We start from the raw sequence: 68494 nt of genomic DNA, 5'->3' as shown, positions 1-68494 counted from the left end.
CCTTATGCCCACCCAAGGGATGAGGAGACTGGGGACCAGATGCTGAGGGATGCACCCAAACCCCAGCTCCCTGGGGCCTCAGAACAGGAGATCCGAGACCCGCCCCCCTGTGCAGGCAAGAATCTGCCCCCCACAAGGGCCGGGTCCCACTCTGCCTCCTTGCCTGGCTTCCAAGAAAGCACTTCCCCGCCTCCGGCTGCTTACGACTTCATGCTGATCCTTTCAACAAGCTCCAATCAAAACGGTCACTGCAGGACCCTCCTCCTTCCTGAATCGCTGGCCCAGGCCACAGTTGAGTCAGGTCAGGGAGAGAGGACGCTCTGGGGAGGAGGCGGGGCCTGAGAAGAGGCTGCTGGACGGGGCCAGGGCCAAGCGCGCGGCTCCTCATGCAAACCTGGCACCTCGCGAGGGCTCCGGGCCTGTCGTCCCATGTTACAGCCAGGACGAGCGAGGCCCACAGAGGTCAGCCAGCCTGGAGACCCAGAGGACACCAGTCAGCCCTCGGGCCCAGGTGCTGCCTCCTGGCTGCGGGCCCATGGCCAGGGGCCTCCATCTGCTGGGCACCCAGCTTCCATCCGTGAACCCTGCAGCTTCTGTGCTCCCATTTCCCAGATGTGGTGACTGAGGTTCGCAGAGGCAGCACCAGAGCTCGAGGCTCCTGACAGTGAAACACTTGTCCTTTGCAAAGGGCTCACTCCTGTGTGACTGTTCTATCTGCGCCTTGAACATTTGCCAGAGTAAGTCACGTCCACCAGCCGGTCTCCCCAGACAGCAGCTCTGTGGAGCCGGTGAGAGGGGAGGGGAGGGCTCTGGTAGGACTGGCTCCAGAGCAGGCATCCTTTCTGCCCCAATGAGGTTTAAAGGAAAACCCAAAACAGCAGTTGGTCAGAAGGAGGCCACGAGGTCCATGTGCCTCTAAATCATGGCCCCTGGAGCTCTGAAGTCCAGGGCTGGGGAAGGGAGCAGAGGGCTCTGAGGTCCATCCGAGTGCAGGACAACTTCTCCTACTCATGAGACATAGGGAGGACGCCAGCCTTCCCTAGGCCTCCAGCTTGGTGGTCTCCCTGGGCTTTCCCCGACGCCCCCTCCCTCCTTCCCACCCCAGCTCACCTGCATGAAGAGTGGAGAGTCTCACTAAGGCTTTATTGCTGGCCCTGGCAGGGACTTTGCCGGGCCACCACCCAGCCCACCCCATACTGTACCCGTCCCCAGCGCTCTCCCCACCCCTTCCTTGGCAGAGCCTCGCCCGGACACCGTTTTCCTCCCCAGTGACAGGCTTTCTGCCTGCTCTTTCCTCTCTAGCTTCCAGCCCCATAATCCTCACACCCTTGTCCTCATGAGCCATTTGCTCAGCTGTGCGTCCTGTACCCACTGCGGACTGTGAAGTGTCTTGCAAGCTACCAGGTGAGCCTGGCACCATTCCACAAATGCCGACAGACGCCATGAGGCTCCTGGGGCAGACACAAAGGACAGTTAATGACTCGTGACAGGAATCAAAACATGACCATTTTTGCACGTCAGTGTCCCAAGGGCAACACAACCAGGGCCAGGCGGGACCTCGTACTGCAGACAGGAGAGGAACCCTGAACTGAGGGAGCCTGAACTCTTACAGTAGGCAGCAAGAGTGCCTGCCATTTGCTGTGGAGGGAGAGTGGCTCTCAATTTCCAGGCTGTTCCATTGTAGCATACCGACTAGCACCCTCCAGAGCCTTCCATCTATCCGGAACCTATGAATGTTGCCTTTGTTTGGAAACCGAGTCTTTGCAGATATAACATCAAATCAAGATGCATGACGGGGCAGGGGCGGGGGGTTCCTTAATTCAATATGGCTGCCGCCATTATAAGAGGGGAAATGGACAGAGAAGAAAGAGGTCACGTGACAGTGGAGGCAGCGGTTGGAGTAACACTGCAGCACACCCAGGCAGCTCAAGGACTGCAGAGGCTGGAAGAGACCAGGACGGATCCTCCCCTGGGGCCATCAGAGCATGGCCCTGACCACTCCTCCACCTCAGACTTCTGGCCTCCAGAATCATGATGCGTTCCTGTTGTTTGAAGCCCCTGGTTTGTGGTCGTTTACTATTGCAGCCCTAGAAACAGAGTTCATCATTATACAAAATCCTTGAAAAGACAGTCTAGGTCAAAGGGCAACTGGGGCCTCGTTCACAACCGACACAGAAACCGGGAAGGCTGTGGAGCGTCCTCCCCAACACTCCCAGGGACCACACATCAGGACTGAAGCCTCAGCGGTGTGCTGTCCTCCCCCTCCCTGTCTATTATGACTTTATCTTGTCTTCTGGGGACCTCACCCTGGCTGCGAATGGCTCATCATGCCATCCCCACCCCCATAAGGGAGATTCTAATACGATCTATCATTGCCCCATAATGGACTTCCACCCAAGATGGTTTGGAAAAAGGGAAGCACATATTTAAAAACTTAAAAAGCTGGAATATCAGGCTGGGTAGTGGCTCCGTGGTGGAGCACTTACCTAGCACATGTGAAGCACTGGGTTCTATTCTTAGCACCACATAAAACGATGTATTTTTTAAAAAAAGGTGGAATATCTAGGCCCCACCCTACAGCTGACATTGGACAGCGGGTGAAGGGCTTGTCAAGGCCAAGAGCAAGTTGGAAGCAGTTGGTCAGTGCGAACTCCTGCCCCCCTGAGAGCTGCCTTCTGTGTAGGTCACCAGTTTCTACCAAAGTAGGGTCAGATCAGAAGACAGAGAGATCACAGGGTGGGCTCAGCTGTTGGACGCAGAGACCTGGAGCGTGGCTGAGGCCAACCAGGGGCACAGCCTACATGGTGGATGCACAGAGCACATGTTTAACAAGCAGCAGCCTCTGACCACCTCCACCCTTGTCCCCTCTCTGCCTGCAGAAAACTTCACCCCATCGTAGCTCCCAGGCCTCACGTCCACATCAGCGGGTTTCCATCATAGTCTCAAGTGCCATCAGGCCAACATGTGGTCTTAGAAAGCCCGCTGAAACGTGGCCCCCTACTCAACTGCCAGGGCAGGGCTTTCTCTGTTCTACTCCCCAGACCAGCAGGTGCAATACGACGTGTCGACAGGACACTTGTGCCAGGTCAGGGCCTGCTGTTCTGCTCAGCCAGCACGTTTATGCTCTATGCACCTGCCAAGGCTCTGTGGTCACGGCACAATTCAATCCTGGTGGCAAATGTTCAGAGGACATGACATTAGTTTATGTATATGTAAGGAGCCCAGAGCTCAGAGAGTCAGGTCTACGGCTGGAATGTGACCATGCAGGTAAAAAGAGGAAGGAAGGAAGGAAGGAAGGGGGGAAGGAAGGAAGGAAGGAAGGAAGGAGGGAGGGGAGGGGAGGGGAGGGGAGGGAAGGAAGGAGGGAAGGAAGACAGGCTTAGAACACTCTTTGAAAGGAGCAAAGGCACTCTAGCACATTAGCGGAGTCTGTAAGCGTTTATGCTTTTCATTGCCTTGAGCAATTCTACAACTTGGTAAGTTGCAGGAAACTCATAATTCAGCAAAGATTCTATCCATAGAGGCTCAAATGAATTTCCTCTAGTGGAAGGGAAAGGGCTCTCTCCTCCATGGAAAGAGGCAGTTTTGCATCTCTGAACAGGTTCATTTCAGCTTCCCTAGTTGCTTATATAAGTGTCTGTTCCTTGGCTCTTCCTTTTAAGGGACTGTAACATCTTACTGGTCCCCTCATCAATTGATGAATTTTAAAAGAAATCTTTGTTACAGATTCATTTTTTTGGCACTGGCGAGTCATGAGTTTATCCTTCAAAAACTGTATCATTTAACCTGGGAATGTGTCCTGTGTAGATCTGGCTGAGTTTAAGCCCAGATACTTCTCATACTCCAAGAGCACATCAGATCCACCCCCAACCTTCTGATAGAGGATCTACATGTGTACTAACGTCCTGGGTGAGGTGTATCGCTCTGTAAGCCCCTTCCCGGAGCTGACCTGCCTCGTCCTGCTCTCTTGTCTGAGATATAGCAGAGGCAGGGGTATTGCAAAAGAAAATGAAAATCTAAAGCAAAAAAGGGAACACTCAGGCTGCCCTTGCTCCTCACAGGGGCTGTTTACAGGTGAGTGTTGGGACCAACACATCCATCAATAAGCACAGAAGACGTGCTGAGAAGATTATCCTTGTCTCGAGTTTGATTTGGGGTTTGAGCTGGTTGTTGGCTTGATTTTGTTTTTGCACTCACTTATTCTTTTTTCAGAAAGTGCGCCTGGAATCCAATTTTCTGGGACAAGAGTCTGCAGCATCGACATACACCATAAACATGAAGACAACCAGAGCCCCCCACGATTGCAGGAGGAAACAGGTCACAGCATAATTCTGAGCCAGTTTGCCGCATGATGAAGAGAAATGTGGTTTCCTGTCCCACCAGTCCTTTTGCTCCTGACATGGGGTTGAGAAATCCCTGCAGGCAGCAGGAAGAGAGGACACAGAGGTGGGCGATGGCCTGAGGTAATACAGGACTGTCCTGGGGCTGGTGGTGGGATGGGACAGTCACCAAGGGATGCCAGCCAGGTACAAGGGGGCCTTACAGGCCAGTCACAGAGGCAGGCTTTATGCTGGGGGCAATGGAAGTGGCCGATAGACCTTGAGCTTGGGAGGGATGGCGCCCGGAGGAGTTGAGGTTGGAAAGAGAAGGGGCGTGAGGAGATAAGGAAGGTTCTGGAAAGAATGTGAACTGGACTGAGTCAAGGCAGAGGCCTGGGGCTGAGAGCTGGCCATGCTGTAAACGCTGGTGAGAAATGTCTCCCCCGGGTAGGACACAGAAGGAAAATATGGATAGGGATTAAATGGCAGGTTCCCAGGGCTGATCAGAGGAGTGGGCGTGAGGAAGCCGGGTCAGCGGGCTCCAGGGAGGGCTGAGCAGACAGCCCCAGCAGCTGCCATTTCTGGGGTACGTGCTGGGCCTGTGCAGGAGGCAGGAGCAGAGGGTGAAGAGGATTTGCAGGGCTGCTGCTGGAGGGCTGGGTGGGGGCCGTGGCCCAGGAGAGCCCCGAGGGTAAAGCCAAAGTGCTCAGCCCATGAGCCCCCCTTACCAACCTACCCCCAGCTTTTGCTGAAAAGCCACATGGGAATGGGGAGAGGAGGGTCCAGCACAGTTCAGGAGGTTCATGGTGCTTGGATTCCAGGAATCTGCTGAGCCGAGTCTGAAGGTGAATTGTGCTGACCTGAGCAGCCCGTGCTCGGTCCTCCCATCCCCCTGGACCCAGGGAAGAGCTCAGCCCCTGCCCTGGAAGTGGCCCTGGACGGGAGGGCCGGCTGGCTGGAGGGGAGCCCGATCCAAGGAGGCAGTGGCTGAAAGTGGGTGTTACACCCTTCCTTAATGAATAACAGGGACCCTGAGCGACGGCCACACTCCGCGTTTCCCTGGGAGTGCAGCCATGAGTTAGGAGCCGACAGAGAGCAGGGAACCGCGACCTCGACCAGGAGAAGAAACAGGCGATAGAAATAGACCCACACATGACCAGACCGAGATCATCCTACAGGGACCTTAAAATGACTCCTACAAACACACTGAACTCTTTACTGTACCCCCCAAATGACACTGTGGATAACAGTTGGAGGAATTTCATGAAAAAAAATAAAACCTCTAAATCTCTTCTCTGCAGAAGAGTGTGGCACAGGGAAGCAGCTCACATGGTGATCAGCAAGCAGAGACAGAGAGAGATTTAATTCCATTAAATCCCTTCCGTACCGTAGATAATAAAAACAAACATTATGGATGTAGGGACACGCGAGCCAGATGCAGGTTGGCTAACCTAGATTACTATGTTTGCCAAACCGACTATCGAAGCCACAAACAGTCACGGCTGTGTGGGGGAAAAAGTCGACTTCTTCTGTAAGTCATAGGGATGTGAGCATACAGGGGCTACCTGGTGGAACCCAAACCTCCGCCGGTTCTCAGACCATTGCCCCCTTGCTAAAATAACAGGTACTGAGGTACCCCTCCACCCATTCACTCCTCTCTTCTCCTGTCAGTGCCCACACTGGGTCCCACCAGGTCCTCTTACCAGCTAACCCAAAGCTCAAACCAGCTGAGGAGAGCCCTCAGACCCCTATCCAAGATGTAATAAAAATGGCCTTTAAAGTTACTTTGTCATCACTAAAAACAGGTTACTAAAAATTTAAAGTCCCTCACAGGCTTTTTAAGATACTCACTCCAGTCTTCCCCTCCGCTCTACCTCTTCTACTACTCAAGTTTTGGTTGCTAAAAAAATCCCAAAGCCCTTTCCCATTATTCTTTTACATCTCTCCTTCCTCATTCTCAGATCCACGGAGCTGCTCTCAGCACCGCCTTCCCCGTCTTCCCCCTCTGTACCAGGCCCACAGAAAAGTCTTAACTGACCTGCTCACTTAGACTCTAGGACCTTGGAGAAGGCCTATAGCCTACTTATCTAAAAAGCTGGACCCAATGGCTAATGGATGGCCCCATGGCCTAAAAACTATAACAGCGGCGGCCCTACTAATCAAGGATGCTGATAAGTTAACGCTGGGGCAGAAGCTAACCGTTATAGCCCCCCATGCCCTAGAGAGCATCATCCGCCAGCCACCAGACAGATGGCTATCAAACTCTAGAATAACACACTATCAGAGCCTGTTGCTTGACAAGGACAGAATAATACTGGGACCCCCCCCGCCCCGCTTAACCCGGCTACACTACTACCTGAACAATCATCAGAACCCGTCACTCATGACTGTCAACATATACTGGCAGAAGAAACCAGTATACGACGGGATTTCAAAGATCAGCCACTGCCCCACCCTAAGGTCATATGGATCACTGACGGCAGCAGCTTTCTCCAGGACGATACATTTTCAGGATGGATTGAAGCCTTCCCCACAAAACAAAAGAAACGACACAAATGGTGGTCAAAAAGATCCTAAAAGATATTTTTCCAAGATACGGCCTGCCTAAGGTAATAGGGTCTGATAATGGACCATCGTTCATGGCCCAAATAAGTCAGGGGTTAACCAGGACCCTGGGGATTAATTGAAAAGAGAGAGAGGGAGAGATCTCCACTTGCCCAATGTAAACATACACCCCAAAGCCCCACTCCTCCAGCCACACCCACCTGCCTTCAGTTATCCCTCACTTAATCCCATCAGGTGGTTGATTTGCTGATTGGGTTAAGGCCCTCGTAACCTGAATCTTCTTGCCTCATCTTGACACCCAAAGCCTGGGGCCAGGTCAGACTCCCACCTTCAGGACTGAGAGACAATAAATTTGTATTGCTTTGAGTTTCTTATAGCAAAGATAGGAAATGTCGTGGTCCATGACTAGACACTCAGGGTCACTCCAGGTCACTCCATGAAACAACCACACAGAGACAGAGAAATACCTTTTTCTTTGGGTCCTGTGATGGCTCCTCTGACCTTAGGGGTCTGTAGAAAGAGAGGGGGGCACATGCTGAACCCTTTTAATGGGAAGAAGCCATTCAAATGAGGCCAGGGGTAGGATTACAAGGGAACAGGTGAGTGCAGCACGACCTCTCTGGGTGCCGGCTACTCCCAGGGCCACCCCCAGGGCCACACCTGATTATCCAAACGAGGGAGAAGCCCCAGACTACAGTGATCCTTCAGATCCCTGTGATGCGTCAGGACTTAAAGGTGCGTGCATTTGCAGTGGCTCCCCACAAGGAAAATGATGTTTTAAAAAGGTCAACAAAACCAAGAGCTGGTTATTTGGTTCTTTGAAAAATTTAGCCAAATAGCTAATTCCCTAGTAAGACTAACCAGAGAGGGAGAAAAAGAGAGAGAACACAAATGACCAGTACCAGGCAAGAAAGACGGAACATCATTACAGGTCCTACAGACACTGAAACTCAAGGGGACGTTATGAAAAACTCCACACCAATGCACCCGACAATTTTCATGAAACTGATAAATTCCTTGAAAAACATTACTTACCAAATCTGACCGGGGGGGGGGGGGGAGAAAGAAAGAAACCCAGAAAATCTAAAGTGTCTCATACCTACTAAAGACGTTTGAATTTGTAATTAAAACTTCCACACAAAGAAAATCCCAGGTTCTGATGCCCTCGCTGGTGAATTCTACCAAACATTTAAGGAAGAAATAACACGGGTCTCATGGAAACCTCTTCAGAAAGTAAAAGGGGTGGGACACATCCCAATTTCTTGGCCAGAATCACCATGATATTGAAACTAAAGGAAAGAGTGGAAGGAGGGAGGGAGGGAGGGCGGGAGGAGGAAAGGGGACAGCGTTCCCCAAGAACGTGGCTGTGAGCGTCCACCCAACTGTAGCCTCTGGAATCCAGCAAGGTTGCCAGAAGGTGACAGATCCTGACCAGTGGCTTTCCCCAGGAACGCCAGTTTGGTTCAAATTCAGAACCAATTAGTGAGGTTCACTCCATTCATAGAATGAAGAATTCAAAAATATGATTTCAATAGATGCAAAAAATTGTTTTTAATCTTTCAGCAAATTAAGAACAGAAGGGGGGCTGGGAGGTAGCTCAGTGGGTAGGGTGCCTGCCTGGCAGGCACAAGGCCCTGGGTGCCATCCCCAGCACCACTGGTAAAGAAACCCCACGAAAATTCAAAGCTCACATCACAGTGAAGGTGGGACACCAAGACTCCCCCAGAGGGCGGGGAACAAGACCCGAACGTCAGCCTGCCCCACCTCCAATCAGCTGCCTCCTGGGGTCCCACCAGTCTCTGCGCCCACTGCACCACTGTCCATGTGGAAAACCCAAGGAATCTGCAAAACGCCACCCGGGGCCTGGCTCGGATTGGATGGAGGGAGGCCCTGGAAGCTGAAGTGGCTGGGGTTGCAGGACGTCCACCTGAGGACGTCCACCTGAGGACGCCCAGTTACTTTAAGGCAAGCTCCTGGTTTCCTGCAGAGGCCAGGCCTGTCCTAGGAGCAGTGCCTGGAGACAGCTGGTGGCGGCACTGCCAGGCTGCCGGCCTCAGGGTGATCCCGGTCCCTGGCTTGGGGGGTGTGGCTGAGGCAGGGGCTGCCTGCCAGGTTCTCAGGGTGCACACGGCGGGGGAGGGGTGCAGGCTGCGAGGGACAGGCCTCAGCCCAGGCTCCCAGGGTGGGGGAGGAGCGGTTGCCCAGCCAGAGCTGTTCCCATGGGGAGCGGTCCCAGGAAGCTGAATCTGGCCCACGTGGCCTGCAGGCTGGCTCCCGCCCAGGGCCCCCTCTCAGACTCCGCTGTGGTGGCCAAGGTCCTCGCAGGCAGCACCGTGCTCCCAGCACCGGACCAAAGACGGCCAGAGGAGCTGGGGAGTCCCACGCCTGGAAAGTGCTCTTTGTGGGGGCTTCTACTGAACCCCAGGAGGACAAGGGGGACCTATTCAGTATTATAGTCTTTGTCACTCCATGTGACCCCATTGACTCCCAGGCCTGGCAGCTCCCCGGGTGGCTCTGACCCCATCTGCCCCCAACCCCAAACTCAGCTTCTCTGGGGCAGATGAGGCATGTGGTCAGTGCCCCTCAGATTGTACCAGAAACTTCGTCCCCTGCGTCCCCTGGGCCCACGGCCTGGGCCAGCCCTGAAGACCGAGGAAGCGGGATTTCGGCCCGTCTGGGAGCCGGAGCAGAGGACTTGGCACTGGAGCCAGAGCAGGGTGCGGGCCGGAGGCTGGCGCTCTCTGCACGGCCCCCGCCCCTCCAGCCAGCCTGGAGGATAGTCTCTGCGTGGTGGGTCGCCTCCCCTGCCAGCTGGCTGGGCCGCGTCCTCAGGAAACCACAGAGACAGGGAGCCGTCAGCTGGCCGTATCAGCGGCCTCCTGCTTCTTTCCTGCTCTCTCCCTCTCAGTTTGAGAGTCTGACGGAGGAGGCTGCCACTTGGTGGCCTGGTACAGGCTGCCCATAGCCACAGCCCTTCCCCAGAGCCTGGCATGAGCAGCCCTGGGGTGGACAGGTCAGCTCACACGGCTGGCTGCAGCGAGATCCAGTGGTCAGAGGGAAGGCAGGGGCTGGCCAGTGTGGGGAAGGGCTTTCTGGAGGCTGGGCTCTTGTCAGGATGGGGCTCAGCTGTGGTGGGTGAAGCAGCTGGGGTCACTAGTGTCAGCCAGGTGTGGGGGACATTTGTGGCTTAGACAATGCTCATGTTGCTGTCTGACTGAAAATGTGGTTACGAATGGTCTCATTTGGTCCTGACCCTCCAGCGTCCCATGGTGGCCTCATCTGGGACAGCACAGGTGTGTGGGCTGGGCCATTCTGCACCGAGCTCCCAGGCTCTGGGGCCTGAGGGCTGGGGGCCGGGCAGAGGAGCAGCAGCTGGGGCAGCTGTCAGGAGCACAAGGAACCCTGAGGGCCGGGCACCTGCGGGGCGGGACCTTCCCAAGCTTCAAGGTTTGGTTGGGGTCAGAGGAAAGAGCCACTTGGTGTAAGCTCTTCAGGGGGTTCACTGTACAGTCCCCCATGTGGAGCTGGTACCTCCAGGGTCCAAGGTAGAAGCCCAGAACCTTCTAAGAGGCACAGCCCAGGAGGCAGCTCCCCCACCAGGCCCAGGCCTGGGAGAAACATAGGGTCCCCCGACCTGGCTGGAGCCCAGGTCCCTTCCAGCTCTACTTGCCCACCTGGGCCGGCACACAGGTGTGGAGCACAGGTGATATTTACACAACTCCACAAGGTCTGTCCATCCTTCATTAGAGGTTCCAAGCACCTGCTGTGTGTCCAGCCCTGCTGCACCCAGGGACACAGCTGAAAGCAAGCTCTCTGCTCTCAAGGATTTCCCCATGCCAGGAGGGAGGAGGGAGGAGAGAGAGGAGAGGAAGGAGGGGGAAGAGGAGGGGAGGAGAGGGAGGAGAGGGAGGAGAGGGAGGAGAGGGAGGAGGAGGAGAGGGAGGAGGAGAGGAAGGAGGGGGAAGTGGAGGGGGGAGAGGGAGGAGGAGAGGGAGGAGGAGAGGAGAGGGAGGAGGAGGAGGGTGAAGAGGGGAGGAGGAGGAGAGGGAGGAGGAGGGAGGAGGGGAGGAGGAGGGGGAGGGGAGGGAGGAGGGGAGGAGGAGGGGGGAGGGGGAGAGAGAGGAGAGGAGAGGGAGGAGGAGGACAGGGAGGAGGAGGAGAGGGAGGAGGAGGGAGGAGGGGAGGGGGAGGGAGGAGGGGAGGAGGAGGAGAGGGAGGAGAGGGAAGAAGAGGGAGGAGGGGAGGAGGAGGGAGGAGGAGGAGGAGAGGGAGGAGAGGGAGGAGAGGAAGGAGGAGGGAGGAGGGGAGGAGGAGGGAGGAGGAGGAGGGAGGAGGAGGGAGGAGGAGGAGGAGGGAGGAGGGGAGGAGGAGAGGGAGGAGAGGAAGGAGGAGGGGAGGAGGAGGGAGGAGGGGAGGAGGAGGGAGGAGGGAGGAGGGAGAGGGAGGTGCATGCCCAGCCGCTCCTGGTCTTTACGCTAATGGTTAACACAGGAGACAGAGTGGGGTAGGGGATGAGCCTGAGTGACCGTGAGGAATGGACAAGTCCAGGCAAAGGCCAAGAGCTGCTCCCTGTCCGTCTCTCACCAGAGACCCTTTTCTAGGTCATGTTTGCTTCCCCAGACGTGCTGTGGTGACAGCCCTGGAGGAATGGAGGGACCTCCGCCTGGGGAGGGCACGCAGGGCCTTCTGGTTCTTCTCTGGGTCCTGGGACTGGCCGGGTCAGCTGAGTTCCTAACACTGTGTGTGGGATATTTTCATGGTATTGTAAGTGCACCAGGGAAGGAAGCGGAATCTTCCAATGCCCGGGCACTCTCAGGGGCTGGGAGCCCTGGACGGTAGGTGTGGGCCAGGGAGCCAGTGGGGGCACAGCATGGCTGGGCACAGGACAGCCAGCTCCAGTCCTGGCCAGGCCGCTGGGTGGGTCCCACACACGGATTCTCTTCCTGGTCTGAGGCCGGGCCTTGGCAGCTGTGTCCCTCAGACGCCTGCATTCCTTGGCTTATGTCCCTGCGTCCACCTTCAGAGCCATGGTCAGTGTCTTCCAGTTTCTCTCTCTCCTCACGGGACCCCCTGCCCTCCTCTCACGAGGCCCCGTGTGGCCGCTTGGGGTGATCATTCCATCTCAGAATCCTATGCACGTCCGCAGGGTCCCTCTTGCCTTCGGGAAGAGGGGTCAGGGCACAGACAACCCTAGGGGTGGGACAGAGAACCCTAGGGGTGAGCCTGGGCACAGGGCCCTGGGCGGGTCCAGTAGGCAGGCTTTCTCCTGGCCCCGCAGCAGCACCAAAGGTCCTCTGGGCCAAGTGGGGTTTTAGAAGAAGCCCAGAAGGGGCCCAGGCTCTGCAGAGACGGGGGGTGGGTAGGAAGAACTGAATTTTGCACAGGGCTTTACTATTGGGGGGGGGTACCTCAGATTGAACTCAGGGGCACTTAACTACCAAACCACATCCCCAGAACTGTCTTATGTTTTATTTAGAGACAGGGTCTCACTGAGTGCTTAGGGCCTCACTAAGTTGCTGAGGCCGGCTTTGAACTCGCAATCCTCCTGCCTCAGCCTCCTGAGGACAGGCTGCCCGCTGCGTCCGGCTTGCACAGGGCCGAAGATGACACCTTTCCTCCCTCAGGCAATGAGCACTGTCTTTCAATGGCTCAACCAACCAAAGAGTAGACAAATGAAGGAAAAGACACACTTGTGGAATTAGCAGGTGTGGTCATCCGCATTGCAGGGCCAGAGAGCCTAAAGCTCAGGGTGGACAGGTCACCTGATGTGCCACCCTGGTCACCTAGCTGTGAAGATGGTGCTCTCTCCTTCTTGGGGGCTTCCACGGCACCCCATTGGCCCTGCGGTGTCAGGACAGTGCCCACATGGCAGACACTGGCCACGTCCGCTCATTCAGAGAGGAAGGGGAGAAGATGGAAGCTTCTGACGTCACAGGGCCAGGGCAGGGCCTCGCCTGGGCCTCGCCGTGGCTTCCCACAGCTTCCTGTGACCCACAGAGCAGCTCTGACTGGACAGACCGACACAAACCAGGTTTCCGGCTAGGCCGGGGCCCGCTCAGCTGTCACCTGTGGTGGGAGGAGGAGGTCACCCCTGAGCTGTGGCAGCCCCAGCACCCTCTCTAGTGGCTCCAGGGCCAGCTGCCTTCTGGCTCACCTTCAGGTGTGCCCTCCTCCTGGTTGCCCCAAGGAGAAGCGCCCAACCCCGTGGGCTGTGAGCCAGGGAGTCCTGGGTTCGAGCCTCGCTCTGGCACCCTGGCTGTAGCCCTGGCTGTGACTTAAAACCTTCCCGAGCCTCTGTTTCCAGGTCTGTAGGGGACTGGATGTCAGCAAGGGCTTACAGGGGTGTGGCCAGGTTAAGGAGCACCGGAGACGCTGCGTCACCTGGGCTGGAGCACGGGGAGGAAAGGTGCTTCCGGCAGAGGCCTGTAGGGGTAGGCCTGGAGGGGCCCCCGCTGGGCTGTGCTGCCCTGGCCTCTGCCGGGTCAGCACCTGGAGTGTGGGAGCACCACTGCTGTGGGTCATCCGCCCACTGCCCACACACTCTTCCAACCAATACCTGTTGGGCGCTTCCTAATGCTGTTCCAAGCACCAGAGATGCTTGTGGGGAGGAGAGGGACGAGTTTCCCTCCCAGGGAGCTTACGTCCTAGAGGTGACCCAAACCACAGAGAAACAGCTGGCCGCTGGATGCAGTGTCAAGGCCAAGTTACGGAGGTGGAAGAACACTGAGCAGAGCAGGGGCAGGCGCTGTCTCAGCGAGTCCATAGATGGCGCCTGGGGTGACCCAACACACTGAGGCAGCAGCTTCTCTGGAAAACAGGCACATTTGCTCAACCAGAGTCTTGGTTACTGGCAGTGCTTCCCAAAAATGAAGGAGGCGGAGAGGGAGAAGGGAAAGAGGAGGAGGGGGAGGAGGGGGAGGGAGAGGAAGAGGAGGAGGGGGAGGGAGAGGGAGAGAAGGAGGGGGGAGGAGGGGAGGAGGAGGGAGAGGAGGTGGAGGGGGAAAGGAGGAGGGAGGAGAGGAGGAGGAGGGGGGAGAGAGGAGGAGGAGGAGGGAGGAGGGGAGGAGGAGGGAGAGGAGGTGGAGGGGGAAAGGAGGAGGGAGGAGAGGAGGAGGAGGGGGGAGAGAGGAGGAGGAGAGGGAGAGGAGGAGGAGGAGGGGGAGGGAGAGGGAGAGAAGGAGGGGGGAGGAGGGGAGGAGGAGGGAGAGGAGGAGGAGGGGGAGAGGAGGAGGAAGGGGGAGAGAGGAGGAGGAGAGGGAGAGGAGGAGGAGGGGGGAGAGAGGAGGAGGAGGAGAGGGAGGGAGAGGAAGAGGAGGAGGGGAGAGGAGGAGGAGGGGGGAGAGAGGAGGAGGAGGAGAGGGAGGGAGAGGAAAAGGAGGAGGGGAGAGGAGGAGGGAGGAGAGGAGGAGGAAGAGGGAGAAGAGGAGGAGGAAGAGGGAGAAGAGGAGGAGGAGGGGGAGGAGGAGGAGGGGGGAGAGGAGGGGAGGGGGGGAGGAGGGAGGAGGGGGGGAGGAGGAGGGGGAGGAGGGGGGAGGGGGGGAGGAGGGGGAGGAGGGGAGGAGGAGGGGGGAAGAGGAGGAGGAGGGGAGAGAAGGAGGAGGAGGAAGGGGGAGAGAGGAGGAGGGGAGAGGAGGAGGAGGGGAGAGGAGGAGGAGGGGGAGAGGGGGAGGAGGGGGCGAGGAGGAGGAGGGGGGAGAGGAGGGGAAGGAGGAGGAGGAGGAGGAGGGGGAGGAATTAGCCAGGCCCAGTGATGCACCTCTGAATTCCCAGCAGCTCGGGAGGTTGAGGCAGGAGGACGTGGAGCCTGTGCAGTTTGGCAAGACTGTCTCGAAGTCAAATAACAAGGGCTGGGATGTGGCTCAGTGGTAGAGCAATCACCAAGCACATGGGAGGCCCGGGTTCAATCCCAAGAACTAAAAAGAAGAAGAATGTGTTCGTCTCCAAATTAAGATGTGAAAGTGGGTCCTGCATCCCTGGTGACACCAGCATTAACCAAAGCTCTACTTGGATTTGGGGGGAACCTTAATCCTTGGAAATCCTTAAAAGGCCCCACCCACTCCAGCTGCTGCCCTTGCAGGCCAGGCTCCTGCTGTGTCCAGGCCCTGTGGGGCCAGTCCACATTGCTTCTGTTCCCCAGGGTCAGAGGCCAGCAGACAAAGCTGGCCTCTACTAGGATTTGGGGGAAATCTTAATCCTTGGAAATCCTTAAAAGGCTCCTTTAAGTGCACAGAGCCACATATGCCCACTCAGAATACCCAGATGTCCTGCTGCTTTGCCCCCTTCCCCTCTTAAAGTGACACCATTTGGACAATAAACTGGATGGCCACCCAGAATAGCCTCTCAGTCTCTACAGTCCAGCAGTTTAGGCTTCACTACTGGCTCCACCACCTACAAGCTGTGTGACCTTGAATAAGTTACTTCACCTCTCTGTGCCCCAGATGCCTGACCTCTTACATGAGGAGGATGATAGCATCTACCTCAGAAGGTCCCAAGGAGTCACATAGGACAGTGGCATTCAAGACCCGGCAGAACCCCTGGCACACAGCAAGTGTCCCACTGTCACTGAGCAGGCCTCAGGCCCAGGACTAGAACGTTGAAGGAGAGTGTCTGTCTACTTCTAGCAGCAGATGGGAGGTGCAGGGGCACCTGGCGACTCAATGCCCACATTCTGGGGACTCGCCAAGCTCGCTGGGGTCACAGAGGTATGCAGAGTGGGTGCTCGGCCCCACCTACTCCACTACTGCCCTTGCAGGCCAGGCTCCTGCTGTGTCCAGGTCCCGTGGGGCCGGTCCACATTGCTTCTGTCCCCTGCAGGGTCAGAGGCCAGCAGACAAAGCTGGCCCTGAGACGCCAGGTGTGGGCAAGGGCCTGCGAGACAGACAGTCACCCAGTCCCGCCTGCCCCTGGCCAGCACGGCTTCACGTTCTGGCAGGAAGTAGAAACAGAAGGAAAAATCGATACATTAAACTTCATCAAAATCAAATATTTTTGCTCTGCCAAAGATCCATCAAGAGGATGAAGAGACAAGCTATGAATCATGAGAAAATCTTTGCCAACCTCATATCCAACAAATGACAGGTATCTAGAATACATAAAGGTCCCTTGGAAATCAACATTTAAAGAAATCCAATTAGAAAATGGGTAAAATGCCTGAACAGACATTTCACTAAAAATAAAAAAAAATGTACAGATGACAAATAAATTCATCATCTTTTCAGATTGTCACCTTCATTAGCCATCAGAGGAAGGCACATGAAATTCACATGGTCACTACACTCCTATCAGAATAGTAAAAAATCAAACAGGGCGGCAACACCAAATGCTTGTGAGGATGTGAGGAATTGGGCCACTCGCGCCCTGTGAGCCCCATGGAAAGTGGGGCCACTCTCTGGGAAATCAGTGCTCCAGTTTCTTGAAAATCTAAACAAGCAACTATCATATGACCCAGAAATTACACTCCTGGGCATTTTTCCCGGACAAATGGAAACGTATGTTCACACGAAAAACCTATACAGTGTTTATAGCAGCTTTGTTTTTAACAGCCCCAAAGTGGAAACAACCCAGATGTCCTTCAACAAGCAAATGGTTAAACAAACTGGGCTACATCCATGCCACAGTCAACAACTCTCCAATACGAAGGATCAAACTATCCATACACCAAGCCGCTTGGGAGGATCTCCAGGAATGAGTGGAAAAAACCAAACCCCAAAGATGACATCCTATATGGCTGCATTGACATGGCATTCTTAAAATGAGAAAAATAAAGAAATGGAGGACAGAGGAGTGGGTGCCGGAGGTGGCAGGAAGGGAGGAAGAGCGTCACCCATGGGGCTTGGGGGCCAGTATTTGTGGTTACAGGATGCTCTACATGTTGTTGGTATTGATGTCAATATCCTGTGACCTCAGACATTTGCAAAACGTTACCAATGGGGAAACTGGTGCAAGAGGTTGTTCTGTATTATTTCTTGTAACTACAGGTCAATCTGCAATTATCCCCAAACACAAACTTTTCATTTTTTAAAAAGAAAAGGGTGGGTCCTTGTGGGCAAGCACCAAGAGGCTAGATTGGAAGACCTCAAAGGTGCCTCTGAGGCTAGGATAACTTTTTGCACTTCTCTCTGGTACCTCAAGGACCCCACCCCAGGCTCCCTGTAGCACCCCTCAGGCTCCATTGACCTAGTCTAGACACGTCCCTGGTACTCTCAGCCCAAGGTTTGCTCCGGCTGACCCCCTGTCCAGATAGCCTCTCCTCTCTCTGGGACTCCTAGCCTGCCCTCCACCCAAACTTGCTTATTCCCAGAGCACTCTGTGGACAACACTAACCCAGAGGGTACCTGGCCAGGCCACCCATTGCCTGAAGTGTGGTCACCAGGAAGGCTCATACCTCACCTGACCCACGCTAACACTGCTTCTGGGGTTGGGTGTCTTAGCTTCAAATAAGCACAGCAATGAGAGGGTTAATATGTTTTAGTACTGAACATGAACACAAATATTGGCACAATTGTATTCTAAAAGTTGAAAGTAATCTTTGTACATGAAAACACATAATCATCAGTACCTTCACCACTGAATGTCCCCACACAGGCGCCCTGGTCTCCGGCTAGGCTTGTCCGCTTCATCCAGCATGGGGGGTCAGTTCTGCCAGGGAATTCCTGGTCCAGGAGCCAAGGCCCCTCCCCCACCTCACCACATTACAATGGACAGACAAGAAAACGGGGGAACCTTTCCAAGGTTCCTCGGGTGTGGGTACAGGGTGTGGGTTGTCAGATCCTAGATATGGGTGCTGGATGCAGGGTGCAGAGTTAAGGGTGTCAATATTTCCACCAGGGCAGTTCTCAAACTTCAGGATAAACGGAGCCCTCAGCCATTCAATAGGTCTGGGGGGGGGGGACCCGAGAATTTGCACTTCTAACCAGGGTGATGCTGATGGGGCAGGGCACAGCCACCCTTTGAGAGCCACAGCCCTGGCCTATGTTCAAAGGGAGTTCTGTGTTTGCCCTATCTTCCCTCCGCCTGCTGGACGCTGGGACCTAGGACAAGGATTCCGTCTTGGGATTCTCCCTCCTGGCTCCAGCTCCTGGCTCCAGGCTCAGGCCTGGCTTGAGATGGGCGCTGGGGGGCCCTTGAGAACGGCCTGGGGTGGGTTCCGGCGTTCCTGGACACAGAGCCTCAGACGCCCCCACAGCCTGCGCCGCGCTGGACACCCGGGGCGGGTGGACGTGTCCCCTTTCCATCTCCCCAGTCTTGCCGGGATGGGGGCGGGGCCTTAATGGGTTGGGGCGGGGCCTTGATGCGTGGTCGTGGCCTTGATGGGCTGGGGCGGGGCCTCGGCAAGGCTGGAGTTGCTGAGGACGAGTCTGGGGGGGGCTCTGGGCCGGGGCGGGCTCTAGGCAGGGGCGGGGCCTCGGCGGGGCGGGGCCTCGGAGGCCCCTCCCCCGACCCGGCTCAGCTCTGCGCGGTGGCGGCGGCGGCGGCGGCGGCAGTGGCGGCGGCGGCGGCGCGGGGACCGAGGTGAGCGGCGGCGGGGCCGAGGCCGGTCCCGGAGGGGCCGGGGGGACTCGCGCGCCCCGCGGAGGGCGAGGGCCCGCGGGAGCGGTGTGCGCGCGTGTGTCGCGCCGAGAGCCGCCGCGGGGCGGGGTAGGGGTCGGGCGGGAGCTGCCGGCAGGTGCGGCCCCCGGTCCGGTGTCTCCGCGGACCTTGGAGCTCGGCCCCGACTCCCCGCCGCTTCTCTCTGTCTCTGAGCTTCTCGTGGTCTCTGCGGGTGGGTCTCCGGGGCCGCGTCCAGACCCCTGTCCGGCTGCCTTGTCATCCGATCGCCCTGCCACTCCGCCCCTCGGCTCCGCGGCTTCCCCCTCCCTCGCCATTGCCCCCTAATAGAGCGAACAAAGATGGTCGAGGGAGGGGACCCGCCCCTTCAGAGCCTTGGACCGGCTCAGGCTGCAGCTGCCCTCTGGCCTCTGGCCTGGGCCTCCAGCCACCTTCCTGGCAGGGAGCTGGCCCTGCAGAGAGGATGGAGGCAGGTCTGAGTCGCCAGGCAGGTCCCCGGGCAGAGGCCTAGGGCTTAAGCACCTAAGGGTCTGTGTGGTCAGGACCAGGAGACCCCTCCTTACCCTGGGACAGGTGGGGACAGATGTGCCTGGCCAGGGGTCTGAGCCTTTGGCCGACTCGGATCTATCATTAGATCCTCTTGACATGAGCAGGCCTGATGCTTTCTAAGATTTTTTTCCACCAGAGCCAAGGTGAGGAAGAGGCTCTGGGCTAGGGGTGGGTCCCTGGCTTATGAGTCATAGCATTTGGTCCCAGCCCTGACCACTGGGCCACTTCCCCATCTGTGGAGTGATGTCTGTGAGTGGCCCTGGGGACAGCATGGCATGACATCGCTGTGGAGTGGCTAGCTGTGCTCTTGCTGACAGCACAGCTCTAGTAAGTGCCCAGGATTCTAAAAGCCGAGGCCCATTCCCAGGACTGGATCTTCCCTATGGCCCTGCGCAGGGCCCAGCCCAGAAAATGCTTCTTGGGAGTGAGCTCTGGGCTCTCCAGGAGAGGACCACCTGATCGTCCTCCTTGATGACACTGCTTGATAAAATGGAGATTCCTGGGCCCCTGTCCTGAACAGCTGACGAGGGCACCAGAAATCTGCATTCACAAGTCCCTCCATCCCTTCTGAAGTGCATCAGGGTGGGTGCCACTGGGTGGTGAGTTGGATAAGAGGGACAAGGTCATCTACCTGCCTGTGGCTGGCAGGCATTGGGGCACACCCAGAAGGACCCACCCTAGGGGCCAGGGCTTTGCTGTGTCCCTGGGTGAGCTCTGGCCCCTCTCTGAGCTCACCTTTCCTCACCAGACAGAGGTGAGGAACGGAGTTTTGACCTCCCCGGGGGTGGTTCCCGCTGGTGGCCTGGTGTTCCAAGCCCTTCGTTTAAATCATGGGGGTGGGGTTGCTGTGGAGCCAGGCCACCTGGGTCAGTGTGCTAGGTCCATTGCCGACCGACTGTGTGGCCCTAGGCAAGTCACTTTGCTTCTCTGGCCCTCAGTGTCCTCATCTGAAAACAGTCACCCTCCTCCACATTGGGGTAATAGGGCAGGTCCAACAGAGCGCGATGCCAGGCCCCTCAGGAGCACTGTGATGTGGGTGTGACAGTCCCAAGACGGTTGGCACTTCCGCGGGAGGCAGCTGTTGTGATGGTCTGGTGATGGGGACGGTGTGTGGCTGGCCTCCTCTGCCGAGGGGAGGCTCCGGGCTGCGGCCCTTTTGTTTCTAATGGATGCTTAAAAGGCCTGGGGCTGGTGGAGCCGAGCTGCCTGGGGACACCGAGCTGTGGCTGGTGGCGTGGTGTGCTGCCAGCTTCCTGGCTCACGGCAGGCCTGGGGACAGGAACAGTTGCCCACTCCCTTCCTTACCAAGACCTCTGGGCCTGGCAGATGGCAAGGTGGCCCCCAGTCACCTTGTAGGAGGGGGCCGGCCACAGATGCCATGTGGCTTCAGAGCAGGACAGGTCAGAGGGTGGCAACAGCAGCCCCAGGGTCAGACAGCAGGGTCAAGTGTCCCACCGCTGAAGCCCAGGCCAGCCCCAGGGGGTCCTCTGCCCAGCGTGACTGGCAATCTCCCAGGTTGGAGATGGGATGTGAATGGGAAGCTTGGGCCACGGTGAAGACAGGGTTTGGTGGAGCAAGGAGGTGGCTTCCTGGTGACAATGCAACATCCCCTTTTTCTTGTAGCCATGCCCCTCTTGGTGGAGGAGCACCTGGTGGGATAGTGAGGGGGCATTTTTCTTTTGAAAAGGGTCTCGCTGGGTTGCCCAGGCTGGCCTCAGGCTCGTGGGCTGAAGCCATTCTCCTGCCTCAGCCTCCCGGGAGTGGGGAGGGGGCCGGTGTGCACTGTGCCTGCTGGCCCGGGTCTCTGAACTCTGTGGAGAGCTTATTTCTTGGTGACTTTGGAAATCCCAAACCTTGGAGAACTTCTGGCCTCAGACTCTCAGCCAGTTGGCCCAGAGCAGGGAGCTTTGGGAGCTGGGGAGGGACAAGTGTGCCATACAGAGTCCAGCCCACCTGCTCTGGGAGGCCTCTGGGTTGGGGTTAGCATCAGTGTCGGTACCCGCCTCTGCGCAGCACACCTCAGGGCACAGGGCAGCCTCCATGGATGCCTGGCTCTGCACCTCACCCCAGAGCGGTGGGGACAGAGGAGGAGTGTGCTCTTGTGTCCTGAGGCTCTCTACATGCTGGGGCATGCAGGAGGGCACAGGACGTGTCCCTTTGTAAAAGACAGTCACGCAGCACAGAGGACATCCGCTCACTTCTGACCCCACAGCGTGGGCTCCCCCTGGAGGTGGGGATTGCTATCTGCTGAACACCTGCCGTGCGCCAGGCCTGGAGGCTTCCCGGGATTCCGTCTGGCTCCTGCTGGCCAGCCCAGGGGGTGCTTGTGGACATGCCCCATTAACAGAGGGGAAGACTGAGGCCCAGAGAGACCAAGTGGCTATATGGAGATAAGCAAGAGCAAGGGCTGGGCTTGCACTTGGGTGTCTCTGGCACCAGGTGTGCAAGTAGCCACTGTCCCCCCACTAGAGGCAAGCTTGAGGGTGAGGACACATGCTAAGAAGCCATCATTCAGGGCACCCCGTGGGCTCCTCAGAGGCCAGTGTAAGCCTGCTCATTTTCTGGAAGGTTCTTCAGGCTGTGCCTGTGTGCCATCAGCTGGCTGGCTGAGGCCATTATCAGGTTGCAAAAGCAGTTTCTCCAGAATAATCCGTCCATCCGCCCTGGTACCCATAGGAGAACCCAGGCCCGAGATACGGGGCAAGAGTGGGCCCAGCCCTGGAGCAAGGCCCCATTCAGTACTGTGAGACCAGAGTTCCAGTCCCCACCGGGGAGCTCACTGCCACGCGGCGCTCTAGGGCGTGGGCAGGTGGTGGCGATGGTCCCTGTGCCGCAGAAATCACATGGAAGAAGGGGGACCAGAGCTCCGCTGTGCCCCGCTGGGTCGGAGGCCCCGTGGGCAGCAGAGTGGCCCTCACATCCGTCCCAGCAGCTGCCCATCTTGTCCTCCTCAGACCAGACCCGAGGGTGAGGGGGAGACCACTCTGGGCAAGCAGGGCGCACAGTAGGTGCTCAGTGAATCCTGGGGGACCCATCCTGTCTCTAGGAGAAACGAACTGTAAAGCCGCTGTGGCTGTGTTGTGTGACGCCTGGGGAGGACCCCAGGCTCGGGGGCCGCCTGTGGCCTCGCTCCCTGGACAGTGGCATTTCTGTTATCCCTTTGCAGCCTCTCAGTGAGCACGTGCTGAGGGGGGCGTCTCTGCCTGGGGTCACCACCTCCCTGTGACACCACGGCTGTGACAAGGTGGCTGCTGCTTTCACTGTGGCGCGAGCATCTCCCTGGCAGCCCGTGGGCTCCTAAATCATGGTGATCCTAAATCACAGCTGTGCAGTACCCTGTCCTGTCTCCGTGCCCCCGGATGTGCCCCTCTGGAGGGCCCCTAGGTGGACAGTGGAAAGCTGTGTGACCTCGGCAGGGCCCGCCACTGCCTCTCACCTTCTGCTCTGCTGTCAGGCGGGAGCAGGAACGTGGCATCCCAGGCCCTGGGAGGCTCAGCGAGGGCCTGGGACGTGGGCACCGGGCACGTGGCAGGCGGCTTCCGGCCCTTGTTCTGGTGGGGCTGTGGCTGCTGTTGTGTGGTCACCATTGCTTGAGCCCCGTCCCCCCAGCTGAAGTGTGGGGTTCTGCAAGCAGCCAGCAGACTGTGTGCCCCCAAGTCCCGCCCCTGGACCTGACTTCTACGCTCCGTGTCCCCTACCCTGAACAGCCCTGGTGAGGGTGCTGGGGACACTCTCATTATCAGCCTCACTTGGCCCAGGAATGGGGCCTTAGCTCCATCATAGAGCCAGGCTCCAAGGGGGCAGGGGCCTGCCCAGGGTCACACAGAGGAGATAGGCAAGGGCTGGGCTTGAGCCTGGGCCTCCAGCTTCCTGGGAAGGGAGGACGGGGACAGCAGGCCAGGGGCAGAGGCCGGAGTCTTGGGGATGCAGAGGAGTGGGGCTCCCCATCCACGGGCACAGGTACGGGGGCTCCAGGGGGTGCCGAGCTGACCTGAAGTCACTGGGCAGGACTGGGTGGCCTGGTCCTGGTCCCCGGGCCTCCCCGTGTGTCCTTCCATGCAGACAGGAAGGGGTGCTCCGTGGGCTGGACTGCAGGCTCCTCTCTGGGGACTGCTCCGTGAGCAGCAATAAAATATTTACCAGGAGCTCGGGCGGCTGGGCTTCCCTGCCCAGGACACAGGTGGGGGCGGCTGCCACCCTGGGCCTGTGGCCTCGCTGAGTTCTGCTGAGTCACAGGGTGCCCCGGGAGCCACCCGCCCCACTCCTGGCCCCTCTGCCCCTTGGCCACGTGGAAGCCACATAATGTGTAAGCCATTGGCTTCCACAAGGCCAGGTGGCCTCGGACCTCACCAGGGGACAGTGCAGCCTTGGCCAGGGTGCAGGGAGGAGACGCGGGGGCCTGGCTGCACCCCTACAGCATCCCACCCCCTGAGCCCTCTGGACACCCCACGAGGTAAGTCCGTGTACGTCTCTGTCCAGTGGTGGGGACACTGAGGCTCCTGTGGGGTGCCAGGTGTCCAGGTCTCGGGGCTGTTAGTGGCCATGTGGAGATGTGAGGGGTGTCCTCTGACCAAGGCCTGTCCCTTGGGAGCCCACCCGGTTCTAGCTTAGAGTCAGGACCAGCTGTCCACCGCCCTGGTGTGACATTGCTGTGGCTCGAGGTTTGTGCTTTTGAGTTTTAGAGTAGCACCAACACCAGCAGATGGCTCCTTCCCACGCCGCGCTGGGGAGAGCGGCAGGGCGCCGGGCCTTCGTCATTCATAACACACATTCTGGGTGCCCTGGCCACGGGCCAGCACTCCAGGGCCTGGGGACTGGTGAGGGAGCTTATGCCATGCAGAGTACGGGGGAGCCCCCAGAACACGAGAGGGGTACATTCAGCCACTGGGCCTGCATACTCTCTGTGTGACCTCAGGCAGGTTGCTGTGCCTCTCTGAGCTTACTCTCAGATTCATGGCTGGGGAATGAACTCTGCTTCTTGAGCTCCGTCCTGTCCTCACATCCGCTGATGCTTGGCAGGCACACATCGGCCTTGGAACTGGCTCTGGTTTCCAGAGAGGCAGCAGCCCTTCTTGTTGGTTCCCCCTGGAAATAACCAGGAGCCAGTGCCTGAGGGCCTGGAGACCGACCATCTTGGCTCCAGTGGAAGTCTTTCCTAAGGTGCTCGGGGTTCTGAGGGGAAGCTCAGGTCCCTGGAGCCACCGGCACAGTGGCCATGGGCAGGAGAAAGAGCTGGCCACACACCAGCACCAGTGGAACCCTGTGGGTGGCCCATCATTTCCAAGTCCCCACTGGGGCCAGGCCCACATCTAGGCCCTGGTGCCCCTGAGCACACAGGCCTTCCAGCCCCGACCGCCCCAGCCGGCCCAGCCGGCCTCTCTCCTGGTGCTGGTCAGCTCCATCGCTGCGACAAAATGCCAGGGCAAATCGTCCTAAAGGAGGAGAGACTTGCCTGGCTCAGGCTTCAGAGGGGGCAGTCCCTGGCTGGCCCCGCGGCTGTGGCACCAAGGTGGGGCAGGGCATCTTGACGGCAGGAGGCCGCTCACCTAGTGGTGACCAAGCAGCAAAGAGAGAGGGGAAGTGGCCAGGGACACACATGTCGGTGCCCCAGCTGCTCCTGGACCAAGGAGACGCCTCTCCTCTTCCTCCTGTCCCGTCTGCAGATGGCGGTGACGGTCCCCTCCCAGCGAAACCCGGGAGAGCCTCTTCCTGTCACCTGCCCCCTGAGTCTGGGGAGACCCCTGAGGGCTGGAACAGAGGCTGGGAGCAGAAGTGACTGCTCGGGCCCCACCCCACCTGCACCTGCGCCTGAGGCTGGTGTGACAGGAGCCTGACCTGAGAGGCTCCACGCACCTGGAGCTGCACAGGCCTCTGCGAACCAGTTCTAGGAACCCTGGGAGGCTTGGTGAGCCAGGTGAGCGGAGTGGCCTTCCAGAGAGTCCAGCAGATGTCAGTGCAGCCCAGCTCTGGGAGGGCGAGGACACTCAGTCGGCTGCTTTCCCCACACGGGACCCAGGCCAGCTGGAGAAGACCAGCCACTGAGTCCCAGAGGACACTGCTATGTGGAGCCCTTTTGGACTGAGTGGCCGGGACTGCGAGGCCCCCGAGGGACCAAGTGGGAGCAGACCAGGTCAGCTGCCCTCCTCAGAGGCCCTCGGCTCCAGAGCATGGAGGTGGGAGCCTGGGGAAGCCCCCTGTGCAGGGGCCGCCAAGGCCAGGGTGAGGACTAGCAAGGGGACGGAGCTAGGAGACGGTACAGAGGGACAGCACAGCCTGGCCCTTGGATTTGACCTGCTCCCCGTGGCTGAGGTGTCCTCTGCCCCCTGGGGTCACAGAGTGGCGTGGCCAGGACAGTGAGGCATCCTCTGCTGTCCTTGGAGGTAGGACAGGAGCCAGCCCAACCAAGGGACAAGCCCTCTGTGAAGGCGAGGTCAAGGTCAGTGGCATTTCCCTGGTCTGCTGGCCCTGAGGCCAAGAGGTCCCTCCCTGGAGGTTGTAGGGAGGAGAAGGGCTCTGTCCCCAGCTCAGACGTCCCCTCCTGGCATGGGAGGTGCTGAGGGCGCCCTGTCGGCAGAGGGCAGGTGAAAGTGAGGGGAAGAAGGAGGACCGGGCCGCCAGGCCCATGAGGGCCCTCGTCCTTCCCCAAGGGCCCCGCCGGCCTCCATGTGCCCATGGACGAGGTGCGGACCCCTCTGCCCTCCTCACTGAGCTGTTGTGAAGGCCCAGGAAGGGCCACTGTCGTGTGAGGTGGGATCTGAATCCAGCGCCTAGCCCAGGGCGGGCAGGTGTCGGGCACAGGAGGACAGGCAGAGTGCCGGTGCCCGCTGCACGTTGTGCTGCCCGCTGCCCACCCCTCGGTGAGGGGCTGCCGACGGCCCCACCAGGAATCCCGCGTGCACGAGCTCGGTGTGGCTGGGAGCAAGCAGCCTTGAGCCCGACTGACAGCGGAGCCAGCTAGGGAGGGACAGCTCCTCTCTGCAGAGTCCCCAGGGCCTCTCTGAGCCTCCCCAGCGTGTGCCCACCGTGGGTGGCCGGGGAGTGTTGCTTCCAAATTCTGCTGTGTGCACGTATACAGAAGGCTTCAGTGGATCAGATCCCCCAAGCAGGGTGTCGCAGGATGAACAGGAGTTGACCAGTCAGTTAGGCTTAGGGAAGGGTCATTCCAGGCAGGGGAAGGGCAAGCGTGTGGACGTGGACTGGGCCCGGCCTCCAGGGACAGTGCCTTTCACCGGGAAGTCTTCCTCTGCTTCCATTCATTCTGGTGGCCTCAGGGGCTCCTGGTTCCCCTTCCTCTCCCCTTAGACACCCTGGGAGCTGACGGCTTGGGCTTCCTGCCAGGGGCTGGGTGCTCCCACTCCCATGGCCACCGCTGTCCCCATCTCTGCAGCGAAGCCCGGGAGAGCCTCTTCCTGTCACCTGCCCCCTGAGTCTGGGGAGACCCCTGAGGGCTGGAACAGAGGCCGGGAGCAGAAGTGACTGCTCGGGCCCCACCCCACCTGCACCTGCGCCTGAGCCAGGCCTTGGGGACACAAAACAGTCATTGCCAGAACTGGCACTGAGAAGCCCCTCGGCAGCCCAGGCCAGGTGGCTGAGCAAAGCCAACCCCATGCCCAGCACCCCAGGGGAGGGCAGGTGCTGTGTCCACTCGCCAGCTCCTGCTGCAGGTGACCTGTGGGTCACCTCAGGCACCTGTGGCCTCAGGGGCTCCTGCCAGTGGGTGGGCCCAGCCAGCCTCAGGTCCTGCCCCTGCAGGCAGTCGCCCCACCCCTGCCTTCCAGGGCCATGTTCTCCCAGCCTCAGTCCTCCATCTGGGAGATGGGCACCTTGCTCAAGGACCGCGGGGAGGGGAGTGGGCCTCGGGTCTGGATGCGGGCACTGGCCACCTGCCATTGAGCTCATCTCCAGGTGAAGAGGGCTTGTCTGTCCTTGGTCACAGCCGTAGCTCAGGACCATGCTGGGTCCTCTGCAGCCCCCTGTCATCTGCTCCGACCACAGTGGCTGGCGGGATCCTCACAGCCACGCTCAGCAGTGGGGCGAAGGGTCAAGCTGATGGGGTGCAGGAGCCCGGGTTGGAGGCAGGCTGGGCAGGGCTGGCTTCTCAGCTGGGACCCCAGAACCTCAGGGCACGTCCCCAGGAGAGGGTCCCGATGGCCCTGCCTCTCACTTCTGCCCTCTACGCAGCCCGCGGAGGCGTGTCATCACCCGGGGGGCGGGGGGGGGGGGGGGCGGTGCTCTCTGGCAACAGCAGCGCCAGGTGGGAGACAGCGGGGTGGGCGTTCCTCCAGGATCAGTCCTTCCACGGGCCTGGCTGGCCGCCCCTGTGCTGCCCCGTGCCTTCCCTCACCTGAGTGCCCAACGCCCCCGGCTCCAACCCAGGCCAGCTCTCAGGTGCAGGGGTCCACTCCAGCCATGGGCCTCCCCTGAGCTGGGCAGGTCGGGGGTTCGCTTGGTCACAGCCAGGCTTGGGTCCTGGCACCTGTCACTTACCCCCCTGCATCAGGACCAGGTCACCTTCTCCTCTGAGTCTTGGTTTCCTTGTCAGAAAAACGCTGGTGGAATCTGGGGCCTCACAGGGTGCCCCCAGAGCAAGGGCAGGAGAGAGGCTGTGCCCGCGCCACCCCTGCTGGGCCTCGGGAGCATCCCATCTCCTGTGCCTGGACAGGCCGGCCCTGGGTGGCCTCACATGTCACCCCTGCGCACAGGTCTCCACGTCTTGAAATGGACAGCAAGTGGTCATCGTGACCAGACAATCCCCAGCAACCTCTGGGCCTGGCTTTCTGAAGGGGAGGTAGAAGGCATCAGAGGTGTAGCAGGGACAAGTGTGTCCTGACGCGGGGACACTACCTGTGTTGCTGGGCCGTTTACGCAAACTGCAGGACACCCAGGGAGAGACAGGGACGTGGGCCAGGGACTCAGGCCGAGGCCGTGGGAGGTGCCCTCCACCCGGCTCCTCCTTGGCTTGGCACAGGTTACCACCCCAGCTTCCTGGGGCTGGCAGGCCCCATGCCAGGGCCCCGTCCCCGAGCACCAGCCTTTCTCCTGGAGGGGCACCGTGATAAGGCCACGCCCCGAAGCCCCTGCACAGGCGCCGACTTCCATCCTGTCTGGTTGTGTTTGGATTCCCAGCTGCAGTTTTTGGGGACTTGGCCACCGCGGTCTCCATGGCTTGTGGGGACTGTTTCCGGCAGTGCTGTCTGGGGGAATCCTGGTCCCTGGCAGGCGCCCCTTCCAGGATTCCATTTTTATGTGTGTGTTGGTGCTGGGGGTCAAACCCTGCCTCGGGTGCGCTCCCCCCAGCCCAGGGGCTTTTGGTCATTGCTCTGCGTGGCACGCTAGGGTAAGCGCCAGGGGCCACCCTGTGTCAGTTGGTTTAGGCTCTGCAGACCCTGGATCATTGTGACCTGTGGCCACAGCTTCCGGGCACAGTCCCCACTTCTTTCTGGGTCGGCAGTGGGTTCCTCTCAGGCTGCACTGACGGAGGCCCGTGATCTGCGCAGAGCTGGGCGAGCCAGTGCCCCTTGCCCCGCGCTGTCCCGTGAGGCCCGCTGTTTCACTACACGCAGCAGGTCCTCAGTTGGCAAGGATTTCCTGCAGCTTAGCTATTACAGAGTGCAGCCAGCGGGCACCGAGTTAACAACATGCACCCTGCCCCAGCACGGGAGAGGAAGGGCAGGCTCTAGGTGGACTGCGGGCTGGAACCAGCTTCTCCGAGGGGAGCCCTGCTCTGCTCATCTGAAATGGGCAGAGGCAGCAGGGTCTACCCGGCGGGGCTGCTGCAGGGGCGCAGGAAAGGCTCATTGACCCAGGCACCGAGATGGAGCCTCCACCCCTGTGTCTGCACGGTCCCGCCCAACGCAGGCTCACGGCACACTTGGTATTGTGGTGTTAGATCACGTCCGCTGTAGGCATCCCGGGATGTATTAGCCTCAGCGATAATATCAGCCTGCATCATGACGTTGGTATAGCCTTTTTTCGTGTATGTGCGGGGTGGATAGCAGGGATTGAACTCAGGGGCACTCAACCACTGAGCCACATCCCCAGCCCTATTTTGTATCTTATTTAGAGACAGGGTCTTACTGAGTTGCTTAGTGCCTCACTGTTGCTGAGGCTGGCTTTGAACTCAAGATCCTCCAGTCTCAGCCTCCTGAGCCGCTAGGATTACAGGTGTGCGCCATTGTGCCCAGCGACATTGGTTTAGTCTTAACAGGGATATTGCTATGACCCACTTTCTTACGAGCTGGTGGTCATTTCCTATTTGGCACTCCCAGGAGGTAGGAGCTTTCAGGCTAGCCGATTCTCTTGATTTTCGCCCCCAGGACTGGGGATTGAACCCAGGGTTGCTCTACCACTGAGCTTCATCCCCAGTGCTTCTAGTTTTTATTTTCAGGCTGGCCTGGAGCTTGTGATCCTCCTGCCTCAGCTTCCTGAGCATCTGGGATCACAGGTGGGGGCCACCGGCTGGCTCTCCGGATCTTCCCAAGACCGACACTGTCTAAGATGCTGTATAAGAACGGCCCTCCTGTTGCGTCTTCCCAGGTCCGTCCAGAGCCTGGCCTGTGGGTCATCTCTGCAGTGGTGGGAACCCAGCACCCTCCTTCACCAACAGCCTGTGACTCATCCCACATCTGCAGATCTTCCACCCCTTATCAGAAACCCTGATGTGCTCTGACATTCCTGTTGGACCTTTGAGTAATAATGCAGGGCCTGTCCCTTGGTGCACCCTTCAGGCATCTGGCAGCATGTGACAGTCATTCCCAGAGAAGTTCCAGCACAGAGATGTGGGGTAAACAAAGACTCTCAGAGCTGGCTCCAGGTCTGGGTGTGTCTTGGGACTGAGCTCAGACCCCTGGATTTGTCACCCTGGGGTCATGGTGACCCGGACAGCAACCCTGCAGGGGAAGGTGGGGACATCAACTTTTCCTGGAGTTTTGCTCCAGGAGGGGACAGGAGAAGGTGGCTCTGTTCCAGTGGGTAAGGGGTGAGGCTAAGGGTGGGGGCAGGGAAGCAGGTGGGGAGAGAAGTGTGCAGGTGGCAGGAGGAGCCCAGCTGGCCAGGGTGGAAGGGAGGCCGGAGGCAGCTGGGGCACAGGAAGGGCCCTGCAGGGGCAGGTGGGTGGGTGGGGAGCTGTGGCCTGTGCACCTCCCTCCTCTGCACACAAGCCGCATGGCACCCAGTCTGATGGGGGGGGGGGGGGAAGGCAAGCACAGTCCCAAGGCCCTACCACCAGTGGAGGGAGGGAGGAGGCAGGCAGAGGGGGAGGGCTGCTTCCCCATTGGAGGCCCAGGGCAAGTTGACACCTGGGCATGGGGGACCAGAGGCCACCCTGGAAGGGTGGGTAGGCTAGTTTGTGACACCGGAGTTAAAAGACAAAATTTCAACACGTCTGAGGACCTTGATTGGTTTTTCTTTGGGGTCTAGAATCTGGCAGCACTGCATTCCATCATATAGAGTCCCCGCTGGGCCGCGCTGGGCGGTGCCCATAGAGGGCCCAGGGAAGCAGGAACAGGGACAGAAAGAGGATTGACTGTTCTTGCGGAGCCTGGGGCAGGGGGGACTTCCTCGTCCTGCGGCTGGAATGGCTCGTTGGGGGTTGGCTCTTGCCTCTGTCTCCGCTGAGCTCAGGTGAACAGCTCTCGGTTGGGAGCCTTGGTGGCCTGGAACTTCAGCTCCAGTGACTCCGTTTGGCTCTCTCTTGTGCCTGGTGCAGGAGCTCCGTCCAGAGGCCTCTTGAGTGTCTTCTGAGGAGGGAGCACCCACCCCTGAACACAGGCACACCTGGCCGGCACCTGGGCGGGGTTTCCTGGACCCCCATTCTGTGTTTGGGGAGACCGCAGCACGTTACGCAGAAGTCTTCAGCCCACGCAGTGGTGCCCGAGTGGTGAGGTCCCACACGCTCTCAGTGCCCTCTCTCACGGTTGCCCTGGAGGGCTGATCGCCCGCTGGAGGAAGAGCAGGCCAGGGTGTGGGCAGGGCGGGGCCTGGGCAAAGCCTGGCGGGAAGCAGGCGGAGAGTGAGGGGGCAGCAGGGCCTGGAGGTCAGAGGCAGAGGACAGAACGGGAGGCGGTGCCCAGGCTGCGGAGGGCTGGGATGCCATCTTGGAAACAGAGCCAACGCTCGGGCAGAGGGCCTGGCCCAGAGCCCGCGAGTAGACAGGGCAGGGCCACTCTGGATCCACGCGAAGGTGGGCGCCAGCAGGAGCCAGGGAGGCTGGGTTGGGAGGGTCCTGAGCCCAGGGCCTGCAGGATGGAGGGGGCAGGAGGCTGCAGATGCCCAGGGAAAGCGCAGCAGAGCCCAAGCCCGGCCATCTCTGCCCAGGTCTCAGGCAGGCAAGGCCTGGGCCACCGTCAGGACTTGGGTGGACACCTGACCATCTGGGAGGCTGGAACTGGGACTCTCCCCAGCTGTGACTCTGCAAGCGACCTCAGGATTGAGACCCTCAGCGTCTGCCTCAGTGGCTTGGGGCTGAGACTGCGGCCTGGGCTGGGCAGAGGTGGGACCTCGGTGAGGGGCACACTGGGGTCGCTCCTCCCACCCCCACCTGCCAGCCCCTCCGGGGAACCCCCACTGCAGCTCCTGCTCACTCCACACACCTGCTGGGGACTCCCAGCCCCTCCCCCACCCCGCTCCCTTCGCCAGGGTCCTGGCATGCTAAATGCCATCTTGGGGAGCCTCCATATGGGGATCGGCAGGGCCAGATGACCCAAGAGCAGCCCCACGACAACTTTGAGCTTAATTTACGAAGTCGAGAGCGCGCCAGACCTCGCGTGGCTGTTGTTCTTGAGTTCCTGGTGGGAACGGCGATGCCTGTCACAGGCTGTGTGGAATGTCATGAAACAATCACCAAGAGAAAGACTTAAGGCCCCATCCCACACCACCCGGGCCCACGGGAGGCCGGCTCCTCGTCCAGGGCAGCGCCAGCCTGGGCTCTGGCTTCCTAAGCAGTGTCCTTCTTCCCAAGGATTCTTCTGTGAAAGGCTGCGACAGGGAAGGTGCCCTGGGGACTTAGGGCAGGAAGGCAGGTCCGCGTCCCGCCAGCCCTGCGCCTGCCCAGTGCAGCTTCGCCCCACGTGTCTGCCCAGTGGGCATGGGAACAGGCCTGGCTGGGCGCAGGGACACATGTGATCCCAGGGACTCCAGAGGCCAGGCAGGAGGATGGCAAGTTCGAGGCCAGCCTGGGTAAGTCAGTGAGACCCTGTCTCAAAACACCAATAGAGAGGGCTGGGGCTGGGCTCAGTGTTGAGTCCCCTGTCCACCCCAGCACTGCAGACCAGGAATGGGGCCACTGCTGCTGGAGGAGTCCAGGCCCGGAGGGGGCCCTGTGTCGTGCGAGCTGGCCAGTGTTCAGAGCTAAGGTGGCAGGGTGAGCGCCCGCTGCCCACTGCCTGGAGCTGTGCTTCCCTGCCGCAGAATGCAGGGGTGGGGACGCGAGGGTCTCCAGTGTGGCGTGTTGGGTGGCTGCAGGTTTCCTGGGGCCACAGCCAGGCCGGGGCGTGCAGCCCCTGTTGGAGGAAAGCAATATGCTTGCCTTCCTAGGACAGGGACGGGAGCTGGCCTTCTCACACTGCGGAGGTGGGAGTCAGAAAGCGAGGTGCTGGCCGAGCCAGGGCCCTTCCTCCCCTCCTCCGCCCCAGGCTGCGCTCCTTGGTGTCCTGTGGCTGGTCACTGTGACTCTCACATGTCCACCCCCATCATCACGAGGCCCGACCTCTGGTCTCTGCATCTCCGTGCCTTTCTTGTAAGGACATCGGTCACTGTGTTAGGACCTGCCTCACTCCAGCATGACCTCATCTTAGCCTGAGGACGTCTGCGGAGACCCTACATCCCAATAAAGTCACATGCTCAAGCACCAGAGGGTAGGACTTCAACAGTTCAACCCACTGCAGGGCAGAGGTCTGAGCCCCAGGGTTCACCCGCCAGGTGGGCCATTGTGTCTGGATTCGGCCTGGGGTGCCAGGCCAGCTGGCAGCGTGTTCTCCAGACCGCAGGCTGCAGGGTCAGACCCTGCGTGGGGCTGGTCTGGATTTCCCCCCAGCTTTCTGCTAGCATGGCCTCTGTCCCTGATGCTGATCAGAGAAAACAGCTTCTCGTAACGCTGGGCTCGCACTGGCTGGGTCCCTGGCACAACTAGCTGGGCGGGAGGTGGCTGAGTGCTGGGTTTGTGAGGCAGGGTGCTGCAGGCAGTGGCGGGGCAGGAGCAGACCTGGTCTGTGGGATTCCTGCTCCAGCTGACAGGAGCCTGCGTACCTGGGTCATCTGTTGATGGACCCGCATCTGGTTTATAAAACACCCGCCCTGGAGGATCTTTGGAAACAGGGTGCTCAAGCCAGTGCAGTGGCACACACCTCTCATCTCAGTGGCTCAGGAGGCTACGGCAGGAGGATGGCAAGTTTGAGGCCAGCCTCAGCAACTTAGTGAGAACCTGCCTCAAAATAAAACATGAAAAGGCTGGGGATGTGGCTTGGTGGTTACGCACCCCTCGGTTCAATCCCTGGTACCAAAAAATTTTAAAAAAGATGAAAACTGGATGTTCTCAGCCTTATTTACAGATGGGAAAGGAGACTTGAAGAGCCTGGAGGGTCTGCCTTTATGAGGTTAGGATGTCCCCTCTGCAGGTGACAACCCCTCACTCACCCCACCCAGGACTTGGAGCAGAAACGAGGGAGGGCGAGTGGGAGGGGCGAGCTCAGGCCTGCTGGGCTTGGGGGGCCGTGGGGTCCTGGGGCTCAGCTGGGAGAGGGAAGACCTGAGGAAAGGCCATCTGTCCCCAAGCCTCTGGGCTGCCCAGGGGTTGAGGAGGCTGTGGACAAGGTAGCCAATGGCAGAGAGAGGATGGGGCTGTGTGCTCAGCTAAGGCTACAGACACCCCGTCTTTCTTGTTCCCCCTCTACCCCAACACCTAGAACAGGGCCTGCACGCAGTACGTGCTCAGTAAAAGTGGTACCAGGCTGGGGTGCAGCTCAGGGGTGGAGCACTTGCTAGCATGCAGGTGCTAGTGAGATGCCATTGTCACCAAAAGCAGTTGGCAGCTCTGCCACTTTCTGCTGCCAGCCCACAGCTCAAGCAAGCGGCTCACCTCCAGTGTGTGTGAGAAAGCTGGTGCTAGCTTGGGGCCACCCCCCCCACCCTAGGCTTGGCACAGAGCCCATGAGACCCCCATTTGTCACTTCTGCTGGGCCTGATGGATGCCCATCTGCCCTACACACTGGCCTAGAGACACACGCTGAGAGTAGGTGCCCAGAGCAGGACGCATGGGGACACCAGCCTAGGGTCACTGATGCTGGGGTCCCTGTGGTGCTGTGGGCTCACCCAGCATCAGCAGCCTGGCTCAGGGTCCCTTCCCAGTGTTCAGCCATAGCAGCAGCAGTCCCCAAGCCTGGGAGCCCCCTCGATGTTTGGGAATTGCCCTCACAGGGCAGTGCTGTCACCGTCCCCATTCATCCCAGGGAGCTGGCACAGGCCCAGGGGCAGAGCCAGGCCCTCTTCATGGCTCCCTGTGCCCTGCCTCCATCCCCAGGGGCAGAGACTGCAGCAGCAGGTGCAGGAGGGACTTGGGAAACAGCTTTGGGGAAGCACCAGTCTTTGCCACCAGGGGGCAGAAGTGCCTCTTGGGAGCAGGCAGCACCTAGGAGGAGGGCAGGGTGCCCATTGAGGTGGGTGACAATGACAGAGCTGGGGCTGCCTCTTCCCACTCAGTACAGGGCCCAGCTCAGCTCGGCCACTTACTGACTGTGACCCCCAGCTTCTGTCAGTACCTGGGGCCTGTCACCTGGAGCAGCAGCCCTGGGAGCACTCGGGAGGCCTGGTCTGAGTGCCACCCTGCCCTGTTCAGGACTCCCTCCTGAACTGGCCCCTCAGGATAGGCATCTGCCCCCTCTGATCACATGGAGAAGGGGCTGGTGACATGGAGATTGTGAACTTGTCCAGGGGTCTGCATTTGAGAACTGTCACTGACTGCCTGTGGTCCCTTCCTGTCCCCGATGCCAGACTATCCATCTGTAAAGTGAAGGGCTGGGCCAGGCTCAGGGTCACAGACCCCCAGGTACTGCCAGAGTCTTCAGGTGCCCCTCAGCAGTCGCTGGCACTCTGGGTGCCACCCCAAGACTGAGTTCAGTCCCAGCGGGGCCGGGAAGGGTCGTCCTGGACCAGCCATGGGGACTTTCTGATGCCAAGTCCTGCAGCAGGGAGACTGTCCCAGGTCCCAGGTCTGTGCCTGTGTCCCAGGTTAAGGCCACCCTGAGCCAGTTCCTCACCTAGTTTCATCAGGGTCCAGGGCCTCTGTCTGAGGCCCTAGAGGTCACCTGACTTGGTGACAGGGCTGCGTGGTTTCCTACTCCACCACCCACCTGTGGCTTGCTCTCCTGTCAGGACGTGTCCTGGGCTCTTCGGGTTCCTCTTGGCCACTGGGGTCCTACACCCTACTGGGCAGGCGGGGGTGGGATAAAGTTTGGGTCCAGGGGGAGGAGAGGATGTGGCTCTGGATCAGAGTGGCTCTGGTGGCTTTGAGTGTATGTGAATGTGTCCCCTGCCTCCCATGCCCTTCAGAGAGGCATTTTCCTTCCCTGAAGTCTCAGAAACTCTTAGATGGGTCCTGCCCAGGTCCTGCAATACCATTGCTCAACCCCGCAACCCCTCTCTCAGGCTTAAAGGGCCCCACAAGGGCATGGAGGACCCAGTGGGCAGGGGAAGCATGGCCTAAGCCTTCACAGGGATGGCCCAAGAGGTGTCCTCTGATGGTCTCAGGGAGCCATTGCAGGCCATGCAACCGTGGGCAGCCGCTCTGCAGGCCCCACGGGGCACAATCGGGCCTGAACTGGAGTCCAGTTCCACAGTGGCCCCCTGCCCTGGGGTTAGTGATGGCCTCCACCACAGAGTTCCAGGCCCAGGGAGCTAAGCCTGTGGCCATGCCAAATGCAGGGTGGCACGTCACCTCTGTACCTACTCTGCATCCTGACACCCGGCTGTGTGTGGAGTTACAGCAACCCTCCGCCACCAGCCGGAGATTGTAGTACTGGGGATGAAACCCAGGGCCTTCCCTGTGCTGGACAAGTGGGCAAATGAGCCACATCCCAGCCCCTGTACAATGTTGTTTTGAGATCGGATCTCACTCAGCCGCCTGGGCTGGCCTTGAACTTTGAACCCTCCTGCCTCAGCTTCCTTTGTGGCTGGGATGACAGGCGTGTGACACTCCCTTCATGAGAGATGCCTTCACGATTGCTCAGCCTTTCCCACCTTCTGGATTACCTACTGCTTGATCCTCCTGCACCGAAGCCCCTCCCTCCAGAGCCCCAGAGCTCTCTCTTCCTGCTCCTCCCTCCCCCTCCCTTCTCTCCTCCTCCTGCTCCTTGCTCCTCCCCCCCTCCTCCCCTCCCCCTCCTCCCTCCCCTCTTCTCCCCTTTCCCTCCCCCCTTCTCCCCTCCCGTTCCCTCCTCCTTCTCCCTGGGATTCTCATCCAGAGCATTCCCATCTCCCCCAGCCCAGCTCCTCCCATCCCAAAGTGCTGAGCACACAAAGCAGCCCTCCCCTGAGCGCTCTCCCCTGCCCCAGCACATCCAAAGGTTTGGCGGCTCTGCTGCATTAGCACCAGTGGCAGAGATGTGACAGTCTCATATCTGGGTGTGGGGGCTTCTGTTCAGCCTTTTCACAGTACTGTCTAATTTAACCTGTTCCTCCTGTGAGATAAGTGTGTATCCAGCCACTCAACCAAGTATCTGTTGAGCGTTGACTGCGGGTGGGCATGGACCAGGGATGCAGGGATGAACCAGTCATAGTCCCTGCCCTCCTGGCTCATGGCCAAGGTCAGAAAAAGTCATCGAATGACAGGAGGGCCAACCTGAGCCTCACTGAGGACGAAGTCAGTCAGAGAGGACGCTCTGGGGCCTGGGGAGCAGGCAGGTCCTGAAGGTCCCTAAAGGGTTGAAGGCTGGCTTCTTATGCAGCACCGTGACACAGGCAGCACCGGAGGTACTGAGGGCTGCTCGGGCCACCACTGAGAGAGCAGCCTGTGGGGCAGAGAGTGGTCAGGAGGGGTTTGTGGTCCAGGCTAGAGATGCCAGGAGCTGGGGAAGGGAGGAGGGCTCAGCGGACAGGGCAAGAGGGCTTTGCCTAGTGCCATCAGGTTCAGGGAAGAGTCACAACTGTGTCCACCCCCTCCACATGGAAACAGGCTCAAGAGAAGCAGCTTGTCTAAGTCTGCACAGCAGGTCCTGGGCACTTGCGAGGCCAGCGTGGTGGATATGGCCCTGTTAGGAACCCAGGGAAGCTGCTGGTCTTCAGGTGGCTAAATTCTCAGTTGTGCTCTTTCCAAATACGGATCAGTAATTACTGTGGCACTTTTATACACCGTTGTAAACACAGTGCGGTGGGAGCCTCCTTCTGCTGAGACACCTGGCCAGGGATGGAGAGCACCCATATGGCGACCTGAACACCTGAGGGTGTGGCTAGAAGGTGACCAGGCAGGCTCCCCCCTCTTCTCCAGCAGAGGTTCCCCAGGGACAGCCTCTGAGCATGCACACACCTGCCGAGGAGGAGCCCACCTCCCGTGCCTTGCCCTTCCAGCCCTGGATGGCTGGTCACCCTCTCACTTTCATTCCAGCACAGAGACCAGAAGTGCCTCCTCTGTTGACCTCAGTCCCGTCCTCCCTGGTCCTGGCCCAGGAGTGCTGGGTGCCCAAGCCCAGGGTCCTCGACTGTGGGCAGGGGGATCCTGGCAGCTCAAGTTGCTCACGAGGGCCTCCGTCTCAGGGTGACAGGCCCTGTGGGAGGTTTGTGGGAACCAGGAGTGGTCCCTCATGGCTCTGCCTCCCTAGGACAGGGGGATGTCGGTTGCCCAGGAATGCTGGCTGGGTTGAAATGAGCAGCAACTGCTTCCAAGGTTCCCTTCCATTCGGGGTCAGGCTCCTCCAGCAAGGGGTGGTGCCTGTCAGCTCCTATGGGAACCCCGGGAGCTGGGGCAGGGAAGGCCCCGCCAGGCGGTGACCTGCCTGGCCTCGTGGTGACTGCTCAGCATTGGGCATGTTCCACTGTGAGCCTCAGTCTCCTGCTGGGGAACGAGGTTGTGAGATGGAGCTTCCAAGAGTGCTCTGAGCAGCACACCGGCTTCCCTGGCAGGAATCACTGCCCCAGGCACAGATTAGGACGCCCCACTTGTTTCCACCATCCTGGGGGGACAGGTCCCCACAGCGTGGCAGGCCCCTGCTATGGGATGACGATCCCTCTTCCTTCAAACCCCAGTCCAGCAACTCCTCCGGGCAGCCAGCCAGAAGCTGCGGGTCTGTGTCCTACCGGCCACGTTGGGGGCTCCTGGTTGGGGGCTCCTGGCCGGAGGCTCCTCTGGGGCTGAAAGCCTCGATCCAAAATTGTGGGAGAACTGCAGAGGAACCTGTGTCAAGAAAAGGGGTCTCGGGGTCTCTGGGCACAGCCTCCTCGAGCACGCGAGAGGAGGAAGGCGTGAAGGCTGGAGGCTTGATTGTGAGGTCGCAGGCCGCAGTCGCTGTGGTTGGTGGGGTTGTGCGTCCTGCGTGCGCTGGCTTCCTGTGGGCACGTGTGGCCCTCAGAAGAGGGGAGGGGGCTGAGTGTGACCCCCGCGACCACACACCGAGGGACGCACCGGCCGCCAGGGGCGGGGCGTCGAGCCCGCGCCCAGCTGGTCCACGCCCCTGTCCGCCCCTCTCGGAGGCCCCGCCCCTCGGCCCGGGCTCCGCCCCCGGCCTGCGTTTGCGCGGGGCCAGTGCCGGAGGCTCCCCGGACCGTGCGCGCTGCCTCCGCTGGGAGCAATGATTAACCCGGCGGGGCGGCCGGCAGGCGGCCCGGGGCGGAGGCGCGGGGCCGGGGCGGGACCCCGCCGGGCCGTTCGGCTTCCTGCTCCCGCCCAAGTTTCCTTGTAGAGGGCGCAGCGCCGGGCCCGCGGCGTGGCGTGGCGCAGAGCGCGCGTGGCCGCTGAGCGGGCCACCGGGGTCACCATGAGGACTCTCCGCAGGTTGAAGTTCATGAGTTCGCCCAGCCTCAGTGACCTGGGCAAGAGAGAGACGGCGGCCGCCGCCGCGGACGAGCGGGGCACACAGCAGCGCCGGGCCTGCGCCAACGCCACCTGGAACAGGTAAGGCCGCGCCCTCCCGGGTCCCGGCGCCTGGGAGGGGGCCTCGGAGCCTGGCCGCGGGCCGCCGCGAGCGAGGAGCGCGCCCGGGCACCGCGCTCCGCCGTTCGCGGAGAGCTTGCTCCGCCCGCCGGAGTTGCGCGGGCCGGAGGGAAGTTTAGTGCAACGTGTTCCCGGAGCGGAGACCGAGGCCCGCGAGGTCCGGGGGTTGGTCGGAGCGCCCGGGCCGGCGCGGAATCCGCGCGCCGCCCCATGCCCGGGGCGCTTCCACGTCTGCGCCCGGTGGGCGTGACGGCAGGAAGTGTTCTCCGTGTGTGCAGGGGAGCCCGGGAGCCTCGGGGCTCCGGGTGGGGAGCCGCCGCACTTCCTGTGTCTGCGTGTAAAGTCCGGCGAGGGTGGGCGGTGACTCCCCAGTGGACCCTGCGCTCCCAGCTGTCAGCAGGGGTGCGGCAGCTGCCTGGCAGTCCTGGCCAGACCCTCCCCCCACCACCAGGCCCGACCCCAGCCCAGCGCGGGCCTGGGAAGCCCCTCCCGCCACTGTATGTGCGGGGCGTGCTGGGTTTGCGAAGCCCATCTGTTGGCGTCCAACTTTCAGGAATAGGAATTTCCACCAAAAGGAGACCAAGGGCTGAGGGGGCGAGGCAGGCCGTTGGGGTTCTGTGGATGCCGGCTCCACCTCTGCACCTGGCAGTGCTCCGGATGCCATTTGCCATGCTCCTCCACCCAAACTGTGGGTTCAGCCACCGGAGCCTGGCTGCCACTTGGACACAGGTCTAGTCTGTTAATACCACCCTTCATGGGCACCTTGGTGGGCACGGAACTGCCAGCTGGGACCCTGTCTGAGCACTAGGCAGGACCTGGTCACTTGTGTGCCTGTCTACTAAGTCGCAAGCTGCTTGAGGCCCGGGCCATGGCTGCCCTGCTTTCTCTCTGGTGGGAATGCACAGCCCTCCCGGTGCAGTTTGAGCAGAGGAGGAGGAGGATTCCTGCTGGGGAGACTCACCCGCCCTGTGACTCCTGGGGCCTCAAGGTTCCTGTCCTCCTCTGCAGTACTGAGGGTGGAGAGTTCTTGTTCTTGCCTGGGTTTAGGGGAAGGAGCCAGACAGACTTTTAATTCACAACCCTGCTGTGTGGACTTGAGCAAGTCATCTAACATCTCTGCTCCTCTGATTTCTGTATCTATAAAATGGGTGAATAATGGTGGCCTCTGCCAGAGCTATTGTCAGAACTGAACATGGAAATGCACTGATGCCCCCAGCATGGTGCTTGGCTGTGGAAGGTTCTCCTGACTGGGAACCCAAGCCCAGCCCCAGTGGTGCACGCCTGTAGTCCCTGAGGCAGGAGGGTCACAGGTTCAAGCCTGGGTGACTTAGCAAGATCTTGTCTCAAAAAATACAAGGACTGGGAATGTAGCTCAGTGCTAGAGTGCCTCCAGGTCCAGTCCCCAGTGCCAAAAAAGATAATAAAAGAACTTATCCCCAGACCCCCTCGAGGCAGCATCCAGGGTTCTCCTTGGGAGTCGGTCACTTCCTGAACCTTCCACAACAGACAGCAGCTTTGTGAGCCCCCTCCCACCCAGGCTGAGTCTCCTCCTGGGGTTTCCAAGTGGGAGCCCTGGCTGGGTCCCTGCTCAGGAGACTTAGGAACCCCCTCCCTAACCCTGTGTGACCCTGGGGGCTCTGAGTCTCAGGTGAGTTCTGGGACCCCAGGGAGGTCACCTGAGTAGTCCTGCCACTGGTGTGTCACTGGGTGGCCCTGTCCTGTGGCTCCTGCCGGCCCATGTCTCCCAGCCTGGGGCCCCGTCAGCTCCCACCTGTCCTGCGTGCGCAGCAGGCCCTACCGCGACCTGTGCTTCTGCTGTGTGCCAGGCCCCGTGAGCAGCCTGCTTCTCCCTGCCCCTCGCCTGGCTCTCAGCCTGCACCACTCGGAACATGCAGGGCCCAAGCCCTGCTCCCCTCTATGGGCAGGTGTGCGCTGGGCTCAGGGCCAGAGTGCCTTCCCCATCTAAAGTGGACACAGTGAGGTCCAGGGGTCCCCTCCTGGTCCCTGAGCGTCTTCTGCTGCCCTCTCTCCTGGCAGGCTCCCTTGTGCAGGGTCAGGACAGCTTGGACTCCTCGTTTCCAAAGATGCACCCCCTCTTGTCTTGTGACTGCCATCATTTTCCTGGGGCTGCTGGAATAAATGACCACAAGCCTGTGGCTTTAAACAACCAAAGGAACTCTGTCGTAGTTGCAGAGGCAGAAGTCCACCGAGGTGTGCTGGCTGTGCCCCCTGGCGGCTCCAGGGCGATGTCCTTTGCCTCTGCAGGCTCCAGGCTCCTGCGCAGCCCTCCAGCCTCTCCTCAGGGCCTCCTCCTCCAGACCCCAGACCCGGGCTGGCTTCCTCTCAGGCTCCTCACCCACCACATCTGCCAGGACCCTGCCAGGACTCACCTCCCGGTCACGGCTGAGGTCCTGGGTCCTGTGGGGGGGGGGGGGCATGGCCCACCCGCTGCAGCCACCACAGGCGCCACCCCTCAGCTCCCGCACCTCCCTCTCCTCTGGCACGAAGATGGAGCCCATGCCCTCACCCTCGCCAGTCCTTCCCTCTCCCCTCGTTCCCTGCTGGCCTCTGCTGGCCTGGCCCAGGCTTACCAGAGAGCCACCTGCGGGAGCCTGAGGAGCAGTCAGGACATAAGCAGGGAGAGGCCGGCTCTGGAAGGTGATGGCGCCGGGGGCCTGATCCCGCATTGCGGCCTGTGCCCCTGGGGCCTGCGAGTGGGCACTGAGGGGGTCCAGGCCAGCTGCTGAGCTAGAACCCACCGAAGCCACCTCCTGCGGCTGCTGCACTGCTTCAATGGGCAGATATGGCCCCTTCCCGGCCTGTACCAGGCCTGGGCTGAGCCGCGCACCCTTGGGGCACTTCTGGGGTGTGGGTGCCAGGTGAGGACAGGAGTCTGCAAGGGTTCTGAAGGTGTCCCTGCTGCTCCCACCTGGCGTCCTTCATCTCCTTGAAGGGCCCTGACCCTGCGTCACCCTGGCAGCCCCACTCCCTGCTCACTGCACGTGCCTGTTGCTCACTTGGGGCCCCTAGTCCTGTGAAGGTCGTGCCCTTGAACTGAAGGGCCACCTGTGTTTTCAGATCCCTCCTAGTGGAGCAGGAGGTGCTGGGGGTGACCACTGGGTATATCCTGAGGGGAAGGGCGTGCAGGCCTCTGGAGCTGGGGCCTGAGGTTGGCCTGGTGAGGTGCCAGGGCAGCCCTGTGACCCTCTGGCCAGGCCTGCAGGCACACCCACAGGTGTGCCCTCTGCTTACCCAGGCCTGAGTCTCCTGGCAGGGACGCACTCCCAGCCCCTGCTTCTCCCCTGCCTCCAGGGGCACCAGAGACACTCCCGGAAGATGCCTGAGCTCCACGGAGGTCCCAAGGTTCTAGGGGGACACACCAGGTATTCAGGCCTTCTCAGGCAGGGCCTAGACAGTGTCCCCACCTCTGTCTGGGAACCCCCCGTGGGGCTGACCACACAGAAGACCTCCCCAAGCCCACCTGCAGGCACACCCACCATGGAGCGCCTCCTCGCCAGCCCGGACCTGCCCAGAGGCTGGGGCCTTGGAGCGCAGGTGTCCACCCTGCTCTAAGCGGAGGCCTGGGCAGGGATGTGCCCCGGGCAGGCCCAGGGTATAGCAGGCAGGGCTTTGCTTCTCACGACCCCACCAGGGCACCTCCTAGGGTGGCCAGCTGTTCACAGCTCCTATATAGGGAAGCAAGCCCAGTGGGAAAGGGACTGGGACAGGTTCCCAGTCTGACAGAGCCATCCTCCAGGGACACGCAGGTTCCCAGCTGGGGCCAGGTGAGGTGGGTGTTGGTAGGAAGAGCCGTATTCCATAGCTAGCAGCTGGCTCTGGGGTGGGGGGCACAGGCAGGCGTCTCCAGGACCTTGTCTTGTCCCCTGGTCCTGGACAGGCACTGACTGGCCCCATCCTCCAGCGTCACAAATACCCCATTTCACATCCAGCAGCCATACCCCAGCCTGTGCTGGGGACATGGGCATGGGTGACATCCCCTGTCCCCACAGCGCTCAAGGTGGAGCTCGATGTCCCCATTCTGCAGATGAACAGACAAGGCTCACAGAGGTGCAGGGGCCGCCTGTGTCCACAGAGTGGTCAGGCTGGGGCTGGTGTCCAGCCAGGTCCGACCCACGCCTCCCCCAGCAGCCCTGGAGGGAGGCCGTGTCCTTCTTTTCTTTCTCTGGCTGCAGAGGGTGAGCCGCGTGCTCAGCTGCTGAGGCTCTGACCTCAGCCTCCCTGGCCTCTGGGATGAGGGCGTGCGCCAGCCCAGGAGGGTCCTACGAGGCAGGCATGTGGGCCAAGGCTTCCAGGCTGGCTGAGGCTGGCAGAGTCAGGCTGGACCTGGGGCTGGAGGCTGGCAGAGCTGCCCTGGGCCCCCTGAAGGTGTCCACGCCTGGTTCTCAGCACTGTGGATGTGGGGTTGCTCGGGGCAGAAGGGACTTCGCAGCTGTCACTCAGTCAAGGGTCTTGAGATGGGAGGTGGCCCTGGACTAGCAGGGGAGGCGCTGCGTAACCACAGGGTCAGAGTCAGAGAAGGGGTGACAGAAGCAGAGAGGCCTTGAGGACGAGGAAAGAGCCAGGAGCCAAGGAACAGCGGGCTCTGGAAGTAGAAAAGGCAAGGAGGGTCCTCTTGAAGCCCCAGCCTGAGGTTCCCACCCCACCTGAGGCTGAGCCAGCCAGGCTGAGGCGAGTCGGCCGCCTCTGAACCACGAGGACAGATCCGGAGCATTTTAGAAAATTTGTGGCACTCAGCCCACCTACTGTCTATTGGCACCAAGGATCAAGCCCAAGGGTGCTTACTACTGAGCCACACCCCCAAGGGTGCTCCACTACTGAGCCACACCCCCGGGTGCTCACCTCTGAGCCACACCCCCGGGTGCTCACCACTGAGCCACACCCCCAAGGATGCTCACCACTGAGCCACACCCCCTGGTGCTCACCACTGAGCCACACCCCCAGGGTGCTTACCACTGAGCCACACCCCCAAGGATGCTCACCTCTGAGCCACACCCCCGGGTGCTCACCACTGAGCCACACCCCCGGGTGCTCACCACTGAGCCACACCCCCAGGGTGCTTACCACTGAGCCACACCCCCAAGGATGCTCACCTCTGAGCCACACCCCCGGGTGCTCACCACTGAGCCACACCCCCAAGGATGCTCACCACTGAGCCACACCCCCAAGGATGCTCACCTCTGAGCCACACCCCCTGGTGCTCACCACTGAGCCACACCCCCAGGGTGCTTACCACTGAGCCACACCCCCAAGGATGCTCACCTCTGAGCCACACCCCCAAGGATGCTCACCTCTGAGCCACACCCCCGGGTGCTCACCACTGAGCCACACCCCCAGGGTGCTTACCACTGAGCCACACCCCCAAGGATGCTCACCTCTGAGCCACACCCCCAAGGATGCTCACCACTGAGCCATACCCCCAAGGATGCTCACCTCTGAGCCATACCCCCAAGGATGCTCACCTCTGAGCCATACCCCCAAGGATGCTCACCTCTGAGCCATACCCCCAAGGATGCTCACCACTGAGCCACATTCCCAGGTGCTCACCACTGAGCCACACCCCCTGGTGCTTGCCACTAGCCACACCCCCAAGGATGCTCACCTCTGAGCCACACCCCCAGGTGCTCACCACTGAGCCACACCCCCCGGTGCTTGCCACTAGCCACACCCCCAGGTGCTCACCACTGAGCCACACCCCCAGCCCTTTTTATTTTTTATTTTGAGACGAGGTCCCACCAAGTTGCTGAGGGTCTTGCTCTTGCCTCAGCCTCCCAAGTCCCTGGGATCACAGGTATGTGTCATTGTGCCCGGCACTTGTGGCCCTTTGTTACAGCACCCATGGGACACCCACATACCCAGCTTCTCTCCCTCCCCAGCCACAGCCAGTCAGAACCCAGCCTCCGAGGGTGGGGGACTGGGGAGGGACCAGAGGCAGGGGTGGCCCAGGGTGGGCAGGCAGTCAGGGGGAGCACATGGGCACACCTCTGCCCCAGTCTGTCCGTGGCAGGTGGGCCGGAGCCCTCAGGTGCCTGCCACCTGGACCCGTGAGCCTCCTGGGAAGGGCCCTGGACCCTCGCAGGCTGGGCCCACTCCTGCCCTCTCATGTGCCGCGTGTTCCTGGCTGGCGGGGCGGGGTGCCGCTGGGTGGTAGGGTACTCACCGAGCACGTGGACGGCCCTGTGCTCTGCCCCCAGCACCAGAAAACCCTGGTGACTCGTGGGTCCTAGGAGGAGCCAGGCCAGATTGCTGCTGGGGGGAGGGGCCCGCCAGCTGGGGGCCAGGTTGGTCTCTGGGGGGTACAGTGAGGAGGGGCCCCTACCAGACACTCCGTCTTCTCTCCAAGCCCTCTGGGGCCTGGGGAGATGGGACCCTGCCTCCTGGGGGGCAGCCAGGATCCCCAGCATGGGCCCCCTGGGACCCCACCTCCCTCTTCAGCAGGAGCCTCTCCCGCGCCCACGGGCCCTCCATCCAGCCGTAGGGGGTGACACTCAATCCTGGTTTCTCACCTGTGCCCACCGCATGCAGTCAAGACGTGGGGGCCCCAGCCCTGGGACTGGGCCACCCTCCTCGCCTATGGGAAGCTGCCCTGGGGGGGGACATGGGGCCAGGAGGGACCTTCTCCCTGCTGGGTGAGGGGCTCCCCCTCTGGCCCACCAGGAGTCCCTGGGGTCCTTGGGTTTCCACCAGAACATCTGCAGATGCCTGGGCTGGCCCTGCCCAGCTCTGGTCTAGGAGGCCCTGGCTGGACAGCTGGGGTTTCACTTCTATTTTGGGGGGATGACGAGTCACATGAGGACCTCCGGCACTCCCCACCCTTCCTCTCCCTCCGAGTGGCACAGAAGGTTGTTTTGTTTACCCAACTGGGACTGTGGGGAGAACGTGGAGCTGGAGAGGGAGGGGGTCTAACCCGCACACCCCAAGGGTCCAGGTGAGGCCTGGGGAGGCGCAGCCTGCGGGGTGGGGACCGTCCCATCTCAGTTCTGGCTTTGCTGGGTATCGATGGTGGCACTGGGACAAGCCCCTTGGCCTGTTTTCTTCTATGACCTGGAGCCTAGCGGTCCCCGCCGCCCGCTGGTGGTTAGTAGGAGGAGGCAGAAGACCACCCATCCATGGTCCAGGCAGGTGTGGACACGCTCTCCTCCCTGTGGCATACGCCTAGGACCACGCCCCGTGGGCAGGCACTGCACACCCCGCCCACCATGTAGAGGGGATGCCAGGCACAGGACTTAGGTGGCCTGGCCAGGCACACAGCCGAGATTCAGACCCAGGCCTGACCTGGCCGTGCAGGGGGCTGCAGGAGGTGCGGGGTCCGCTGTGGGGTCGGGGTGAGGGGACAGGGACAGCAGAGCCTCGGGGGCACGGCCCGCAGCCCTGGAGGCCTGTGGCAGGGGTTCAAGGGCTTTGGACACTCACCCCTCCTGGGTCCCCCTCAGGTGGGGGTGCTGAGAGCCAGGCAGCCACCTTCTTCCCCAGGAAGGCCACTGCCCGGCTAGCTGCCCACACAGCGCCAGAGAGGAGGGCCCTGGCCCTGAGCGCAGGGAGGTGACCCTCCAGGGACAGGGAACAGCAGGGGCGGGCCCTTAGGCAGGAGGGAGGACCTTGTCCAGTTACCTCTGGGCTGGGGACCAGAGCAGGCCGGGTTCCTCCAGAGGTGTCCTAGGGAGGAGGAGGGACAGGCCATCGGGGTGGGTCCCTGAAGACAGTGGGGCAGCACAGGCCACCTGCGCCCAGCTGGCCCCGGGTCCTCCCACACTGGTGTCTTCAGGCCCCTTCTCCCCTGGCCTGGCCTTGGCCTGGCTTGAGTCCCAGCAAGGGGACCGCGATGCACAGCAGAGGGGCCGTGCCCCAGGCCCCAAGGACAACCTCGGGCCGGAGCCCTCCCTGAGCTGCCATTCAGGGCCCAGGGACGGCCAGCAGTGCTGCCACCTGCCACAGCCCTGAGCTCCTCCCCTCCCTGGGCAGGCGGAGAGCTTCCTGCCCTGGGGATTCCGGGGTGGCAGCTGCCCTCTGGGACCCGCCAGACCTTCCCTGGGATTCAGTCCATGTCTGCACACAGGACCTGGCCCCGCCCTGGGGGGCCTCACACCCTTGCTGCAGCCGGCGGGCCCTGGTGATCCCTCCCACAGACAGGGCAGGGGCTGGGGGGCAGACACACAAAGGGGGCGTCAGCCTAGGTGGTCGGCAACAAGGCCAGGGGCACGTGTCCAGCTGGTCTTGGCCAGCGGTAACTCCTAGCAGGGCGGGCCTTGGCCTCTGGCCTGGCACCAGTTGTGGAGCCCCTTGGCATGCCGGGACGTGAGGTCTGGGGACGGAAACCCTACCCAGACCTGGCTCCATCCAGGGACCCTGGCTAGGTGGAGCGTGTGACACGGGTCACCAGGTTGCTAGCTCTGCGTCGTCTGGCGTGGGACTCAGCCTCTCTGGCCTCGGTTTCCTCATCTGCAGAGTGGGCAGCCAGTCCCAGGAAAGGGTTAATGAAAGGACACCAGGAGCGCCCCCCCCCTTCCTGCTGTGGGTGGCAGGTGTGGCCAGCTGTCCCTCCAGGCCGAGGAGTGTCAGTGTGGCAGCTGCTCTGGTACTGAGCTTCAGTGACAGCCAGCCCCCGCTAGAAAGCCCTAGAAAGCCGTGGGCCCCCAGCCCTGGACTGCTCCCCACTGGGGACTCTGGTGGCATGACTAGCGGGGTGCTGGCGGGACACTGTCCTGTGAGTGGTGTTGGGCAGGGCAGGAGAGCTTCCTGGAGGTGGTGGACAACTAGACCCAGAGACATGGCCCAGCCTGGGGGCCCTGTGCTTTGTGGGGCATGAGCCCGGGGGGCCTGGGTCTGGGGCGCAGGAATGTCACACGGGGCCTTGGCCAGGGAGCAGCTGGCCAAGACAGGGTGGCCGGAGGAGGATGCAGGCAGGCTTCCCGAGGGACTGGACTCTGCAGGGGAGTCGAGCACGACTCGGCTGAGCACGTTCCGGGCTCCTCTGAGCCAGAGAGGCACGGTCAGGAGCAGGGCCTCCTTCCTGAGGGTCAGGTCTGGAGGAAGGCGGAATCCCGGGGAACCTGGCGCACACCGGCTGGTGCGGGCAGGCGAGGCGGCCGGCTCTGTGCAGAGCCTGTGGCCAGGTGCAGCGAGCATGGGCGCCAGAGGCTGGGGCCCACGGGCTCCACTGAGGGTCTGCATCCGACCAGTGGGCAGAGCCCAAGCCACCACCTCAGCAAGAGCCGAGTGGTCACCAGAGTCCCCTCCGACTTCAGAGGGGGCACCCATGGACCCTGCTTTAACAAGCTGGGGCTGAAGCCCTCAGGGCTCTGCTGACCGCACTGGCTGGGGCCACCTGGAAGCTGGCCCTGGTGGGCTGGGGAGCCAGGGTCACGAGGGGTAGGGGGTGGGTGGAGGTGGAGACGGACCCAAGGCAACAGACCCTGAGCAGGCTGGTCAGTGGGACGTGGACAGTGGGGGCAGGAGAGGCCAGCAGCGTGTTCCCCACCCATTTCCAGCCCAACGGGGAGGCTGGGGAGGGGGTGGAGCTGGCCGAGGCTTGGCCGTGGCGGGTGCAGGGTGCCCAAGCGTCCTGCAGAGGTGACCAGGAGGCCCCTGACACAGGCCTTCGCTCCACGGAGGCCAGGGCTGAAATCTGGGTGTGCACAGGGCCCTGAGGGACCAGCCAGCCCTGCCCGTCCCTGCCCTCTCCCTGCTCTTGAGGAGCTGAGCAGGAAAGGGGGGGACAGGGGCCTCTGGGTGGTGACCCTCCTCTCTCCCCGGCCACAGCATCCACAACGGGGTGATTGCCGTCTTCCAGCGCAGGGGGCTGCCCGACCAGGAGCTCTTCAGCCTCAACGAAGGTGTCCGGTGAGTGTCCACCACCTCCTGGGGCCTGGTGGGTGGGGACAGCGAGCTCCTGCTGCACTGCGCATTGGTGAGACGGCGAGGCCTGAGTGGGCAGCGGCCACGGCCAGGACCTGGACCCCTGTGACCTCAGCCAGCCTCTGGGCCGGGGGCCCGCGCCTCCACCCCTCCCGGGACATCCTTCCGGGGAAGCGGGTGGAACGTGGACAGTGGCATGAGATGACGCCCTTCCCTGCCAGTGTGGAGCGTCACATCACGGAGGGCCTTTATTCTGTCAGAGCGGAAGGACCCACCTGCCTAATGACCAGAGGAAAAGCAATGCAGCCCAGCACTCCTCTCATTTCCTGTGACGAGCAGGGAACGAGGGTGGGAGCACCCTCAGGGCACCACTGTGAAGCAGGCAGCTACAGGTGGAAGCCTTTGGCAGAGGAAGCCAGAGCTCAGAGGGGTCGAGCTACTCGCCCAGGGTCACACAGCCCTGACCCATGCTGCCCTGTCCCCATGTGAAAAGCATATATGGAAAAAGAGTCAGGGAAGCTTCCCCTAGTCACCCGAGGTGAGAGGGAAGGGTAAGGACCGGTGAGCAGGTACCTGTGACAAGGGTCGGCTGAGCCCAGGGAGGGAAGATGGCATCACGTGGAGAACAGAAACTCCGGTCTCCCTGGCCCTTGTGGGGTTCTGCTCTTGTGGCTCAGCGGGCCCCCGGCTCCCCGCTTTTCTTACCTGCGTCTGCTCGGGGAACGGGTGTGTAACAGGCCTTGAGAGCCTCCTGGTGCTGAAGCAACGGGCAGGGAGACCTCGGAATGCCAAGCGGAGTGCTGCCAGAGCCCCGCCCCGGCCACCTCCCCACGGCCCCGGGCCATGGCGGTCACCTGGCCACTGCCTGCCCCGACACAGGAGAGACCACTGCAGTCTGGGGAACGTTGGTCTTAGCCAGGTGGAGATGGAGTGTCAGGAGCCCTTCAGTAACGGTGACAGGTCTTTCGCGGGAGTTTCGCCGGGCACCACCCTGCGCCCAGAGTGCCCATCTGTCCTCTCGCCCACTTGGCACTGCAGCCCTGGGCCTTACTGTCTCATTTGGAAGATGGGGAGACTGAGGCATGGGGCCCTTGAGTGGCTTGCTCACAGTCACAGAGCTAGTGAGCTGGGACTTGGGGCCTGGGGTCCTTCAGAACTGCCCCCTGGACCAGCTCCCCCTGACCACGTGCCCACCTTGGATCAAGTGGGTCTGGTTAGGGGCGGAATCCAAGTGGATGATTAGCTTTGGTCCTGTGTGTCTGGCTGGGGCTGTGGAGGGGAGCTGCTCCCTGAGGGGCGTCCCTCGCGGGGCCCAGCTTGGGCAGGGCAGGGCCGGGCAGGCACCTTGCTCACCCCTGCTGCCCCCATGTGTGCGCACGCGGGTGTGCCGGTGCCGCTTCTGAAAGTCGACGTTCCAGGTGCACCTCCGGTGACCCCATCATCCTGCCCATGTGGCGAGTGCCCACACACCTGGGCTGGGAGACCACCCAGCGGGAGGCCGGTGGTGGACGTGGGAACCCAGCAGTTCCCACGGGACCCCGCAGCTCCAGTCCTGGACACTGACTGGGAGAGACGAGGCCACGGGTCCCACCAGATCCTGTGCACAGACGTGGGCAGCAGCATCATGGCAGCCAGGGGCAGGGACAGCTGTGTCCATCTCCCGGTGAATGGACATGAAGCCTGACACGCTCTAGCTGGCATGAGCCTTCAAAGCGCTGGGCCGAGGGAGGCGGCCCCGCCCGTGCAACCCAGCGGCTCCAGAGAGGCTGGGGCAGGGCGGGCAGTGAGCGCGGGGGGCGGGGCTCTTCTGGTGATGGATGTGCTCTGGGAGGGCGTGGTGGCATGCGCGTGGACGCTAGAGCGACTTTAAAGGGTGCACTTGACAGTGGGTGAGTCAGCCCACTCTGCCGAGTCCAGGGTTGCCCGCGGTGTGCAGTGGAGTGGTGGCCTTGGGTGGTCCCCTGACGCTGACCACGCCGAGCCCTTCTTGGGTGCTGTTGTGGGAGAGCCTGGTCACACCCTCCCGCTGTGACTTGGGGTCTCTGCACGTGGCCTAGACCCTGCTGCACGGCTCTCTCCGCCTGCCTGTCCTTCCACTGACCTATGGTCTTTTGAAGCCCAGAGGACCTTTTGGTCTTGAGGAAGTCCTGTTGCCTGGCCGTGTCTCCCCGTCCCCGCCTTGGCCGCCTTCCTTAGAGGTGCAGAGGTGGACAGCTGGAGGAGGTCTGGGGACAGCTCTTGCTGGCTGTAGTCGTGCCCGATGGGCGCCCGGCCTGTCCTGCCACAGTGGGTCACGCCCACTGGCCCCCTTCCCGGTGCTCGATGGCCCTCCTGCTCAGTGCTGCACGTCGTCCTCGAGCCTGTCTTGTCCCTGCAGAATGCCCCCGGGCCTCTGTCCCAGGCAGCCCCCCTCTGCGTCCTGGAGGCTGCTGCTGTCTGCCGTGGGCTGCGAGCAGTGTGGCGGGCACTCGGCCGCCTTGTTCTCCAAGACGCCCTCCTTCCTCCTGGCTCCAGCCGGGCACCAGCCCAAGGTGCTGTGGCCTGGCGCTGCCCTCTGTGGGCTCCTGGCTCTGCCCAGAGGGCGGCCCCTCCTCTGGGGCCTGAGGTTCGCTGCAGCCCGCCCCGTGCCCATCTCCCACAGGCGGGCTTCCTCAGGGTGGTGCCCCTTTCCTGCCACCCAGCGTGGCCCTCAGGTGTGGTGACCTTGAGACAGACGGCCTGGACATGGGGATGGGGTCACAGCTTGGTCCTTGGAGAGCCAGCTGGTTCTCTTGAGGGACAGGGAGAGGGAGGAGGACTGCTGGGCAAGAGCTGGCCGGGAAGGGTCATCGGGCACTGTTGCCGCCATGTGGACTTGGGCCCCTCAGTTCTACCACCGCTGATTTCACAGTTGTGCAGGGGGACGCTGGCCTTGAGCCTGCTAAGAGAAGCTTGGCCAGGGTGAGGCCAGGCCCAGGGCCGCCACCAGCTGACCCATGGCTTCCTGTCCCTGAGTCGGGGTGCCCTTCCAGCTGTCGGGCTGTGAGCCGAGGCCCGTGACTGGCCCAGCTCAGCTGTGGGAACAGCACTGTCCCCCCCCAACCCATGCTGGTGCTGTCTGAACCCCAAGCCTGTGACAACCCAGTGGCCAGGATGTGGAAGCCACTTCATCTCAGTGGCTGGTGTGCTGGTTCCGGCCCGGCCCGGAGCTCTCTGGGCTCCGCTGAGGTCTCAGGGCCCAGGGCTGGTGGAGGAAGCCGGGCTCCAGCTCACAGCTGCCCGGGATGGGGAGCTGCCCCAGGGCCTTTCAGGGCCCGAGGACCACCTTCTTTACAGGGAAGGATAAGTTCATGGCCGCCTGCCCCACCCAACCCCAAGTGCCACAGCTGATCAGAGGCAGGGACAGTTGGCTTTGTCACCCACCTAAGGGCCCGGGCCACAGCAGGAAGAGTGGCCTCCTGCAGAAGCAAGTCTCTGGGGCTTTTTCTTCCAGGTGTTGCTCTTGAAAAACCCAGCGGTTCCTCTTTCTGCTGAGCAGGGCAGACCCTAGAGGTGTCCGTGTGTAGACACTGCAGAGTGGCCTTGGTAAGCCATGTCGAAGTCGACGACTCTTCTGTGGTCTTAAATACTTTCGTCAGATATTAGGAGCTCGTACTGTTAGTTCTAGACGTATCGAGCAACAAGAAAAATCCCAGCAACTAGGAAGGCCGAGGCAGGAGGATCCCAAGTTCAAGGGCAGACTCAGCAATTTAGGCCTTGCCTTAAAAAATAAAAAGGGCTGGAGATACAGCTCAGTGGCAGAGCACCCCTGGGTTCAATCCCCAGCCCCCAAAGTAAAAGTGAATATTTGTTTAGGACAATGTAATATAGCATCAGGAACGTTGAGCATTTTATTTCTTGGTTATAAAAACAGGACCACGGGACTTACCAAGCTGGGTGTGGTGACATGCCTCTGGAGGCTGAGACAGGAGGATTGAGGTTTGAGGCTGTCTGGGCAACTCAGCAAGACCCTGTCTCAAAGTTTTTAAAATAATTTAAATGAAAAATGTTCTCAGTGTAGTTTGAGCGGCCGTCCCCACCCAGCACCGTCCCCTTCGCTGACAGACCATCCCTACTGCCGGTGACTCAGCGCACGGGTTTTGACCTGACCGCGGTGCGAAAGCCACAGGCGACCCTGCCCTTCACGGTGAACGTGGGGTCAGCACATGCGCAGCGCGAGCTGCTCCTCGCTGGGTTTGAAGCGGGCTTTGTGCAGGTGTTGCTCGGCTGTGGCTGAGGGGAGTTCCCAGCACGCCTGGGTGGGCCAGGATGCGGGTGGTGGGTGAGGTGTGCTTCCACCGCGCCCTCAACTGGCAGTGAGTCTGGGGAACTTCACCCCCCCCTCCCCCCCCGTGAGGCGGGAACCTCGTGCCTGCTGCACCTTCTTGGCTGACCCCTCTTTCTCTTGCCCGTTTTGTAAACACCACCTGGGTTCACCACAGGCAGCCGAGTGGACAGCCCAGCTGCACCCTTCACTGTCTGGGCTCGAGCTGGATGCTGGAGGCTCGGGGACCAACCAGTGACTCTGAAAGAAGTGACATTGCTGGTCACTGATCATGAGGTGCATCCGTCATCTGCATGTGATCGGTGCCTGGGAACTGGCGGAGCCGCTGTGCTTTATGTAGTTGCTCAGCTAATGCCAAGGGAACGGAAACTTGGACTGAGCTGTTGGGACTGGAGGCAGCTAAGCCCTGGTTAGTGGAACTCACATGTCAGCACCGTGCAGAATGGGGCCTGGGATTCAGAACCGGCTTATGTTGTTTATTTGTTTATTTTTGGTGCTGGAGATGGAGCCCGGGCTGCTCTTCCACTGAGCCCCCGCCCTGTTTACTTTGAGACAGGGTTCTGTTAATCGCCCGTGGCTGCCTGGAACTTGCGGTCCTCTTGCCTCGGCCTCCTGCGTCGCTGGGATTCCTGGCGGGTGCCACTGTGCCCAGCTCAGGATTGGTCTAAAAGTTTCTCTAAAGCAGCTTTTTAAATTGCAGTTTCTGATCAGTTTGGCTCAGAACATAAAAGACTATTGGTGAGGATGAGCTGGTGCCCGTGTTCTCAGCCTGTGGTGGGTGCAGTGATGTCATTCAGGCCCTGGAGGCGCTCGACGGGAGAGGTTGTCAGCATCAAGTGAAAGACAAATGTCAGATCCTAATGCTGCCGTGTGCAGTGTGGCCTTGGACCAGACTCTTGACCTCTCTGAGCTTCTGCCTCTCCTGCAAAAAGGGGACCCTGGTCAGCACCTGCCGTGGGTCCCTGAAGACTGAGCGAGCTGCTCTGGAGTAAAGGAGAGGACGCTCGGGAGATGCAGGCTGTCAGCTCCGGGGCCTGGGCACTGCAGAGGGCCCTGAGCCGGGTGGTGGGGGCCCAGCCCTGCTGCATGTCTGCTTGAGGCAGCGAGGGAGATGGGTCCTCGCTGTCCTGGGGACCCTACAGCGCCCCTCTGTGAGGCTGCTCGGGCGGCGTGCTTGACGCACAGGGATCCCGGGAGCCTGGAACACGCAGCAGGCCCAGGCCTGCCGAGCTGGCGGCCCACGCGCCCACCCTCACGCTATGAGCTACAGGTCGGTCTCCTGCTGCCCGGATGGCCTCGGCCCCCAGCCCCCCTCTCTGGTCCCCCGTGTGGTCTCCTGCTCACCCTCGTCTGCCCTCCCGCCCACAGGCAGCTGCTGAAGACGGAGCTCGGGCCCTTCTTCACGGAGTACCTGCAGGTGGGTGGCACTTGCTGGCCAGGGAGGACGGGGTCACCTGCTGTTGCTGGGTGTGGCTCCAGCTGCACCGCAGCCTGCGAGGGGAGTGCGAGGACTTGCCTCGCGTGGCTTGGTGTCCCCATCTAGCCAGTGTGGGGTGTTGTGGTGCTTAAGAAAGACGCAGGTGAGTCTTAGTGACGTCCCTGGCACCAAGAGGACTTGGTGCTGGTGATTGTCCACCCCCACCCAGCGACCAGTGCAGGACCCCAGATGTGGTATTTGGGCCACCTGTGCAGCCGCAGGCCTGAGCCCTCAGGAGCCAGAGGCTCAAGAGGTGGCTGCACTGACCCGAGATCACGCAGCCAGGAGGGCCAAGGGCATGGGACGGTGCTCTGAGCTCAGCCAGGTGGTGTGGGTGCCCAGGGCCCCTCCAGGCCCCCACACAGGCCCGGCAAGGCACCAGCCCAGGACAGGCAGTGGTCCAGCTCACAGGGTCTTAGGGCTTTTTAAAGTTATCATGTGGCAGCCTCACGGGGTTTGTCCCGGGGCTATCCCTCGCTGTTCACGGAGACAAGCACAGATCCGGGGTGCTGGCGTGTCGGCAGAGTCCTGCTGACGTCACCACGAGGTAGAGCCATCTCCCGGCCTCAGGAGCAGTGGCCCAGCCCAGCCCCTGGTTTTGAAGTCCTCGCTGTCCCCATGAGCCGTGCTCCATCTCCTTCTGGGGACACTGCTCCTCGTAGGGACGCAAGCAGCATCACGGTGGGCTGGGCCGTCCCCGCCTCGGCTCTGGGAAGGTGCATAGAGACCTCGCTCTTGGCCGAGCCACCTGCCTTGTGCCTGGGTCCCCCGTGTGTGGCCAGGAGCCAGGCGTCAGGAAGGGGTGCGCACAGCCCGCGTGTTGGAGGGCGTCCCTGCCGCCACCTCCTGCCTCGTGACAGCCTGAGGTGCAGGCTCTGCATGGTGGGTGGTGGGCCCTGGGCAGTCGCTGCCCCTGAGGCCCAGCTGCTTGTTGGTGGCCTGTGAGGTCTCGTGGGCCTGGTCACCCCAGGGCACACCGCGGCAGTGACGACCCTCTGCTTGCTTCCAGAACCAGCTGCTGACTCAGGGCATGGTGATCCTCCGGGACAAGATCCGCTTCTACGAGGGTGAGTGGTGGCCCCACAGCAGGGACCTACCTGCCTGCGGCTTGCCTGCTGGGACCATGGGACAGTGGCCTGGCCCGAGTGCACGCCCGGGTCATGGCCTGCTGGGCTCTGCCTGGTCCCCAGGGCTCTGGGCCGGAGGAGTCGTGCTCTGGTCAGAGGGCTTGGGGGACAGAGTGGCCTCAGGCAGCGGACCTCAGGGAGAGCGTCCCTCCCTCACACACGCAGCTAGGAGGACCTGGCCGCCAGGGAAGGCCCTGCCTCTCCTCACTGCCCTTGGGGACTTGCTGCCGGGTAGAGCCTGTCCTGGGTCCTGGGAGGAACTGCGTGGGGACTTGGCGGCTGGAGGGGAGCTGGCTCAGACAGAAGCTGAAGGGACAGGGACAGGGCCAGGAGCTGTGGACTGAGCGTCGCGAGGGCAGTCAGATGAGCTTTCTCAAAGCTCATTCCACCTTGTGAAGACTTCAGGTCCTTGTTCCCAAATGGGGACAGTGCAGTGGTGATAGGCTGTCTGTGGCCACACTGCGAGAGGAGTGGTGGCAGTCCCAGTGGCCTCTCTTTCTGGCCTGGCAGGAGGCTGTGGCCTTGACCTCTGGCATCCAAGGGCCTCAGGCAGTAGCCCAGGTGCCAGCGCCCTTCGGCAGGTGTGGCATGGGGCAGGGCAGCGGCGGGAAGAGCCCCCTGCAGAGTCCTGCTCGCCCGGGTGCTGGCTCAGGCTCCGGGGACTTGCGGAGCACCTGCGACACCAGTCTCCGCTCTGCCAGGCGCGCCCCGCACACCTGCCAGCCCAGCAGACTCGCAGCTCAGCCCTGGCCCCGGGGGGTCGGGCGGCTTCCTGAGCAGGCAGCGTCTGTGGGCTGAGCTGGGAGCACGGGGCAAGCCCAGCCGGGACAGCCAGGGCGCCTCAGAGCAGGGAGGCTCCGTGTGGCCTGGCGGAGCTCGGTCCCCACCTCCTGTGTCCTCCAGGCCTCCCAGCGGGCACTTGGTGGCTGACGGAATTGACAGGGCAGCCTAGGAGGCCGTGTCCAACCTCCCTGGGCACCGGGGACAGCAGCGAGTTCTGGGCTGGGAGTCACCACCTGGCTGTCAGCTCCCAGGTCCCACAGGCACACCACGTCCTGCCCAGTCTGGGTGCCCCCTCTAGCGCTGTAGGGTGGACCAGCTCCCCAGGGCTCCTCCTGGGTGCTCCCTGCATGTCAGCCCTGGAGGTCTCTGGGGACCTGGAGGTGGAGGGATGCAGGGCCTGCCCTGCAGAAACTCACAGCTGGGGACAGAGACGCGGAAAGTTGGTGGGGGTCCAGTGTGGTTGACGTAAGGGGGAGGTGGCCTGGGGAAGGAAGGTCGCTGTCCTTTGGCAGGGCTGCACGGAGCGGTCGGCCTCTAAGGGCCTCACGTGTGGCGAGTTTAGGAGGACATCTGCCCTGCCGCCCTGTCCTGCTCCTGCCCGGGTTTCCCCAGAGGAGTGGCCGCCGGCCAGGCCCCAGCCGGGCTGTGCAGGAGGAGGCCAGCAGGGACGGGGCAGCCCTTCTCTAGCCTCCAGCAGGCCCTGGACGGCAGCCAAGCAGGGCCTTCCTGGACAAGGAAAGAGAGGAGAGGTGGAGGCCAAGGGCTGCTTCCCGGGATGGGAGGTGGCCAAGGCCCAGGCTCTCCAGCAGGAGTCCTGGGAGGCCTTGTGCCCACCGGGCGCCACCAGCAGCCCCGCATCCTTGGCCGTGCTCCTGGGCTCTGGCCACACCCCGCCAGGCGTCCCTGCGTCCTGCTGCTCTCCCATGTGGCCTTGGTCACTGCCCTCTGGCCTTCATCATCCCTGTGGTCTCCAGGGTGTGGCTGGGGGCCCTGAGCTGGACCGGCCAGGTTCACTCCTGTCCCTGGGCTGCACGATGGCTCTCAGCACCCTTGAGCTGAGGAAGGACCTACCCGGGTGACAGCCCCCGTGGAGCCTGGCTGCCCCTGGGCCCAACAGCCCTCCCTGCACTGCTGACCTCGGGTCCTGGGGCCCGGGGTCAGTGGTCAGCCCGGCCCTGAGGTGTCATGCCAGAGCAGACGCCGAGCTGCCTGTCCCCGGCGACCCCATGGGGTGTTCTTCAGCCCGCTGCACAGAGGGCACCACTGAGGGCTGCTGAGGAACTTCCCTGGGCCACACAGCCAGGTGCAGAGCAGCCCCTGACCGCCCCACAGCCCCCAGGTGCCCCACTCAGCGGCAGCCCCCAGTGGGATCCTGGCCCAGGACCAGGCTCCCCTCCTGGGCTGTCGGCCTGCGGCCTGGCCGGGGCCTGGGTTCTGTGTTCTACAACGTCTGCTTTCCGCAGCGTTTCCGCCCCGTGGGCTGGAGAATGGCCTGAGCTCAGCGGAACACTGGCCTGGCCGGCGCCCAGGGCTGCCCCACGGCCAGCCCCGGGGACTGAGCAGCCTTTCTTCCTGCGCGACACAGGGAACTGAGGGACTTTGTGTGTGGGCAGAGTTCTGCTGCAGAGCAGGCATCCGCCCATCCCCGCCTCCCTGCTGGCCGCCTGGCCCTGGCAGCCAGGTACGGGCCACCCAGGAGGTGAGAGCTGGCCTCCCAGAGAGCAGCGGGCAGCCACACGGGAGGCAGGGCCTGCTCACGGGGCTGCCCCTGGTGCCCTGCACCTACCCGGTCCTGGGGGTTTGGGGTGAGGGTACAAGGCCCCAGGAAAGTAAGGCGAGCCGGACGAAGGCCCTTGGCTGGCCACCGCGTTCCCATGGAAACCCAGAGCTGGGCAGCCTGGCAGTGTGGCCTGGGAGGCAGGCTGGCCACGTTCAGGGGCTTGCCCCCCTTCACTTAGACCCACACACAGAGCCACCAGGCGGCAGGGGCAGGGGACACATGCTGGGGCCTGCTCCTTCCTGCACCCCGCAGCCCCGGGCCCAGCTCTCTGCTGAGTCCAGGCCCAGAGGCCAGCGCCCTGCAAGCTGTGTCTTCTGTAGGCGCCCAGAGCCAGCTTGGGCACCTCAGCTGCCCTGTTCCTGGAGAGCCACCCACCCGCCGGACAGTGCCACTCTGCCCCAGGCCAGCAAAATGCCCACAGAGCTTGCGGGAATGCCTGCTCACACACACCTGCTTTGGGTGTTCTTGTACCAAGAACGCCCCCCTCTTTGGCAGCTACTTCCTAAACCTGGCGTGGATGTCACCTCCTGCTGACCTGGGCACGCTCCCCTGGTGAAGTGGGCTTTCTGGCTTCACAAGCAGACAGGCAGCGTGGCCAGGCCCTGGGGGGAGACCTGACACTGCAGCCCAGGTCACTGACCATGGAGGTCACGCCCACCCTTGTCCAGTGTCTTCCTGGCCCAGCTCCCTGCCATTCATGGATCCTGATGTCCGGCATCGGGCCTGGCTGTGCGCACGCGTTCAGCAGGCAGGAGGACGACTCCTCACCCACCTGGCAGGGTCTTGCGGGGGTGGGGAGACTGAGCTGCAGCTCCTGCGGGCACACCTGTGTGGCGGACACAGGACTGGCCGCCTGGCACTGGACTGTGTGCTGAGCGCCTGGGCTTAGTCTCATGGGGTCCCACTGGCTCTGGCCTGTCATGCCCCTGTTTTGTTGGCGGCAGGCTGAGCACAGAGGGCAGGCAATGTCACCTGGGCAGGCACCTCTAGGGCTTGGCTTGGGCCCTCGGCTCCTCGCGCTGGATGGGCAGAAGGATCCACTGGCGTCATCTGTCCAGGGCAGGCAGTGACAGCTCCTTGTGCCCACAGGACAGAAGCTGCTGGACTCCCTGGCAGAGACCTGGGACTTCTTCTTCAGTGACGTGCTGCCCACGCTGCAGGCCATCTTCTACCCAGTGCAGGTGCCCGGCCACGTGGGACAGGGTGGTGACGCGCTCCTGCCCTGGCCTTCCTGCGCTTCTCGGGATCGGCCCGTGAGACGCAGATCAGGAGGCCCCTCCGAGCCCTGCAGAGCTGAGCAGCAGGCACCTGGCCCCGAGTGCTGGACTGTCCCTGCCAGGGGAGCCGGGAGGGCCCTGGGCTCTGTGGGAGGGGTCATCTGGGGGGACAGGAGGTACAGGGGCCCTGAGGGTCAGTGGCCCGTTCCCGTAACCCGGGGTGGGCGGGGTGGAGCCCTCTTGGCGGGCAGATGGGTGCAGCGCCCTGTCCGCAGGGCAAGGAGCCGTCGGTGCGCCAGCTGGCGCTGCTGCTGTTCCGGAACACCGTCACTCTCAGCGTGAAGCTGGAGGGCGCACTGGCCCGTGCCCATGCCCGCGTGCCGCCCGCCATTGTGCAGATGCTTCTGGTACTGCAGGTGGGTGGCGGGGCCTGGCGGGCACAGGCCTGGGGGCACCAGAGGTGGAGCTGAAGGCCAGGGTTCTGGACCCGTGACTGGGGAGAGGGAATCTGTAAGGGAGGGACCGACGAGGCCAGGAGGGGCTGCAGGTGCCCGGGAGGGAGTGGGCCAGGGCTGACCTCCTGGGCGGACGCTGTCCTTACCTCCTGTGCTGGGGGCCCACACACGGGCAGGGACCTCAGCGTCCTTCCGTTGGAGCTCACCAGCCAGCACGGCCTGGCCCACAGCAGGGCGGGACACCTGTCCAGAGGGCGGCGCCAGGCAGCTGGGTGCCTCTTGCACGCTGGCGCTCCCCACGGCCTGCCATCACCACGGGAGGCAGCAGGCACCGCCAGCCCATCTTACAGGCAGGGAAAGAGCCTCGCCCGCGAGCCTGGCCTCACACTGGTCTTGGGCTGCCAACCCCTGCTCCTTGTTCTCAACCCCCAGGGCGCATGGAGTCCCTTTAAAGTTAGGGTCTGTCGGTCGGCCTGGGGGCAGAAGGGAGCTGTCCAGATTCTAGAGCGAGGCAGGGGCTGGAAGGTGAGGTTGGTAGGGTCAAGAGTGGTGCTGGGCCGCAGGCCTGAGATTGTCCTGGCTGCCAAGCTGGATGCCCACCGTGGGTGGCACTTCTAGCTGTCAGGTCTGGCTAGGCTGGGAGCTTCCAGGACTTCTCTGGGCCTGTTCCTCATCTCTGTGATGGAGAAAGGGGTCAGGCCCCGCAGGGCAGGTGTGAGGGCCGCAGGGAGAGTTGGAAGGCCACCTTCTGTGGTGCTGTGAGCAGCAGGCAGCTCGGGGCTGGGCTGTAGATGCCCCAGGGTCTCTCCCCAGAGAACTCCAGGGAGGGAAGTGGCCATGGCCTGTGCGGCGCTGCCCCCAGGTGGCCGCCATGCCTCCTGCAGCCCTCAGATGGTCCCCACCTCCCCCAGGGCCACCCCTCCCACAGGCCTCTGCCTCACCCCACCTGCCGCCTCTCCCCTCACCTTCAGGACCTTGTCCTAGTCTCTTGCTGAACTTGTCACCGGCCTTGTCTTGGTCCCCAACTGAACCTGGCCCCTGCTGTTTCAAGCCTTGGGTGGGTCTGAGGTCACAGCTGCTGACCAGCACGTGTGGAGGGCCTCTGCTGTGTGTCCCTGAGCCCCCAGGATCACAGCTTCCCTGGGGCCCCGGGGATGGGGTCTGAGTGTGTCCACTCGCTGCCTGTGCCGGGCGGGGCAGCAGGGCCCACAGGACGGGAAGCAGAACGGTGTGAACCCGCAGGACGTCCCCCGCCACCCTCCAGGCAGAGGCTGGGTCATCGTCCCCACATGGGCGTCACATGCTCACTGCCTGTCCCCGTGTGACCTTCACGCTCTTGCAGGGGGTGCACGAGCCCAGGGGCGTCACGGAGGACTACCTGCGTCTGGAGGTGCTGATCCAGAAGGTGGTGTCGCCGTACCTGGGCACCTGTGGCCTCTTCTCCAGCGAGGGCCCCTCCTCCCACTCCTGCATTCTGGGTAGGGGTCACCTGGGCCCTGGGCTGGGGTGACCACTGCCCGAGTTCTCCTGTGGACAGACAGGAAGTCCAGGGCCACAGCCCTGCCGTGCGGGACAGGGACACACAGAGACCCGGGGGTGGGAGTGGCACCAGGCAGGGGCAGGGATCCCCGCAGAGCCCCAGGGCCCCCCCATGCTGTCGGGATGGGAGGCCGCCAGGCGTCAGCCCAGAGCACGTGCCTGGTGCTGGGCGAGCCCTGGGCAGGTATTTGGTGGGGGGAGGGGAGCTGGGGCCACCTGGCGGGCAGCAGGAGCCGGCCACCGTGCTGCCCTGGTCCGTTCAGTCCATGGCCCGGCCCCACCCTCATGGGCTCTGGTCCAGCGGGAAAGGGAGACCAGTGAGTCCCCACAGAGACTCTGGGCTGACGGGTGGCGAGCGTCCTGGGCCGAGGGTCCTGGGCCGAGGGGACAGTAGTGGTACAAGGGCCACTTGGGACTCCCCTCACATCTGGAATGGCAGCCCCATGCCCAGGGCCGCTGCATCTCACTCAGGCAGAGACAGAACTAGGCACTGCTGGGGTGGGGCCTGGACAGGGGGACCCCAGCCCCGCTGAGGAGGGTCCTTCAGCCTCCGTGTCCAGGCAAGGCCCTGGACCACTCAGCCCTGCACCTGGTGGTCACGAGGGGACGGCAGGATGAGACCTGCCCTCCCCTGCCCGCCTTCTGCACAGAAGGCCAAGTTGTCCCCCTTTGCCCTCGCCCCATCCAGCTGCTGCCCAGCACACAGTGGTCCGCAGCGGCCATCTGTGACAGGCTTTCCCCAGCTCCAAACAGCCCGACCCCCTGGCAGGGCCCTCGTCACAGCTCCAGCCACCCTGTGACTGCGTCTGCCCAGCAGAAGGGCCTGGAGCATGTGGGGTCCAGGTGCTGGGGGCAAAGGCCAGGGGTCAGTAGGCCTGAAACCCTGTGTCTCCCTCCAGAGAAGCGCCTGCTGCGCTCCCGCTCCGGGGACGTCCTGGCCAAGAACCCCGTGGTGCGCTCCAAGAGCTACAACACGCCGCTGCTGAACCCTGTGGCCGAGCACGAGGCAGAGGGCGCGGCAGCCGCCGGCGCGGGCATCCGCAGGCACTCGGTGTCGGAGATGACGTCCTGCCCCGAGCCCCAGGGCTTCGCCGGCTCCCCTGGCCAGGGCCCCGCGGGCACCTTCAGGGCCTCCCCGACGCCCCACTTGGGGCCCTGCGCCAGCAGACTGTACCCCCCTGCCCAGCCGCCGGCACAGGGCCCTGCCCGCAGCTCTCCACCCTCCTCCAGCCCCGAGACCCTGGTGGACCAGACACTGGAGTCCGCGGACTCCGACTCCGAAGGGATTTTCATTGACTTTGGCCGGGGCGGCGGCTCGGGGGTGTCCGGCTTCGAGGGGGCGGGGGGCCGGCAGAGCGTGGTGTGAGGCCAGCGCTGCGCGTCCGCGGGACGTGAGAGACTTTCCGCCCCAGCCTCACTAGCCCCTTTCGACCTTGTCACTGCCTCAGTCACTTTATCCCCCAGTCTGCGGAAAAGCCTTCCTGCCGCTCTGCCAGGTCCACTGGGGCGTCCCAGTGGGCACCACCCAGGTGCCCAGCCGGCCTTGCCCAGGGAGGACACGGTGGCTGCCCCTCCCACCTGCCCCGCCCACTGAGAATGTGAATCTGGTGCGGCAGAAGTCCTGAGTGCCAGGGTGCAGCAGACCCACCCTGCCCACACGCTGGGGCCACCGCCAGGCCCCCTGGGTGGCTGCCGGACAGGGAGGGGAGGAATAAACTTGTCTGCCACTCGGCTCCTCTCTGCCCACCCCGGGCTCCTCTCTGCCCCCTCTGCCCCCCCAGGCTCCTGGTCCCCAGCCCTCCCCCCCTGCAGGGCACTCCTGGCCTGTGGCCCCATCCATCCAGTTCCAGTCTCTGTCCCATCCTGCTGGACAGCCCGGGACATCCGGGAGCAGGGCCTGGGTGTAGGTCATGCCCTGTGTAAGGGAGTCCAGCCCGACCTGGCCCTGGGCGTGAGCTGGCGTGGAGCTGAAGCCTGGGAGGAGGTCCCGCAGCTCCTCTCCGTGCCCCTGGCCGAGCATGGGGTGGCCTGCTGAAGGCCGCCTGGCCTGGGAGGGACTAGCTGTCCCTGCCCCACCGTCCCAGCAGGTTTTCCTCAAGGCCTCAGGTGGCCAGGTCTCCCTGCTGGCAGCAGCTGGGAAGGGGCCACTTCCTGCCCCGAGGGAGAGCTGGGGGTGGTGCAGGGCCTGACTGGGCAGTCACTCCGAGTGGGCCCTATCGAGGGCCAGAGGTTGGTGGGGGCCGTTCTGCACCTCGTCCACCCTGGCACCCTTCAGAGCTCCCGGGAGTGACTTTCTGCTGCGGGTGGGGAGGGACAGCCCAGGGCAGGGTAGCCAAGTGGTGGGACAGGGGGTGCCCAGGTCACAGGGTCTGCTGGAACATCTCGTAGAAACCCTGGTCCCCTGGCCCAGGGTGGGGCTGCTGGGGCTCTCCAGACTGCTGGCCCAGGTGGCCTCCACGTTGTCGTCAGTGATAGGGGCAGGTGCTGACCCCAGGGCTCTGGGAGCAGGTGCAGTGGGGCCCCAGGCCTAACCCTGAGGAGCCCTCTGCGCAGCCGAGGTCCCCAGCTAAGCCCAATCACCCTGTCCCCCACCCAGCCTGGGGTCGCCCGTCTCTGATCCCTACACCAGGTGCCCATGTCCCCACGTCCTCTCTCCAGTGTGCCACACTGAGTTTCAGAGACAGAAGGGGATCACAGGACGGAGAGCCCCCGAGTCCAGCAGCAGCACCTGCACCCCTCGCTGTGGTCCCCTCTGGCCTTGGAAGAGACTGGAGCTAGGTGGGGCGTGGGGGTCCCGGCCACCCACCACAGTCCGCCTCCAGCCCCAGGAGGCACCTCTGTCCCTCTCCCACCGTGTCCCAGCCCTGGGAGGTCCCTGACGTCCCCGGCTTGCCAAGGAGTGGGACGGCGGGTGGGCTGGTGCCGGGAGCCATGAGCGTCACCTGGGCGCGGCCAGCGGGCTGTTTGCTCTGCCTCAGGACGGGGTCCCAGGAACTCCTCCTGTGTCCTCTGTGGTGTGGGTGCTGCTGGGGCCTCGGGAGCCCCTGCCCCATCTGCCCCACCTCATTTCAGCCACGTGCTGGGGGTCCCCATGAGCAGCCCTGGGATGCCACCAGCCACCCTGTAGCCTTGGGGACAGATGCACCAAAAATTGTCTAAAATGAAAAGTCCTGCTGAGAGCCTCCTTGACAGCGCATGCGGCCCCCGGGGACGCCCCTTCCCACAGCAGGGGGCGCTGTGCTCCTGTGGGCCACCCCCTCCACCTTCGACCCCATTTCGGCTTCCTTCCTTCTGAAGGCCCATCTCCGCCCAGGGCAGGGCTTCAAGACAGGATTGGGGACTCAGTCCACTGCACTTGGGGTGGTGGCCTTCTAGGCCCACCCTGAGAGCTGGAGGAGGGTCATGGGGACCAGTAACCCACCCAGGTCACAGGAGACTTGTCCCCATTGTGGCAGGGGCCACTGGGGAGGTGGCTTAGGGAGCCAGGTGGGCCTTGCCTACAAGCCCCCTTCTGAGAGTGGACATCTGCTCCAGTGCGTGGGGACGGGGGGGTGGGGAGCCTGTGGGAAATGTCCACCAGAAACCCCAAAGAGCAAGTTCAGGACGCGGAGGCCCATCTGTGACTTCCCATTCAACCATGAGAATCATGTCTGACTTCTGATTAAAGAACATCTGGCCCAGAGGTGCACGCCTGTGATCCCAGCACTCGGGAGGCTCAGGCTGGAAGTTCACAAGTTCAAGGCCAGCCTCAGCAACTCTGCAACACCCTGTCTCAAAACAGAATGTGAAGTGGGCTGTGGGTGTGTGTCGCTCGGTGGGTAAGCACCCTGGGTTCCGTGGAAGGGAGCGGGGACAGATTCTGGGAGTGCACCCAAAGGAATTGAATCAAGGCCCATAGGTGTTTATATCCAGGTTCGTAGCATCCTTCTAGAGTCAAAGACAGAGAACCCCGCGCCCATCGACAGCTGAGTGGTTAAACAGAAGGTGGTTTGTCCATACAATGGAATATTATTTAGTCTGAAAAAAGAAGGAAATCCTGATTATACTAAAATTGGATGAATCTTAAGGACATTATACTAAGTAAAATGAGCCAGTCACAACTACACGATACCGTGTGATTCCACTATATGAAGTACCAGGAGGAGTCGGAGTCATAGAGACCCAGTAGCAGTGGTTACTGGGGAGCGGATTAGAGTTTCAGTTTTGCAAGATGAAATTCTGGAGATTGCTTGGCCGTTGAGCCACATCTCTAGATAGGGCCTCGCTAAGTTGCTTAGAGCCTCACTAACTTGCCCAGGCTGGCCTCAAACCTGTGGTCCTCCTGCCTCAGCCTTCCCAGTTGCTGGGATTCCAGGTGTGCACCACTGCACTCAACAACCATGTGGACGTATTTAACACCACAGAACTGTACCTATCAGGAGGGGACAGGGCCTCGCTGTACTGCCCAGGCTGGTCTCCACCTCCCGGGCTCAAGCCAGCCTCCCAAGGAGCCGAGGCTACCATGTGGGCCACCTGCTGAGCCTGAGCGGTAGGCTTAAGATGGTCGCAGTGGTGTACACTTCATCACAAATCCTTTTTTTAAAAACATGGAAGGGAGGGAGGGGAGAGAGCCTTCCTCCCTGGCGATTCTCCAGGGCTGCTTCCCTGCCGGGCTCTGGGCTGCCCCAACCCCATGGCCCTCTGCTGCAGGGGCCCGGCACTCCAGCCTGTGCAGTGACCCCGAGGCCTTGAGAAGTGCGAGGCTGCCAGGCACCCACTGGAGATGGGCCACCAACAATGGCACCTCCTACAGAGGCCTGTGCTTCCCAGGACCCTTGGGGTGGGGTGGGGGGATGTGACCAGCTCTGGCCAGCGAGTGCTGGGTGGAAGAGACATGGGGCTCTGTCCATTATCTGTGGACAGAGCCCTACCTGGGCTCCTTCCCTCGTTGGGTGTGGGGACTGGCACGCTCCAGTGCACCGGTGTGGCTGGCAGCCCTGAGGGGGCGCTCGTCACCGCGGCATCACCTGGCCAGACCCCGCCACACCTCCTCTTTCCTGGGCTCTAGAGGCCGGTGGTCCTTGAATGGGGAGGCCAATGTGGGGCGTGGCCTTCTGTGTGCTGTGCACGTCGCACACCCCCACCGGACAGGCGGAGCCAGGGCCACCAGCATGATTCCGAGTTGGTCACTGTGTGAGACTGAGCAGGTCACCGTCTCAGTTCGTCCCTCCATAACAGGGACCTTTCCAGATGCTAAATTCTTGCCCTTCCACGTGCCATGGACTCCTGTCAGAGCAGGGCCAGGGATGGCGAGGCGCACAGCAGACCTGTGTTCCCCGGGTTCTGTGGCTCAGCAGTGGATTGAGGGTGTCCCCGGGAGGCCCGCTGGGTGACCGCTGGTGCAGAGCTGCCCGCCAGCTGTGAGACCTAAGAGGTCTGCAGGAGTGTCGCCCGCCCTTCCCCTCACAGGACACTCCCAGCTGTGTTGGTGGAGGGGACGGCAGGTGGCGTGACGCGGAGCTGGGACCAGGCAACCCGCTGGGGCAGAGGAGGAGCCGGATGGTGGGAGCCCCTGGTGCTCCCCACAGGCGCAGCTTCCAGGAACAGTGCCCCCCAGGGACAGTCCACAGGGACAGCAGCCACCCCAGGGGGAGTGTCCCTTAAGACATGCCCTGCTGCATCAGGGTGCCCCCACTCCCGGGGAGCCTCGCCAAGGGTGCCTTCGTGGGCGGCACCAGACCCACAGCAGCCACCGGCCATAGTGACCAGTGTCCAGGGTCCTTGGCCTGCATCCTGTGGCCTCCCACCACCCAAGCTGGACATTCCAGCCTGAGGCATGCCAGGGTGTCCCCTCTCAGGGTGGACACCACAGTGGTGGAGCCAGTCACTGCCTGGGTCCTGGTGGCCAAGGAGGTGGGTGAACCTGTTGTCTCCCACCTTAGGACAGTGAAATTGGTAAGGAGGGGAATTCTAGTGACACAAGGGCATCTGAAAGATGGCACCACCAATGCCCAGCCCTAACGGTGAAGGGGCATTGAGAACAGGGCTTGCTCAGCTGCCCATCACTTGGCGCCAGTCCCGGTGCCTCAGGAGGCTGAGGCAGGAGGATCGCAAGTTCATACCAGCCTCAGCAGAAAACAAGGCACCAAGCAACTCAGTGAGACTCTTGTCTCTAAATAAAATGCAAAATAGGGCTGGGGGTGTGGCTCAGTGGTCCAGTGTCCCCACACACAAAGGAATTCAATCATCAGGCACAAGAGTCCCAGAAATCCAGTGGAGAAACACACACACCCCTCTGCTGTCAGCTCTAGAATAAAGGGTCCGGGGATTGGGTCTGAGCTTGGCCACCCAGCCGTGAAGCCAGCCCTGAACACACGGTCCCCGTGTCCTGGCACACGGAGGAGAGGGCTGGAAGTCGGTCGTGATCTCCTTTGGGTCAAGCTGGCTGCCACCCACGCATCGGCTGGGAAATGTCGGTTCCGTGGTTTAATAAGGTCAGGACAGGCCAAGAGTCCGTGGGAGCAGCTGGCGGGGCGAGCTGTTTGGGGAAAAATAAACGGGTTGCCAGGACCTTGGAGGCGGCCTGTCTTTCCTGTCTCACACTCTTCACCCCCAGCGCTTGTCAGTGTGGAGTTTGCTGCTGGGGGAACCAACTCCGACTTCACAGACATTCGTAAGAGCAAATTTAATAAAGCTGGGAATAATGCTGTTCCGATGCAGTTCTTCCATTTTGCATTATTATTCTTTTCTATTGCAAAGCATTTGAAATGCAAGGAGTTATTGTTATAGCGACAAAGGAAATGACTGACTGGTTGATGACTGATTAGAGGCGCTGGGGGACCCAGGG

At 61.8% G+C, this 68494-nt stretch overlaps 1 protein-coding gene across 3 annotated transcripts; it reads left to right on the top strand.

The window, feature by feature from the left end:
• Positions 1–38813: 38813 nt before the first annotated feature.
• Prr5 (proline rich 5) lies at positions 38814–65773 on the top strand. Of its 3 annotated transcripts, none has more exons than XM_027954567.2 (8): positions 38814–39075; positions 48892–48972; positions 54659–54707; positions 55777–55834; positions 59547–59638; positions 59950–60090; positions 61472–61607; positions 62568–65773. In XM_027954567.2, the coding sequence occupies exons 1-8, from the start codon at positions 38939–38941 to the stop codon at positions 63032–63034; spliced, it is 1161 nt and encodes a 386-aa protein (XP_027810368.2). In that variant the 5' UTR covers positions 38814–38938; the 3' UTR covers positions 63035–65773. The 3 variants fall into 3 exon arrangements, with proteins under 3 accessions (XP_027810368.2, XP_071465501.1, XP_027810370.2); XM_071609400.1 differs by lacking the exon at positions 38814–39075 and adding an exon at positions 44904–44923; XM_027954569.3 differs by lacking the exons at positions 38814–39075; positions 48892–48972 and adding an exon at positions 53389–54560.
• The last annotated feature ends 2721 nt before the right edge of the window (positions 65774–68494 follow it).

The sequence above is a fragment of the Marmota flaviventris genome, chromosome 3, assembly GCF_047511675.1.
Source record: "Marmota flaviventris isolate mMarFla1 chromosome 3, mMarFla1.hap1, whole genome shotgun sequence".
Taxonomy (NCBI): domain Eukaryota; kingdom Metazoa; phylum Chordata; class Mammalia; order Rodentia; family Sciuridae; genus Marmota; species Marmota flaviventris.
This window is presented reverse-complemented; position numbering and strand designations above follow the sequence as displayed.

Coding starts and splice junctions, on each gene's coding strand:
- Prr5 (XM_027954567.2), top strand. CDS start 38,939: ATGAGGACTCTCCGCAGGTTGAAGTTCATGAGTTCGCCCAGCCTCAGT. Junction 39,076..48,891: donor GCCAACGCCACCTGGAACAG/GTAAGGCCGCGC, acceptor CCCCGGCCACAG/CATCCACAACGGGGTGATTG. Junction 61,608..62,567: donor CTCCCACTCCTGCATTCTGG/GTAGGGGTCACC, acceptor GTCTCCCTCCAG/AGAAGCGCCTGCTGCGCTCC.